Consider the following 72,089-nt stretch of genomic DNA (forward strand, 5'->3'; position numbering starts at 1 on the left):
CTGGGAGTTGAGATGACCACATTATAAAGGTGGTCAGAAATGGACATGTATCATGTGTAAGGTCTTGTTATACAAATATCTGTGCTTTAGTTGCCATAATAGATATGGCTGGTATTTGAGGCAGTGTTGTTCAGTAAAAGTTGACTTAGGGTCTTAAGATCCAGGTCCCTAGTACTGCTCCTAACTGCTTGTGTGATCTTTGCCAAATGTCAGCTCCCTAGATCCCAGTTTCCCCTTTTTGGTGTGGGGTTAGATTAGGTAAGCTCTAAGTTACCTTCTAGCTCCCAATCCTATAAGAGATGGATAAGTACCAAAAAACAATGTAAGAGCATGTGGTAGTTCTTCCAAAAGAAAATGTCTGATTTCAGGATTTCATATAATTTGAGGAATTCTATACTAACTAGCACCCTACTAAGGAATATATCCCACATGCCTAAGGAAGCAGGAAGTTTGGGCAATCAGGCTTTTCTCAAGTCGGAGACATTTTTTTTTTGTCTTTATTAATTTGTTTACTTTTAGTTTACAAGATTCAGTTCCACAATTCCTTGAGTTTCAAATTTTCCCTCCCCTTCCTCCCCCATCCCCATGGTGGCATACAATAGGATCTGAAAATACTTTCACATTAGACATTAGTCAGATTATAAAGAAGGATTGTATCAGATAGAATGAACAATGTGAAAGAGGAAACAAAACCAAACAAGAAAAAGAAAGAGATCAGGTAGTTTGCTTCAATCTGCATTCAAACTCTGTTCTTTCTAGTTCTTTCTCTGAATGTAGATATCTCTCTCCATCATGAGCCTTTTGGAATTGACTTATAGCCCTGCATTGCTGAGAAGAGTCTAGTTTATCAAAGTTGGTAGTCACACATACATTGTGTCTGTAATTGTGTACAAATTTCTCCTGGTTCTGCTCTTCTCACTCAGCATCAGTTTGTATAAGCCTCTCCAGGTAAATATGAAGTCCATCTGCTCCTTGTTTCTTATAGCACGATAGTATTCCATTACATTCATATACCACAACTTGTTTAGCCATTCTTCAATTGATGGGCATCCCCTTAATTTCCAATTTTTTGCCAACACAAAAGGAGCTGCTATAAATATTTTTGTACATATGGGTCTTCCTCCCACTTCTATGATCTCTTTGGGATACAACCCTAGAAGTGTTATTGCTGGGTCAATGGGTATGAAATTCTTTATAGCCATTTGGGCATAGTTCCAGATTGTTCTCCAGAACGGCTGAATCAGTTCACAACTCCACCAGCAAAGCATTAGTGTTCCAATTTTTCCACGTCCTCTCTAGCATTTGTCATTTTCCTCTTTTGTCATCTTAGCCAATCAAGTCAGAGCCATTTAAAGTCTCTCTGTCCAAGAGACAGAGGCAGAACACCTCAGCAGTGGAAAACCAGAGTAAAGGTTTGTTGATATTCGGGGTGTACTGAAAAGTACTGTTAAAAATCTTTGACTTGAATAGTGTGTCCTGTAGTGTCTAGAAGGGAGAACAGGCCACTGTGGCCTTTGTTTGGTGTTTTAGTTGTTCAATGGCCCAGGGAAATAGACACCTGCCAGCAAAGAAATAGAAATGTTATCAAGAAAAAGAAAGCCAAATTAAAAAGCTTTTGCTAGTGTGATAGGTTATGATATGACCTGTTATAGCAAAGTTTCTATGCTTGCCAGGGTCTCATTTTCATAAGGAAATAATCTCAGTAAGATCCTGTGTGTGAATATAAATTTTAAAGCTCGTGAGACCAATGAGAGATCTAATAGGATCCAGGAAGGGGGTTATGAAGAGGAAGAAGAATAAATGCATGGGAAAAGTAACCAGGAGTTAATTAATGAGAAACTGTCTGCTACAGCTTTTGTTTGCATCCTTCTTTTTCACTATGATTTATAATTTGATTTTTTAAAAAGGTGTGGGTGCTGTATAATTGAAGTTGAAACTGACAATCTCTAAATTTGCCCTTTGAATGAAACTGAACCCAAAAGAATATTAGTTTGAGGACTTCTTCAGTCAATCAATAAGCATTTATTAAGCATCTACATTGTGCTAAGTGCTGGGCATACAAAAAGAGACAGAAGACAGCCCCTACCTTCAAGGAGCTTTTAATCTAAGGTGGGGGGGGGACACATGTATATACAAAGCAGTCTGTGTACAGGATAAATAGGAAATAAGAGAGGGAAGGAACTGGAATTAATAGGGGTTGGGGAAGACTTCCTATAGAAGGTGGGATTTTAGTTTGAATTTAAAGGAAGTCAGGGAAGACAGCAGCTGGAGTGAAAGAATTCTAAGCATGAGGGATAGCCAGAGAGAATGCCCGGATCTGAAAGATGGAGTGTCTTGTTTGTGGAACTGCCAGGAGGCCAGTGTCATTGGCTCATAGGATACATATAGTGGAGTTGGGTCTAAGAAGACTACTTCTGTTCACTGATGTTTTTGTCTGGCAGTAGATCTTCATGGTGTTGGACTTACACAGCTTGATATGACTGGAAGACAGACAATCTGGTAGAGGTAGGTATTAGAATGAGGGGAGGTAATCTGTAGTTATGGAAAGTACTAGGTTTTAATTGACCAAGTTTCTTTTCTTTACCCTAAAGGACATGAGGACATATATTGCCCTTAGATTTGAAATGAACTAATCATTTTAACGGTATGTTATTTGGAATGCAACTCCATCAAATGCCTGGAAAGAGAAGTGACATTAATTGGAGTTAAAGGGGACTTTCTAATTCTAAATCAGATAGAACCTGGGAACAGAGACTTCCATCTATTAGTAGGAAGAAGGCAGTTCAAAAAACAAATGAAATGCTTGAGGACTCTAATTGGCTGTGTGTTCTATTCTTCAAAAGAACTTAGACTGAGTCCAAGACTCTTAGAGGTGATAGATCTCTCACATTATGGAGAAAAAGTAGCTTTTCCCTGGTCTGACAACTGAGTATTTGAAGGCCTGCCTTTCTCACTAAAAGAGCTAGTGTTTAACAAATGGGAAAAAGATACTATTTCCTCGGAGGACCTTAGATGTGTGCTAGTAGATGGTGCCATTGAAAATAGTACAGCAACAGACACATACCTCTTACCTCACAGGAAGATTCTTCATCAGGACTCTAAATCCATTTGTGGGAAGTCAGTTGGCTTTATTCAGGATGACCTGAATTCAGATATGATCTTGGACACTTGCTAGTCGTGTGATCCTGAGCAAATCACTTAACTTCTGTGTTCCTCAATTTCTTCAACTATAAAATGTGGATAATAATAGCACCTAACTCACAGGGTGGTTGTGCTAAGGATGGAACCAGATGATATTTGTAAAGTGTTTAATACAGTACTGGCACATAGTGGCTTAATGACTTAATAGGTGTTTGTTCCCTTTTCCCTCTTCCTCTTACAGCTCTTCCCCTGGCCAGGAAGCTATAGAGATCATCATCTCTGCTTTGTTTATCCAGGAACTCGATAGGAGTACACCACCCATTTCCTCCATGCCCATGTCCCCATTTATGCTCCCAACCAGCATGCAACACCTTTACACAAAAGACATTGATTCCTCTGTAACGGGCAGAGGATTTAAGCCATGGTACTTCAGTTTATTTCTTCTACCTTTATTTCCTGATTAAATCTTTCTCCCCTTATGTCTTTCTTTAAAATCCCTTGGTTCACTTTTATTCTTTTACCCCAAAGATCAATATCTTTTCTCCAATTAAAGAATTCTAAATTTTGGGATGGCTAGATGGCACAGTGAATAGAGCACTGGCCCTGGAATCAGGAGGACTTGAGTTCAAATCCAGCCTCAGACACTTGACACACTTATTAGCCATGTGACTTTGGGCAAGTCACTTAACCCCAATTGCCCTAAAAAAAAGAATTCTAAATTTTAGAAGAATAGATAAAATGAACATTTCCATATATACAATGGGGCAGAAAGGGAGGGCTATTCACAAAGCCCATGAATCACTTCTGTATAACTTGCTTTTTTTTGTCTGTAAAAATTTTGGCATGTTTCTTTCAAAGACATTAATATTATGTCTTGTTTATGATTCTTTCTGGCCTATCTTCTCTTCTCATGTATGCATTTCAGAAACATTTCAAAGACATTTTTCTTTTTTTGTTAGAGCCTTATCTCATATTCCCTTTTCTCACTCCACTCTATACTGCCCTCCATTTAGGACAAGGAAAAGTAAAAGTTTAAAAATAAATATGTATAGAGGAACAAAGCAAATTCCCAAACTGGCTGTGTCCAAAAATTGGCTCCCTCTGAACCCTTGAATCCATCACCTTTCTGTTAGGTTGTGGGTAGCATGCTTGTTTCATCATTGGTTTCATCGTTGGAATCATGGTTGGTGATTTCACTGATCAGAGTTTTTGAGTCTTTCAAATCTATCTTTATGTTGTTGTCGTCGTCTCCAACAATTTTTTTCTGTTTGATAAAAAAAATAATAGTCCTTTCCACAAGTGAGAAAGATATATTATGTCTTTTACTACTAGTGACCATGATTTACTTAAAGGCTTTTGTGGAGTCTGATGACTCATTCTTGGAAGAGTTCATAAAGGCAGTGTGTGATATGATGAATGCCTCATCATTGCCAACCAATGTTAGCAGAATGACTTCAGAAGGTAGGGGCTTTCCAGATATTTTCATTCACATGAAATATTGCATCATGTCCCTTTAAATTTGAAAAGAAAGAATTAGAAGGATTCTTAATACCTAGAAATAAGCAACCACTATTCATGTAGCACCTGAGAAAACATAAGGCAGGCAAAAAGATTTGTTATAACAGGAAGGCTTTGAGAATCAGAAAAGCTCAGAGTTGGAGAGGACCTCGGTAGCCATGAAATCCAAGGTTCAAGAGTCCTTAAACAGTAATCCTCTTCTACTAATAACTGACTTTGTAGAGTTTTAAAGTTTGCAAAGCAGTTTGTATGTTATCCCGATTGATCCCTATTTTATAGATGTATGAGTGAATGGAAAGACATTCATTAAACCTTTACTATGTGCAGAGCATGATAAGCAATGGAAATCCAAATAGAAAAGCAAGAAAGTCCTTGTTCTTGAGGAGCTCATATTTTAGGAGGAATAAGAAGTTTCAGCTAACAAGACAGATGGGAAGGACCCATAGTCATTAGGGTTCAGAAGCAAAACAGATAGTAATGTGTTTTCTTCAATGGGAAGGAGTGTCCAAAGTTATGTATCAAAGACCTGATTTCCTTCCCACCAAATGCCAGTTGTACAAAGATCCCACATAAATCTATTTATGTGAGCCTCGAAGTAAATAGAAATTGGAGAAGGTCTACAGGTGATAACATACCAGATAGAACACAAAGTGAATGAGTTTCACACAGGGACATTTTGATATCTCAGTTCAAACAAGAAATAAAATCCCAGATCTCACCTAAAAGGAAATTCTTCAAAGTCTTTCATGCAGTAAGTTGGGGATAAATATATGATCAAGTTGTTGGGTCCCTTTCAGGTTGGTTTCTTCCTGGAACCTTTTTCTTTTTTAAGGAACATCTCTGAATCTGGAATTGTGTATCTTCTCTCTTGAAGTCAGAAGTCCAAGACTTTTCTTCTCTCAAGCTCTTACCAGCTCCTCCCCTCATGCAGGTACAGAGCATTGAGTAATCCCCTCCATCAGAGGGGAGTCTAATGCAGATGGACATCAAGACCCTGGTTACATCTGAAAAAAAGAATTTATTTTAGTATATAAGCTCAATGAGCCAGTGCTGCCAATAAGGTAGTCAAGAAAGTTAATATGACTTTAGTCTTCAACAACAGATTGCATTCTGGGCCATCACCAGTCATCTTGACCTTTGTCTTGCCTCTGGAGAAGAAAGTGGTGCTGATGACTTTTCGCAGCTCTTCCCCACTCATAGCCAGTTCACGTGCAAGCAAATAAATCATGCTCATGACATCATTGGTCCTCTTCCAGATGAAGGACTAACAGCAACAGTATCCAGGAGTTAAGTTGACAATCTCTCTGTACTTTGCTCTGGTCATACCATATCCAGAGACTAGAGGTGCATTCTTGAAAGCACATTTTAGGAGGAACATTGAGAAGCAAGAATGCATCTGGAGCAAGGGAACTAGGAAGACTAAGGCACTCCAGTTTATGAGAACTGGTTGGATCTTAGGGATGCTTACCCTAGAAAAGAGAAGAGTCAGAGGGCACATGATAACTGCTATCTAGCATTTGGCTTGCTATCATGTTGAAAGAGCATTAGCATTGTTCCGATTGCCCCTAGAGGCTGGAGGAAGGAATAAACAGGTGAAAGTTGCAAAGATACAAATTAAGGCTTGATGCAAGGAAAGCTTCCAAAGTGCAAAGGACCATTTATAACAGGAGTGGATCTTCCTTTATTGTCATTGTTTGTCCTTCATTCTCCAAGAGGACCAATGGCATCAGCTAGGTGATGCTCTCTATGACTTGCTAGTGAATTAGATTTAAGTGAAATATTCATCCGGGTCCGGTGACAAGATTATAGATCAGGACAACTGGAGATGGCCCCGATGCAGTGGGAGATATTGTCCTTTTTAAGCTAAGGTCTGTCTGAAGCAACACCCATTCAGTGAATAAGGCTAGGTAAGAAGAAATGAGGCAAAGAACTACCTATTTTACCTAGCCCCCCCCCAAAAAAATCAGTGTAGGAGGGGAAGACCCTCAGGGTTTCTGGCCAAATCAGGAACAATTGCTATTTACACTCTGAGCCATGAGAGCCCAAACAATGACCCAAATAAGGCTTGGGCTAGGACCTATTGGTCAATCAAAGGGAGCGAGGGTCAGAGTGACTTGGGTTTAAGGTATGGTCCATAAAGAGGAAATCTGGGCTGAAAAATTCCAAAATGTCTTGTGAGGTTTCCTTTGGGCAGAGCATCCACAAGTAAGGTATAATAACCTAAGTGGACTGAGGGAAAGGAGGGAGAAAGAAGAGAGAGGAAGAGGAGGGAGGGAGAGGGGATGAAAAAAAGGAAGGAAGGGGAGGAAGGGAGGAAGGAAGAAGATTCTCCTTTAAACAAAGACTGGATGACCACTTGTAAAGTACATTCTAGATAGGAACTTTATCAGGTACAGTTTAGACTTAATAGCCACTAAAATAATGATAATATCTATCATTTATATATCTTAAAGATTGCAAAATGTTTTACATAGGTTATAATATCATTTGATTTTCACAGCAATCTTGGGAGGTGGGATCTATTAATTATTATTATTACTACCATTTTATAGATGAGGAAACTGAGGCAGAGAGAGGTTAAGTGTCTTCCTAGTAAGAGTCTGAGGCTGAATTTGAACTGTCTTCCTGACTCCAGGTCCACTGCTGTATACTCTGTGCCAACTGGCTGCCCATCAACCCTGAAATGGCATCATAATTATTCTCTATTAATTTTGCCCATTTGCTGGGACTCTTATTTACAAGACCGAATTTATTTGGGGTCAACATGTAAACATTATGAAGAGTTTCCAGTGTATTTGATGGGGTGGGAAGTACACGAAGGACCGAGTTGGAGAGTAGAGAATAGAATTGTAAGGGGAAAAGGGGAGGGGGGTACTGCCTGGGCTGGACAACAGACAAAGGTCCCTTTGCTATAGAAGGTTATTTTTACTCTTTGAAAACATCACCCTTATTTTTCTTGCTTTAGATCAAAGGTGATCTGCTTCACTCTTTCCTTTGAGTTATTTTCCCTCTAAACACAGGGAATTTATTAGAAACAGAAGGATTGTCTCTAGGGCTGGATCCGTTCTGAAGTTTGGCATTTTGGTTTCAGGAATTCTGGGCATCAGATATTTCTCTGAGTTCGGGAAGCCTATGAATGCTAAGGCTTGTAAGGAAGAATCTTGATCTTTGTGGAGACCGGGAAGCAGGTTCTTGATGTCATGACGGGAGTTCGAGTTCATGCCAATGTAGATAAATAGGCAGTAGAAACTGGCAGTTTTGGCAAAGGGACTGGTCTGGGTAAGAGCAACAGTTGGCACCTGCTGCCTACATACAGACCACAAGGGGATGATCGAATCAAGAAACTCTGCCAGGAGGGAAGCAGAACAAATCACAGATGACACCTGAGAAACAGAGAAAATATGTTTATACTTTCTCCCAGTTCTTCCTGTTGCTATGGTTTGGCAACAGCACTTAGCATTTGGCTGCACTCAGAGCCCTTTGGAGGGCAAGACGTACCATGAGGAAAAGAGTACTCAGTGAACCTTAAAGCACTACATAAATGAGAATTAAGATTCTATGAGACTGAGGGAGACTGGAAGCAGTACTGGACTGGGAGCCAGGAGACCAGTGTCGGATTGCAGGCTTTGAGACTTTTTGGTTGTGTGACCTGGGAAGTATATACCTTATATTTTCTTCTTTCTTTTGAACTCAGGTTCTCCTGACTCCAGTGCCGGTGCTCTACTCACTGCGCCACCTAGCCGCCCCTGTATTTTCTTCTGCTTTTTTTTTAAATCTTTTGATTTTGTTTTAAAAAATAATTATTGATATCTTTTGAGTTTTTTTTTTGAACATCATAAAAGTTTTCCCACAGTATCCCTCCCCTTCCTCGTTCACAGAGCAACACATTATAGCAAATAAGGTTTTAAAACAAAAAAGAAGAGATAAAATCAGCAAAACTGACCAGTACGTCACAAAAGTCTGTAAATGTATGGCATGTACCACTCTCATGGATCTCCTGCCTCTGTAAAGGGTTGTATGTGGGGTGGTCTTCTCCTATATCTTCTTTGGAGACAGACCTGTTCTTTTCAATTTTGCAATATTCACTTTTGGTTATGTGTGTGTGGTCACCCATTACATTTATATTGCTGTAGTCATTGTACACGTTGTTTTCTTGGCTCTATTTATTTCACTCTATCAATTCTCTTTTTCTCTGTATTCATCATTTCTTACAGTAACAGTAATATTCTTTTTTTTTTTTTTTTTTTTTTTTTTTTTCCCTCTTTTTTTTTCTCTCTTTTTTTTCTTTTTTTCTTTGTTTTTTTCATTTCTTTCAATTATTTTTTTTTTTTTTTTTTTTTTTGCTATTCCCCAATTGATGGACATCTCCTTTGTTTCCAATTCTTGGCTATTATGAAAATCGCTGCTATGAGCATTTTTTGGACTATCATGATATTCTCCTTATCAATGGCTGCCTTGGAGTATAAGCCCAGTAATAGGATCTGTGGGTTCAAAGATTGTATATTTTAGTCACTTTATTTGTATAATTTCAAAACACTTTCCAAAATGGTTGTAGTGATTTACTATCCACCAACAATCTACTAGTGTGTATATCTTCCCAGAACCCCACTGACAATGACTATTTCCGACTTTAATAATTTTTGCCAGATTGGAGGTTAGAAAGCAAAATGTAAGTATTGTTTTAATTTGCATTTCTGTTATTAGTGACTCAGAAATCCTTTCATATGGTTTTTAATAGTTTGCAATTTTTTTGACAACTTCATATCCTTTGAGCATTTTGCTATTGAGGAAATGCTTTTAGTTTGTGTGCATTTGTCTACATATACAATACACATATTTTAATCTATACTATATTCTAATAATATAATTTATTTCTCATAATAAATTATATAAATCTTACATAGAAATAAATATGTAATATGAATTGCTATAGTTTAATAATTAATTATTAAATGAATGAATATAGGATAAGAAGTGATCAAACAGGGGAATCTTTGTATTCTCTGAAAAAAAAATGTTGTTGTTCAATTGTGTTTGACTCTTCATGACCCCATTTGGGGTTTTCTTGGCAAAGGTACTAGAGTTGTTTGCCATTTCCTTCTCCAGTCCATTTTACAGATGAGGAAACTGAGGCCAACAGGATCAAGTAACTTGCCCAGGGTCACACAGCTAGTAAGTGTCAGGCCAGATTTGAACTCAGGAAGTCTTCCTGACTCCAGGCCTGCTAGTTTATCCACTGTAGTGCATAAATGTCTGAAAAGATTTTAGACTATATGTGAATAACATATAGATGCATAGTATGTGTGTGTATGGGTGTAATAAGAAGGTAAATTTTAAAGATCTTCCCTGCCCCTAGGCTAATGTGCACCTGAAGCCTGGGGTGGGGGAGGCTTGTTTTTCAGTAGATACTTCTTGATTGGCCAGTGAGTCAATAAGGTTGTTACATTCTCTGAGCCAGGAGAAGGCTATATAAGCCCTGATGGGGAGCTTTGTTTTGGGACTCACTTTGAGAAGTGTTCTGTGATTTGATCTGAATTCTGGGAAGCCGTTGTTGAGAGTCCCCCGGCTTTGAAAAACCCAGAATGTGGAAACCCAGATGTTGACTGGGTATGGATGTAATGGTTGGACAGTTTGGAAATCTGTCTACTTGATGTTTCTGTCTTGATAATTATGCCTCTATACTTTGAGGTTCAGGGTGCTGACCTTTTCTCCTGAACAAGGTAAACGATATATGTCTGACTGATTAAAGTAAGCTTGTTAACCCATTTTGAGTTGCTTTCCTTTAACAAAGCAGATCCAAGAACCTGTGGTGGTGGCAAACCCTGAGGACACTTGGGGTGCTTGCTGCTACAATGGGTTATTCAAGACACAAATAACATAAGTCCGTTCTTTACACATCTTACATATACATACATTTTTATTTATGTTCGTAGGCATGCACACACATGTATTTGACATGTATGTGCATATCTTACATACGTGTGCATGTATATTCGCTCATATATGCATATACATATTGTTTGTATAACTTGGATACTAAACTCGTTTCAAAGAATTCGATAACAAAGATTTTTCAGAAGCTTTTCACTTTTCACACAGTTATCTTTTTTATGTTTTATAATAACCTCTATCCCTTTTTTGGTTAGGAAGCAATATGAGCTGGTCCTCTTCTAATTTTTATGGAGTGTATTTAATATTCAGGCCACATATTCATTTAGTATGTATAGTGTATCATGCTTTAAGTTGTTTAAGTCTAAGTTCTTCAAGTCTAGCTTTCCTAAGAGTTTTTTTGTCGAATATGAAGTTTTTTTTTTCCTAAGTAACTTATGTTTTCTGATTTTTAAATATTAGATTATTGGGCTCCCTTGTTTCTGATTCTCTGTTGATTGCATCTCAGTTTCTTACCAATTACCAGATGGTTCTGATGACTGCTATTTTATAACTTAGTTCCATGTCTGGAAGCACTCTTTTCCCTTCACTCCTCTATCTTTTCCATATTTCCCTTGATATTCCCTTGACTTTTTATTACTCCAAATGAATTTTTTATTATATTATTGGATTCTATAAAGTTTCCCTTTGATAGTTTGATTGGTATAACATTAAAACTGTAAATTAACTTTGGTGGTATTGTCATTTTTATTAGATTGGCCTGGCCCAGTTAGGAGCACTGAATATTCCTTTATCTATTTAATTTGATCTTTATTTCCTTAAGGGGTAGTTTGTAATTGAAATGATAAGAGTATTTTATGTGTTTTGATAGACTGATATCTAAATATTTTATGCATTTTGTTATTATTAGGAATGGGATTTCCCTTTCTGTTATTGACTCTTGGATTTTGTTATTATATAAGAAGGCATGATATAAAATATATAATGCATTGAATAAACTGTATCATATAGAAAGGTAGTTGATGTTTTTTCATTTTTAATATTTTTTCTAATTGTATGTAAAAACATTTTTTAACATTTATTTTTACAATGTTGCATTTCAAATTTTCTTCCTCCCTCCTTCCCACCCCCCTCTCATGTTGTGAAAGAAAACACAGACTAACCAAAAAAGAAAAAAGAAAAATAAAGAAAGTTAAAACAAATACACTTCAATCTGCATTCAGACTCTGTCAGTTCTTTCTGCAATTGATTTTTGAAGGTTTATTTTGTAGCTTGTGATTTTGCTGAATCTATCAATTGTCTAAATTAGTATTTTTGCTGTCTCTAGGATTTTTTTAGTAAAGCATAATTTCATCAACAGTGATAGTTTTGTCTTCTCTTTACACCTTTAATTTCTTTCTCTTGTCTTATTGCTGTTATTAGCATTTCCAGAACAATTTCAAATAATGAGAGGGTGAGCTTTTGTGCATTGCATTGTTCCTGTATTTATTGTGAAAGTTTCTAGTAAATTCCTGTTCCATATGATGCTTGTTTCTGATTATAGATATGTTTTTGATATTTAAAAAATCTATGCCTACACTTTGTAAGCTTTCTTTTTAAGTATAAAAAGGTGTTCTATTTTATCAGAGGTTTTTTCCTGCATATCCTTAGATAATCAGTTGGTTTTGTACATTTTTCTTTTCAATACAATTAATTATGTTGACTGTTGTTCCGATATTGAACTATTCTGGCATTCCCGGCATAAATCAAAATCATTCCAGAATGAATGATTTCTTGGATGATGTGCTGCAGCCTTTTTGACAGGACTTTAAAAATTTTAACCAATATGCATTAATATTATTGGTCTATAGTACTCCTTCTGTGCTTTATCTTCCCCTGGTGTAGATAGTAGGACTCAGTCTCATTATAAGAATCTGATAGGAGAATTTCCTTTTCAATTTTTGAGAAAAATTAGCACAGTGTTGATATTAATTATTCTGTAAAGATCTGATAGAATGCTATAAATTTATCAGGAATGGGAGAGTTTTTTAAATTCTAGCTAGCTTAATTTCTTTTTTCTGAGATGAATTATTTAAGATCTCTTTTTGGTCTTCTATTATTTTGAGTATTTTATATTTTTTAAGGTACTACTCTGTTTCTCTTGTGTTCTCTTTTGGTGGTATATAACTGAATTGTAGGTTCTGATCTGTGTGTGTGTGTGATTTCACCTTGTTCATTTGCTGTTTTGTTAATTTAATTTTCTCCCTCTTTGTAATCATATTGCTAAAGGTTTATCAATTTTACTAGTCTTTTAAAAGAATCACTTTTTAGTTTTATTGATAATTTCATTAGTTTTTTTTTGTTTTCAGCTTATTTTTCTGATTTTTAAATATCTCTTCTTCTGTGCTTATTTTAGGTTTGTATATTTGCTGAATTTCTAATTTTTAATATGCATAATCAGTTCATTAATCCTCTCCTCTTCTATTTTTTTACTAATGTATGTTTGTTAAAATGTAATTTCCCCTTGAGAACGGCTTTAGATAAATCTCAGAACTTATGGTAGCTGGTTCGACCATTATTATTTTCTTTCACATAATTACTGTTTGTATGATTTGTTGTTTGAACCCCTTCATTATTCAGAATTTTCTTGTTAGATTTTCATCTAGGTCTGTATCTTTTGCTTGTGCTCCCTGTATTGATTACTATTTTTATTGTGTTATGGTCTGTAAATCATGTGTCGACTTTCTACATTACTATTCTTGCATTTATTTGCAATATCTCTGTACTCTAACACAGTCACTTCTGTAAAAGTTGCATGTAGTGCTAAAATTTTTGTATATTCTTTAGTCTTTTTGCTCTAGTTTCTTCAGCAATTTATTCAGTTCACTACTTTCCATTTTGTTAATTTTTCTGCTAGAATTTCAATCTTCTTATACTTTTGTATTAATATCTTTGTCTACTTGAAATTCTGTCTATCATCTGTGGTTCCTTTCAGTATAATGTAGTTTCTTTGTTTACCTCTATGTTATGGATGTTATTTTTTGCTTTATCTGATTGCATGATTGCAAATACTCCTTCCTTTCAACCTCAAACCCATCTCCTATTTTTCAATCCTTTCCCTAGTTTTGGAGTTTTGCTTTACCTATTCCTTTTTCTTTTTATCTAGTGTTTTTAACTCTTCTCTTTTTTTTTTCTCTCAGTTAAGTAGTCAAGTAAAATCCCCCTTCTCTTTTCTCCAGTAGTTTAAAAAAAAAGTCATTTTCAGTGTATTTCTTTTCTTCATTCTTTTAATTGTTTCACTTCCCTTTTCTTTCCATATGTTCCAGATTTTTATTCTTTGATTCATGGCTTTTAAACCATGTTTCTTCTTTAATCTCGTCTTTCTCATAGAATTAAAACTTTGAAGGTACCTATTTGGAGTTTCCTTTAATAAAACAGTTTCTGTGTCATTGCTTTATAGTTTTTTGCACTGATGTTACCTTTTTATTTCTAATTGTGCTTCACTCAGAAATTCCAGTTTCTGCAGGTGATAGGAAGAAATATTTCCCAATGATAGGCATTTCCCCATGTTCCTAATTATGTAGCTCTTTACTACCCTTTGCCTTTCTCGTGATCATCTTTTTCCCCATTTGCCATGAAATTTCCTCTCTGGATTCATGCCTTCATTCTTTTTTTGAATACAGTTGTCCCTAAGAATTCTGATTCCTCTTCCACTGAGACATGAATAGTGATTCCTCTAAACACCAAATCCCTGTAGATTATAACCAATATTAGGTCCCTTCTCATTCCAGAATATTTCTCTTCTTCTATAGGAACATTCTTCAGTGGGATCCCTTCTCATCAATGAAATGAGGTTTCTCCTTTTCTTTTTCCCTGTTTAAATTCCTACCTTTGCTTTCTCATCCATTTTCCAATAGGCTCTGTTCCCCCTTAGAGGTTTACAGGAGTTATTTTCCCTTTACTGTTAACTATTGACTTCAGTAGGGCTATATAATACATTTCCTTCTCTCTTCTTTCTCTCCTTTCCCTTTGCCCTCTCATTTTGTAGTGTAGTCCCACAAAAAACATTGATTCACCTATAGGCAGGATGTTCACCTTCATCTTCAATTCTATTTGATTCTGCTTTCACTAATGTCTCCTGGTATACTTTTATTTCAATTTTTTTCTTTTTTTGTGGGGAAGGGGAAAAGCAGGGCAATTGGGGTTAAGTGACTTGCCCAAGGTCACATGGCTTGTAAGTGGTAAGTGTCTGAGGCCAGATTGGAACCCAGGTCCTCCTGACTCCAGGGCTGGTGCTCTATTGCCTGTGCTACCTAGCCACCCCAGTATACTTTTAGAAGGAAACCCCTTAATGATCTCTATGTTGCATCTTTGTTGTTCTTTGCTGTTAACCCCAGGGGTGTCTTTCTCATTTTAGTTTTTTGTCCCCTTTTTTGTGGTAATTTATTTTTTACCTCTGCTTTCCTTGGTTGCTGTATTTGTTTACCTTTCTTGTATTTCTGTTGTCTAGTGTATTTGCAAGGCAACTAAATTTGTTCAAGTCTGGTTTGCTTTGTAGGAATGCACCAAATGTCTATTAAACATTCATCTTTTTTTGTTAATGTTTAAGATCAGGTTTGTCACTGTGGGTTGCATTTTGAGCTCATTTGTACATATTATTCCATTCCCTCCTGAGGTTTGTGGTAGTTGCTGAATAGTCTTGTTATTAAAATTTCCTTTCCTTTACATCTGAAGGTCTTTCTCTAGCTTGCTTTCAGAATTTGTTGTTGGTAATTGGCATTAGAAATTTAATCACTATAATTTGCTGGCACATTATTTTCTGTGTTCACAATTCCTGGGTAATTTTCTTATATTATTTCTTATATTATGGTGTTCATGGTTTTTTGACTTCTAGTTTTCTAATATAGGAGGTCTTGAGTTATTTCTGTATAACCTGTTTTTGAGATTGATATGCTTTAAAAAATATGTCATAATCAAACACATAAATAATAAATATTTAAGCCTTATCACTTTTTTCTTCTCTTCTTCCAGATTGTTTTTCACTTTGCATTCCCAATCTGTTCTTCTTTTTGTTTCTTTATCGAACCTTGCCACTGTGACCTCAAGTTTTTCTATTCTGACAATTATTTTTGCTGTTCAGGCCACAAATTCTGTTTTCACAATTTTTCTTCTCACACCATTCAGGAAAATCCTGCTGTGGTTCCATGCTCTCTTGAGAATCCACAGGATCCTCTGTCTCATCAGGTGTTGATTAATTTTCCTTTGTCTTATAATATTTATTCATAGTTGCTTGGAATCCTTTATGAATCTGGAGGTCATCTCTTCAGTTAACATTATCTTTCCTATTACTTTATATTCATATGCTCTAAGGTTTTAACTGAGTTTTCTTCCTTCTGAGACTTTTAGTAATTTTATTCTTTTTTCCCTATATTCCTTTATTGTTTACTTTCTGAGTATAAAATCTCTATCAGAGGGGTGGCTAGGAGGCACAGTGAATAGAACACCAGTCCTGGAGTCAGGGGGACCTGAGTTCAAATCTGGCCTCAGACACTTAACATTTACTAGTCATGTGACTGTGGGCAAGTCACTTAACCCCAATTGCCATGCCTTCCCCCTTCCAAAAAAGCAAAAAAAAATCTCTATTAGAGAAAATTATTGTAAAACTTTCTCCCTTGTTTCCCATCTTCCTACTAATTTTTACTACCTTAAAAATTTTCAATTTGATGTAATCATAATTGTTCATATTATTTCCTTTGATCCCCACTCTCACTTTAGTCATGACATCTTCCTGTACCCATAGATCTTAAAGCTAATTTCTTCCAAAATTTCTGCCACACTCCTTTCTAGTTTTCCCAGGATTAAAAAAAAATCAAACAATGAATCATTATCTCACTAACAAGGGTTTTGGGGCTTATTGAGCACCATGTTACATATAATAGTTTACTTCTTTTATGTTGTCTATGTAATCTATTCCATCGATAAACTTAAGTACTTTTTAGCCAGTACCAAATTGGTTAAAGAATATTTGCTTTGTGGTATAGTTTGAGATCTGGTACTGATAGATTATCTTCCTTCACAGTTCTTTGTCACCATACAAAGAGCTGTTATAAAGATTTTTTGTATATATGAGTCTTTTCCTCTTTCTTGGATTTCTTTGGAAGTATAAGTCAAGTCAATGTGCCTTTATTAAGCACCTACTATGTGTCTGGCACCATGCTAAGCATTAAGGATATAAATAAAGGCAAAAGACAATCCCTGCTTTCAGGGAACTTCTGGTCTGAGCAGTGGTGTCCAACTCACACAGAAATGATCCCCATGATCAACATATTGACATAGAAAACCAGAAATTGCCATTATCTACGTTGTGTTGTGTTTTAATTTACTTTGTTAAACATTTCCAAGTTATATTTAATCTAATTTGGTCAGCAGTCTGTGGTTTTGCTGGCTGCGTATAGCCCATGGAATCTGGTACTTCTGGATGGATAGCTTCTAGTCAAGCATATAGGCCTAGAAGTGGTAGTATCGCTGGGTCATTGGATTTGCACAGTTCAGTAACTTTTGGGGACGTAGTTTTTTTTACTACATTTAATAAGCTTGCTCTCTGCATCATCATAACATGTTTTGGGGGGCAGAGATAGCAGATATACCCTAGTGAGTCTGGCATCCTCTGTTTTGGGAAATAACATAATAGCTTTTATTTAAAATAGTTGTTTGAATAGTCCAGGAGAACCTAGATGTCATTCACATTTTCCAGCAAAGATCTGAAAAAGACCATGATACTGAATAATGATCAGGAAATCCAAAGAGAAACAATAGTGAGCACCCTTCTCCATCCTAGGGACCTGCCCGGGGAAGAAGCTTATGGGCACTGAGAAATGGGTCTTACCAGAAAAGTTAACCTGAGTGCAACTGAACAAACTAGAAGACTGTCAACACGCACCTTAAGCCTGAAGAATTTTGTACCCAGGGACTGGAAAACCTTTAGCTCTTTAGACTAGGAAGCTTTCAAGTGGAACCCAGAAACCCACAGAGTTCTGACCACTGACCCAGGACCAGGAGGTGGCCTCATGCAGGCTAAGACATCCCAGGCGCTGCAGAATTTTGTAGCACTCTGATCTGAGATTCTTCTGAGTATTCTAAAGAGTCCTGTGCTTTGCACCCAGATGATCTGGATGGGTTGAAACCTACCTATTCTTTTAAGTGCAGATATAGCAAGGAAGTTAGCAACAAGAACCTAGGAAATCAAGGTCTTCTCCCTCCAACTAAGGGTACAGGATGGAGCAGAGGATGGGCCTAGTACACAGTTGAACATCAGGATAACCCAGAGATCAACCCAGAAGATAAAAGTCACTTTTTAATAACTACAAGCAGAACTTCAGAGAAAAAAAGATGCCTAGTCACAGGACTATAAAAATACCTAGAAGAAACTAAGCAAGAGATAAAAATGAGATTAAAAGTACAATAAGTGCTCTGGAGGAAAAAAAATGGAAGAATAAATATCTTAGAACAGAAGATGGTAAACTTTACCCCCTGTAATAGATTCTCTGAAAATTAAAATGGAACAGAAATCAATGATTGTACAGGACAAAAGAAATATGAGAAAAAAATCTAAAGACTGTGGGGAAAAATTCAAATAATTTTTTTGGGGGAAAAAGTCAAAAACAATTGACCTGGGAAAAAGTTCTAGGATAGATAAGTTAAGTATAGTCTGACTTTGAGAATGCTCAATTTACCTAACAGGGAACCTGCTGTGTCCCCCTATCAAGTCGGTGGAGGTAGCCTCCTTTAATTGCCTGCCTGTCCTCCATCTCATCTGCACCTGGATGTTTATGATTGTAGAGGGTGATGTCGAGGGTTAGGGTCTGAGGGGACTGACATGGGCATGAATCCAGGCCAGGGATCCCCTTGAGCCTGTTTCCCCTCACTTGGGCCCAGTATCTCAGGATATTGACTCACCATCACCCTTCCTCCTCCCCCTTCCAGTTACTCATCCCTGTGGAAGAAAGGGGCTAGGAACATTCTGGCTGTCCCTGAAACTCTGGCTGCTTGAATGATATAGATAAAGTAGTGATGCATGAGATAAGAAAGCAAGGAAGTGTCCCAGGGCAGTAGTCTCGGGCTAAGTTGCAAGTTAGGTACCTCATGTAGCAAACTACGTGAAGTTTCCCATGAGAAAGTATGATTTAAGTGCTTTAGCTACAGTATATAAACCCTAAACCTCAGATACTTAATTGAGACTTGATTAGCATGTATGCAATAAACGCTTCCAATCTCCACGTGGTCCACAATTCTTCATTTGTTTTCACTCTCACTTTTCAGTTGGTGCTGCAAGGTTCAGGTCACAATGATCATTTCTCTGGTTGGTCATTATGCTGGTCAGAGTTCTTAAATCTTTCACTGTTGTTTGTCTTGATAATGTTATCATGTAAATTGTTCTTCTGCTTCTGCTCACTTTATTCCATATTCATTTAAGTCTTCTCAGGTTTCTCTGAAACCACCCTTTTCATGATTTCTTACAGCATCCCATTGCATCCATATACCAATTCAACTTAATTCAACAAATATTCATTAAGCACCTATGGTGTGGCATTGCCGTACACTGGAAATATAAATATGAAAAAGAAAGGTAGTCCCTGCCCTCAAGGAACTTATAGTCTAATGAGGAAGAGAACACACAAAAGGAAGCAGAAAAGTGTGGCGCAGGAGAGGCAGAGGCCACCAGGAGGTACCCAACAAGAGGGAATGTTCCTGGCAGTCCAAACCAAGTGGAGTCAGTGATGGAAAGTGGTGAGTCACCTGAAAGCATCATGTACCAAAATTTGTTGTCATTCCCTACATGATGAGTATCCCCAAAGTGTCCATATCTTTGCTACAACACAGTTGCCATAATTATTTTTGTACAGATAATTATTTTTCTTGGATATCTTTGTTCTAGTAATGATATCATGGGGTATGCAAAATTAGGTAACTTTTGAGACATTGTTCCCAACTGCTTTCCATAATGGCAGGACTACTTCTAACTCCAGCAACAGTACCTTAATGTACTTGGCATCCCACTGCCCCTCCAATAATTGTTCATCTCCCTTTCTGTCATATTTACAATCTGATAGGCACAAGGTGGAACTTCAGAGTTATTTCAAATAGTATTTCTTTTATTATTAGAGTTAAAGTATTTTTCCTCCCCCCTCTATCCCTTGTTTGGTCATGAATTCTTTCTCAATCCATATATGCAAAAGGTATTTCCTTCCCTGCTTCTGTAATTTGTTTATGATGTAACTTTTCAATGTTATCCATTTGAAACTTACTGTAGTATATAGAATGAGATGTTGAACTAAACCTAATTTCTGCCAGACTATTTTAGTTTTCTCAGCAGTTTTTGCTAAGAAAGTGAATACTTACCCCAGCAATGTGGATCTTTGAGCTTATTATCAAACACTATGCTTCTCTGTGTGTTGTAAGCCTATTCCACTGATGACTTTTCCATTTTTAAAATTAAAATTTTTAAATAATAAAAAAATCCTTTTCCTTCCCCTCAAATAACCACGACTCACAACTGAGAAAGAAATCCCTGTTACAGATGTGTAGCTAAGAAAAACAAATTCCTACAATGGCTAACTTAAACAAAAAAGTCTCTTTCTGCCTACTTGAGTTCACCTTTTTATCAGAAGATAGATGGCATATTTTATCATTAGTCCTCTAGAACTGTAGGTAGCTATTATGTGGATCAGAGTACCCAACTACTTCATGGTTTCAAATATTGTTGTCATTGTATAAATTATTCTCCTGGTTTTGCTCACTTCACTCTTCATCAGTTCACACAAATCTTCCCAGGATTCTCTGATACAATTTTCTTCATTATTTTTTACAGTACAATAGTATTCCATCATCACATTTACTTACTATAACTTATCCAACCATGCCGCAGAAGAGGGCTACCCCCTCAGTTTCCAATTCTTTGCCATAAGAAACATAGCCTTTATAAATATTTTTGTAAAATCTTTGTAGTTAGAATTTGCTCTGTTTAGGACTAATCCTTTCATCAATCTACCCTTATCTCTTATTACTCCCTCTCCTTCCTTCTGTTTCTCTGTTCAGTGAAATATTTTTCTGTACCTACCTATGCATGTATATTCCTCCCTACTTTGACCTGTTCAGATTAGAGTGAGGTTCAAGTTGCAGACACTCCTTGAGTTCCTTCCTACTTCTTTGTATAGACTTCTCCTTGTGCACCTCAATTATGTAGGATAATTTTTTCATAACCTTCTTTTTCCTTTTCCCGTACAGTATATTCCTCTTCTCTTCTTTTTCGAACATCAAAACAGAACTACTCACATGCTGTCTTCTAATTAGACTCCTTCCATGAACCCTAATGATTTTGTTTCAGAAGGGACATTTGTCTCATTCCACCTCATTAGAGAGTAAACAGTTTAGTCCCTTAGTATTGCTTGCTCATGTTCAAGCACTTCAAAAATGTTTGGAAGTCCCCTATTCATTAAAGGTAATTTCCCCCCCTTGTAGGATTAGATTCCATTTTTTCTGTGTAAATTACTCTTGATTTTAAACCTATTTTTCCTGCAATACTGTAGTACCAGCTGTCTGCTCTTTGATAGTGGTGATCACTTAATTGTGTTGTAATCCTGAGTGTGGGTCCTTGGCACTTGAATTCTTTTTGGCTACTTGCAAGATTTTATCTTTGATGTTGCTAGGAATTTTTATTTTGAGGTTTGGTTTTTTTTCATGAAACCACCAATGCATTGCTTTTTATTTACTCTTTGCCCTCTGGTTCTAAGAGACCTGGGCAACTAGTTTTCTTTTATGATTTCTTGAAATATATGTGGGCTCTTTTTTTTTTTTTTGTCATGGCTTTCAAGTAGTCCTTTAGTTCTTAAGTTAGCTCTGTTTCATTGTTTTCTAGGTTAGTTGTTTTTGCTTATGACATGCTTTCAATCTTCTTATTCTTTTAATTTTGAGATGGGTTATCTCATCAAGCCATTATCTTCTATTTGTTTAACTGTAATTTCCAAGGACTTTTTTTTTTTTGTTTGGACAAGGTTTTGTGCCTTTTGTGACAAGCTATCAATTACCTTTTCAATTCTTTACTTGTAGAAGTTTTGGTGTCATTCTCTACTGGTTTGTGCTTTGTGTCCCTATGATAACTGTTTATGGTGAAATTAAATTATTTTTGCTCATTCTTTGAGCCCATTTCATGTCTTTAAACTTTATTAGGGCCAGATACTTTAAACTTCTGGAGTAAATGTCTAGATTTGTCCTGCTGGTACTTTCGTACAATATGGAGTTGTATTATTCCAGAATAATAGCTCAGGCTAGGTATCTGCAATATTTCAGTGCTCGCAAATTGGTCTAAACCAGAGCAAAGTTTTATCGCTGCCAATCTCTCTCCACCCCCTTTCTGATGTCTGAACTCTGCAAGTTCTTGACCTAGATTTGTGTATAGGAAACATACCTTTGGGCTTGCTATATTTAGAACGTAGTAGACTACTACTGGATTGAGCCGACAGAACTGATCCCACCGTTCCAGTGGAACAACAGATTGGAGAAGTAGTACAAGGTTTATGTCACTTTCTATAACTTATATGCAGAGCACATCGTGCAAAATGCTAGCCTGGATACATCAGCAGCCAAAATCAAGGGTTGCTGGAAGAAATCTCAACAATCTCAGATACGTAGATACCATTACTTTTTTCCCCCCAGAATTTATTTAATTTTTAGTTTTCAACATGCATTTCCACAAGATTTTGAGGTCCAAATTTTCCCCCCATCTGTCCCCTACACCCCACCCCAAGAAGGCAAACATATTGAATACCCCTCCCTCCAGTCTCCCCTCTCTTATATTCCCCGTTCCCCTCCTTCCCCCCTTTCCCCTTACTTTCTTGTATGGCAAGATGGATTTCTATACCTCATTGACTGTATTATTTCCCAGTTGCATGTAAAAACTTTTAAAAACATTTGTTTTTAAAACTTGAGTTTCAGATTCTCTCCCTTCTTTCCTCCTCACCCACCCCCCACTGGGAAGATCACATCACTGCAATTCAATGTAGGTTCTATATTTGTAGTTATGCAAAATACTTCCATAGTAGTCATCTTGTGAAAGACTGTATTTCCCTACATCTATTCCACGCCCCCCCCCCCATTTATTCTATTTTCTCCTTTGACTCTGTCCCTTTTCAAAAGTGTTTGCTCCTCTCGCCCAATCTGACCTCCCTTCTATCACCACCCCCTCTAATCCCCTTGCCTCCTACTTTTCCTGTAGGGTTAGATACCCAATTGAGTATGTATGTTATTCCCTCCTTAAGCCAAGTTCAACGAGAGTAAGGTTGACTCATTCCATTTCCCTTCCCCTTCCCTGCTCTTCCCCTCCATTTTAAGTTTTCTTTTCCCCTTTTTATGTGAGATAATTTACCCTATTCTACACCCTATTCTCTTTCTCCCTTCTCCCAATATATTCCTCTCACCTCTTAATTTTATTTTTAAGATATCATCCCTTCATATTCAACTTACACTATGCCCTCTGTTTATACATACACACACATACATATATACACACACATATGCCCACCTATACATACATGTATATGTATATATACCTACACACATTCCCTTCAGCTATCCTAATACTGAGAAAAACCTCATGAGTTACAAATATTGTCTTTCCATGTAGGAATGTAAACAGTTCAGCTTTAATAAGTTCCTTATGATTTGTCTTTCCTGTTTACCTTTTCATGCTTCTCTTGATTCTTGTATTTGAAAGTCAAATTTTATGTTCAGTTCTTGTCTTTTCATCAAGAATGCTTAAAAGTTCTCTATTTCTTTGAATGCCTGTATTTTCCCCTGAAGTATTATATTCAGTTTTACTGGGTAGGTGATTCTTGGTTTTAATCCTTGCTCCTTTGATCTCTGAAATATCATGTTCTAAGTCCTTCGATCCCTTAATGTAGAAGTTGTGTCAAAGTAGATCAATACTCAATTTTTTTTCTTCCTAATTGCTTGTAATATTTTCTCCTTGACCTGGGAACTCTGGAATTTGGCTATAATATTCCTAGGAGTTCTCTTTTTGGGATCTTTTCCAAGAGGCAATCAGTGAATTAGTTCAATTTTTATTTTACCCTCTGGTTCTAGAATATCAGGACAGTTTTCCTTGATAATTTCTTGAAAGATGATGTCTGGGTTCTTTTTTTGATCATGGTTTTCAGGTAGTTCAATAATTTTAAAATTCTCTATCCTAGATCTATTTTCCAGGTCAGTGGTTTTTCCAATGAGATATTTTACATTGCCTTCTATTTTTTCATTCTTTTGGATCTGTTTTATAATATTTTGATTTTTCATAGTCATTAGCTTCCATTTGCTCTGATCTAATAATTTTGAAGGAATTATTTTCTTCAGTGAGCTTTTGAACTCCCTTTTACATCTGGCCAATTCTGCTTTTTAAAACATTCTTCTCCTCATTGGCTTTTTGGATCTCTTTTGCCATTTGAGTTAGTCTATTTTTTGAGGTGTTATTTTCTTCATTATTTTTTGGGGGCCTCCTTTAGCAAGTTGTCTTGTTTTCCATTATATTTTCTTGCATCACTCTCATTTCTCTTCCCAATTTTTCCTCTACTTCCCTTGATTTTCAAAATCCTTCTTGAGCTCCTCCATGGCCTGCAACTAGTTCATATATTTCTTCGAGGCTTTTGATGCAGGAGTTTTGACTTTGTTGCCTTTTGGTTCTATATTTTGATCATGTGTGTCACCAAACAATTATTCTATAGTCTGATTTCTCTTTGTTTGCTCATCTTGTCAGCCAATTATTTGACTTTTGAGCTCTTTGCCATGGTAGAAGTCTATGTGTGTGTCTCTGTGTGTGCGTGTGTCCACACACACATACATATATGTCTATAATGGAGGGTGTATGAATACATATGTGAATGTGTGTATATGTGTACAGGTATACATAGGTAGAGGGCACAGGACCAATTTAATAGGATGATACTTAAAAGGTGAAATTAAGAGATGAGAGAGGAATATGAGAGGAGAGTCAGAATGGGGTAACTTCTCTCATACAGAAGAGGCAAGGGAAAATGGTTACAATGGAGGGGAAGAACAGGAAGGCAAAAGGGAATGGGTCAATCTTATTCTTATAGAATTTGGCTTAGGGAGGGAATGACATATACACTAAATAGGGTATCTCACCCTACAGGAGAGTAGGGGGGAAGGTGATGAGAGGGGAAAGGATGGAAGGGAGGGGAGGCTGGGGGGGGGAGGGAAGTTGGAAGCACCCACTTTTGAAAAGGGTCAGGATCAAAGTAGAGAATAGAACAAGTGGGAGGTGGGATTGGATGGAAGGAAATATAGTCAGTCTTTCACAATATATCTACTATCGAAATGTTTTGCATAGCTACACATGTACAACCTATACTGAGTTGCTTATTTTCCCAGTAAGGGTGGGTGAGGAGGGAGGAAGGGAAAGAATATGGAATTCAAAGTTTGGGGATCAAGTGTTTATATATATATAATTATTATTTTACATGCAACTGGGAAATAAGATATCCAGACACTGGTGCATAGAGTTCCACCATACCCTACTAGAAAGTTGGAGGGGAGATGGGGGAAGATATAGAAGACAGCAGATTGGGTGAGGGGATATTCAGTGGGATGGCTGTTTTTTTAAAGAGGGAAGAATATAAATACACAGTCAGCTGGGTAAAATGACTGAATAAAAAATCTGCAAGTAAGGATCTCTCTGGGCTGCATATTGAATTAACTTTAAAATGTGGTATCAATTTTTATTGGTTTTTATTTAGTTAAGTATTTCCCAATTACATTTTAATCTGGTGGTATTTGGGAGTGTTTTGGGCTACATGGGGCTCATGGACTTTGTGTTTGACCCCTCTGATGTAGATCATACATACAAACTTCATCAAAATGCTGCTTATTGTGATTTTAAAGGTCAGGCTTTTTACCTGTCATTTCCTCTGATTACCACTCAACTTCTTTTAGTTGGCCATTGGGAGATGATATAAAAATTGAGTTCTTAACTTGGAACAATCACTGTAATCAGGTCTGTGGAGCTGTCCCTCAGCCCTGCCTCCGATTACTCTCACTTGCTTTTCAGCAGATACCCATTTAAAGCACAGAAAAATGAAAATTATTTTCAAGAACTTAGGGTTATCAGTCAATCACTAAGGTTCATGTCAGCATCATCCTTGATTCCCCACTCTCACCCTACATCAACCTCTTTGGACAACTTCCATTTTTTTTCTTCTCATCACAATGGTGTCCTTTTTTATGCTAGTTTTTTCTACAGAATTTCAGTACACAGCATTTTATCCTTCCTCTGAACCCTTTGCAATTTGTTTTCCAGATGTCCAGAGTGCACTTATGCTCAGTTTTCCTTAAGCTCCTCTGTCTTGAGATTCTACCTTCAGAAAATTTCTTCCATCATCTCTTCAATAACATGGCTGCCACCTTTAGAATTTAGGACCTCATTATCTTTCCCAGACTATGCTATAATAGCCTCCCTTCTTCTAAATACTTCCTTTTCCAGCCTATCCTTCTCAAAGCTACTTAAAGAATTTTCCTAAGATACAAGTCTTACTATATCACTCAAAAAACATAGTATTTCAAAGACAAAATAAATTCTTCAGCATGATCAACCTGTAATTTTCTCCATATTCACCTTTATTACAAATAATTATTGCCTTTAATGCATTTTACATTAAAGCCAAATTAAACTAGCTTCTCTAGAATCTGACATTCCTTCTCCTGTCACTTTGCATAGGTTGTCCCCTCCCATCTCAAAATGAATTCTTCTTCAAGGCTGAGCTTAAGTGTCAGCTTTTGTGATACACATCCTTAGTTGTTACTGTTTTCTTCCTTTACAAATTATGCTCTATATATCTATAACTATGTTATATTTTACCAATAACCCTGGCTTCCTTGCCCAAAGGAGAGCTAAAATCTGCCTTGGCGACCAACCTAGGAGGAAGTCTTATAGCATCCACAGTGGCTGATGAGGTGAGCAAATTAAGTAAAATCCATAACCACATTGTATTTAAACAGAATCTTTTCTTTAAAGACGTTTTTCATCTATCATATACGACAGAGATAACATGGTTTTAAAGGTTTATTTCTGAAATATTTTTAAATCAGTATACATTAAAGTACAGTATTCTGTTAAAAATTATCAAATTAATGGAACGATATAAGTTTCAATGCTATGACAGATAAGTTAATAGGGAGGCATCTGGCTCTTCTGACTTTTTTTATACTTTGTCCAAGCTCCAAGTGGATTCAGGTATTGATTCTTCTGGGCTACTTTTGTCCAAGTAAGGACAGCTTGGGAGAAAACAAAACAGCAATCTATTAGTCATTTTGAAGTCTTAGTTTCATCATTAAAACGAGTAGGAAAAATGTTCAAGGGAACATGAAATTTATATTCTCTTCTGTCACCAATCTCACTATAAATTATACACCAGTGTTGTTTAACTACTGTTCATTTAGAGAACATATAGCATGGTACCTATAGTCTTAAGAGAAATGTCATTATATTCAAATTCAGATTACGAAAAGGACAATCTTCAGACAAGGAAGTAAAGAAAGAAGCATTTATTAAGTACATAGTAGCTGTGAAGCCCCTACATTAAACACTTTTACAAATATCTCCTTTAATTCTCACAACTCTCAGAATAAGGTCCTATTATGATGATCCCCTTTTTATAGTTGAGAGAACCAAGGCAGATAGGTGTTAGTCAGGTAACTTTCCCAGAGCCACATCACTAGAAAAATGTCTGAGGCCTGATTAGAAACTCAAGTCTTCCTTACTCCAGACCTAGTTACTCGAACCATTCTAGCTAAAATTCTAGCTTCTAGCTAAAAATGTTAACATTAATTCAAAGGTGAAAATGTATAAATTTGTACGGTGTGAAAAAATACTTTTCTTTATTCACCTTGAATTTAGTTTTTGATATTATTAAAAGAAAATGAAGATTATTTAAAAGGAAAAAGTATGATAACTCCATGTGTGAGTGTGAAGAATAATCAGCCTTCTAACTCACTGGGTCATCATCACTGATCAGACTTGTTAGTGCCTTAGTCATATTTTAGAAAGGCCAAGGTGAGACAAAATTCTTAGCAAATAAGCACTAAAGACATAGTGAAACCCAGCAGGTAGCAATCATTCAGAAATTTAAGCTTCAGTGGCACCATTATCTTGCAATGTGGCCTTTAGGAAGAAACAACTTTCTCAGGGATGAATTTGGTCAGAAGTGAAATGAAGAGAGCAGAACTGGCAGGCTTGGTAAAGTCAGGAACATAAGCACCTCACAAACAGAAACAATGAAATAGAATTCTGCTAATAATCAGTGTACAAAATGACTTGAAATCACAGAATATGTTCCTATCAATATCACCATGCACTTTAGTTTCTTTCAGTCAACTCAGTTGAACAAGTCCTTAAAAAGGTAGGCTGATAAATAGACAATTACCTGCAGCATAAAACTTTACCTGTTTTATAAACTGTGAAGCATTGAAAAGCTCACTGCAGCCATATAACACATGCTTGCCTTGTTTGCCCTATGAAAAAGAGAATAAAGAGTCAAGGAGAGTTCAGACAATATGAATAACACACTTGCCAAGAGGTACTTTATACTACTGGTAATGAATTTCTTTTATGTAGAAGAGTAACTTCACAAGAGTTTTTGAAATAAAGAATTAAATAAAGATTTAATTCTTATATACCCATATATATTCCTAAAATTGGATATAATTTAAGAATTTTTATAAGATTACCTAGTTTAAACCTCTCATTTGATAGATGATAAATCTCAGGCTGAGTGAAGGTGAATGTTTCACCTAAGTTCAGGAAATTAATTTAATGGTAAAATCAGGTCTAAAACCAAGGTCTTCTGATTCCTAGTCTGGGGTCTCTATATTCTTTTACTGTTGCTTCCCAATTAAAGAACACCCAAATGATAAAGCAGATTAAGTATTCTTTCCCAGGGGGAAAATTGTTTCATTTTATTTGAGCATACAATTAGTTTGTCTTATTACTAACTCACACATTATGCTAAAATTTGGGAATTACCATAATTCACAGCTACAATAACTCACCTACACTTTTTAGATCAACATATAAAAGAAGATATTTATTTGAATAAAGTTAAGATCTAGTTGTGTCAAAGTACAATTAACATATTAAATTATCAATGATATCTTTTCTTAGTCTTTGCATTTAGAAAATACTTTTGGTGATCTCACTGATGGCCTTTGTGAGACCTCAGATGCTCCATTACAAAATTCTAAAACTTCCTTTGAGGTCCTTAACGGAAGTATTTTGATAATTTCTTAAGCAGAGTTAAAAAGAATATGAGCAATCAGCCTTCTTTAGACGAGAAAATGTTTATTGTAGTGTCCCTCATCAAAATGAGGTTATTGGTAAGAGGAATATGGTACTCTGGAAGATTTATAAAGCACTTTATAAATTTTTCTTGTTCTATCCTTATTATCCCTATTTTACAGATGAAGAAACTGAGGGGGAGAGATTAAATGATGTACCAAGGGTCACAGAGCTGGTAAAGGTCTGATAAAACATTTGAATTTGGGTCTTCCTCACTCCAAGTTTTAACATGTTCCCTTGCTATTCCTAGCTCTGCTATCAACATGCTCAGTGACATTACACAACATCACTTAACCTCTCTGCGGGCTAAATTTCTTCACCTGCAAAATGTGGAGCTTAGAGTAGTGTATCTTTAAGGAAGCTTCCAGCCCTAACATTCTATGTTCTAGTCCATCTAGAAGTAGGTAATAAAATGATGGCTTACAATATAACCCAAAATCCAGGGAAGATCATGGAAAATCTACAATACACAGACTGCTTATCAGAACTGCATTAACTGTCTAAAAAGTAAAGATGAGGCACATAAAATTATAGATTATTTTCTGAATTATGTGATGTATACTTAAATAATACTATCTTGAGTGAAGCTTTGCACAAATCAGATTTGCTTAAAGTCAATTCAAATAAATAAATGCACACATATAATCACACCCATAAAGCAGAGGAAAAATTCTCATTACTCATGTTTTCCAGAAACATCAACTTTTCCATGCTACTGAAGTTCTATTACAGCTTTAGTACACTAAAATTTGGCAGTATTACCTACCACCAACATTTTTTATTGTCCATTTCATTTATGAGAGCTACTTAAACAAGCTCAATGTCATTATAAAGATTTTGCTACTTGGAGGTTGGTAATTCTTATCATATAAGGGTGATGCACCAAGAGATTCAAAGTTTTTGAGGAGTCAAGAAGTAGGTAGAGGAGGGTGTCTCAGAGACCTAAGTTACAGCACTCTTTAAAGAGCTATTAAACAGAGAAAAAGCCATCTGTGAATTACTTTCCTTGTTACCACTGTCTTTTCTAATATCACCTATGTCCATTTTCCTGCTACCTCTCTCTTCCTGACCATTCTTGGGTAGGTGAAAGCCTGTTAGTATCTTAGGGGTGTCTTAGAAAAGTGGTATTTGGTGATAAAGTGATCTTTAGGGATTGTAGGACTTTTAAAAGCCTGAGAACTTATTCAGTACTATGAAATGACTAAGTAAAATAAAAATGACTAAAATGTACCTTTATGTAGTCAACAAGATTTTGATATTCAATGTAGTTGCCTCCTCCTACTACAAAAACAATTGCCTGAAATATAAAGATAAAACAAAAAATGAGTTAAATAAGAATGCATGTATTGAAAGCAGGGTTATGAAACAAAACTTAACCATGTGATATGGTTTTTAACACTGAGACTATATTAAGACTGAGGACAGTTAACATGGTGCCAAATTGGAATGCTAATACAAGGGTTACTTATTAATGTAAGAAGGTGTCTAGTGCCATTTATTGATTAAGTGGACTTTTAACTATAATTTCTCATAAGAAATGCAATGAAGTTTGAATTTTTAGACACTAAAGGTATTTAGACACTATAATTAGCTAACAGCAAATAATGATTTCTCTCCACTAAAACACTATTTTGAAGACTTATCATAGTGTAGAGGTGACTAGAAGCTAGAAAGGATTCAAATGTAGGCCTGGTGATGGACTATATGTGCGCTATCTTAGCACCAAATCAGCAATGTTGTCTAATGCATCGTCATCAAGGTGCTCTCAACTCATAAAGATCGCTCAGGAAGGAAGTATGACAGAGTGCTAGAGAATAAATATCTATAATTAACAAAAGTGGGTAAAATCTCTTTACAAATGTTTAGAATCCAGTTTTATAAGAAGGCTTCTCTTCAATCCCTTCCCTTTATAAAACTCCTACAAAAATAATCTTAAGAACTTTGTTTTCTAAGTGTTTTTAATAACACCATTAATAATATTTGTAACATTTGAGAATTATCATTTGCAAATAAAATATGTAACAAAATGTAATTACGTTATTGTGTCTTATCACAGATCTGACCACTGATCAAATCCTTTTGCTTCTTCTACTATTTTTTTTAAGAAGGAGGAAATTATTCTACAATGACTTACCTCCTGGAATGGATTTTTGTTTCTTGGAACTGAGCTGGAAAAAAGAAAGACAACAATGTAAATCCAGCAATACCTGTGGTTTTTAGAATTGACAAAACAAACACTTAATGTTTCTTGATTTAATTTATTTTTTTACTTTCCTTTTATTCTATAGCTGGAAATATGTAATTCAGACAGAAATCTTGGTTTATTCTTCAGGGATATCTTAACATATTATGAAAGTTTTTTTTTTTTTTTAAATACTACATTCTTGGGGCAGCCAGGCAGCACAGTGACTAAGAGCACCGGCCCTAGAGTCGGGATGACCTGGGGATCGAATCTGGGCTCAGATACTCAGCACCACACCCAGAAATAACTGGCCGTGTAACCTTGAGCAAGTTACTTAACCCCAATTGCTTAAAAAAAAAATAATAAAATACAACATTGTTTTAATGTATAAACATTTAGTACACAAACATTTCTTTTGTTATAACAAAGAACTGGAAAGAAAGTATATTCTATCTACTGGGGAGTAACTAACATATTGTGGTACATGAATGAATGAAAAAGCATGTATTAAATATTTTCTACATGCCAAGCATTATGCTAAATATTGGGAATACAAATACAAAAAAGATAGTCTCTATAGGTTCCAGTGGGAAAAGTCAACAGTTGTAGGTAGAGGAAGAGAGGTCATAAAAGTCTTTATGATTTATCTTATGTCACTGCTAGCACAAAAATCATTTTAAAGTAATATAGTGCAGTTTAATTACACCCACCATGTCTTTCCACTCTCTGTTGGGTAACCTATGGTCGTAAGTCTTCTGATTCAGAGCCTGTAAACCAGGTTATAAAATGAACTTTCATCTTCATCCTCTGGTTTTGATATGCCACCTGCTTTTAGCCCTTTATTAGTATCTCCTTTTATCCTCACAACAACACTGGGAGGCAGGTACTATTACTATCATTTTGTTTTGTTTTGTTTTTGGAAGGGGGAAAGTAGGGCAATTGGGGTTAAGTGACTTGCCCAAGGTCACACAGCTAGTAAGTGTTATGTGTCTGAGGCTGGATTTGAACTCAGGTCCTCCTGACTCCAGGGCCGGTGCTCTGTTCACTGTGCCACCTAGCCGCCCCTATTACTATCGTTTTACAGTTGAGGAAACTAAAGTTAAGTGTCTTGCTGCCGGGGTCCCAGAGCTACTAAGTGTCTGAGGTCTATTCTGAACTCATAGCTTCCTGTCTCTAAGTCCAGCACTCCATCTACTGTACCATGAGCTGTCTGTATGAACAAGTGTCCCATAAAATGACTGCATGTGAGTACATGATGATCAAATCCCATCTACTCCTTTATTCACCTCTCTGGGAACACATGAATTGTGTTCCCATTCAGCAACCAATTTGTCTTCTGGTTTCCTTCATTATGAGACTGAATATAGATGTGGTTTTTCTGGTGATATTCTAAGGATGTATTGAACACATGTGATCTAAGAATCAAAATTATAGGTGGGATGTAAACTTAAGTAGAAATACCACGAGGAGCATAAACAAGGAAAAGGAGACGGCTTAGATTTAAGGATACCAGAAGGGCAGCCTGAAGATTTCATTAGTCTCCTAGAAAAATTAAAAGATGCAAAGGCAAGCCACCTTTGTGGAAAGGAATGGAAGGTCTTTGACCTAAACTGGGAGAGGGAATATCTATACTGATGAAAACACAGTAATAAAAATAATGTTAAATGATTTTTAAAAGAATCTTGATAAATTCAGATTTTTACAGCTTACCTGTCACTGCCTCGTAGCATTTTAGGATCAAAATATCTGTAGTCATCAGTCTCCTATTAAAAAGACAGAACTTTATTAAAGCAATATATCAAATGGATAAAGTATACAAATACAAGTCTATAGTTTCCATCTGTAACTGCTAAACAAAATATTTCTAATTAAAAAAAAAAAAAGCCTACTTCAAAGAGTACTTGAAACTGAGCTACAATAGTAAGAAGCAATGTGTTGTGGTGGCCAGAACATTGAACCAGGAGTGATATAGGACAGATACTATTCCCAGAATGACCTTGAGAATGTCACTACCTTGTCTCACTTCAGCTTCCTTACCCAAAAAGGAAGGGGACTGATAATCATCTCATAGATTCATATGACCACAGATTTAGAAGTCATCTAGTTCAGTCCCCTTATATTTTACAGATGAGGTAACAGGCACAGTAAGTTATCCAAGTCGCAGAGCTAGTAAGTGGCAGCAAGATTTGAAGTCAAGCTTTGTGATGACAAGTTCAGTGTTTTCTCCAAGGCACCACCCTTCTCTAAGGTCCTAATCAATTCTAAAATTTTACTATGATTTTAATTAAAATTTATGATGCTGCTATTCTAGAAAGAAAATTCAATTCAAATTTTCTAGTCCAAATGATTGAATTCTTACATCTACATAAAATATTTATTCCATGAAAAGTGTTATCAAATGTTTTCACCAATATTTCAATATACCAACAAATTGTTTATTTTTTGAACCATGATTTTTTTTTTTTGCCTTTTGGAGGGCAATTGGGGTTAAGTAACTTGCCCAGGTTACACGGCTAGTTTTTCTGTATGGGTGTTAAGTGTCTGAGACTGGAACCGAACTCTGGTCCTCCTAACTCTGGGGCTGGCACTTTATTCACTGCACCACCTAGCCGCCCCTTGAACCATGAATTTTATAAGAGAAAATGTGATATAACCAGCTGTGTATTCCTGAGTGGGTCATGTCATGTCTCTGATGCTTAGTTTCTTCAATTATAAAATGAGATATGGTCCTGCATGTTCTCAATGTGGAATAAGGGAACCTTGGCTCACATCATCGGACTTTTAAAAGGTGACCACCAAGAGGTCACATAATCCCTTGTCTTGAGCATCCTCATCTGAAAAGAAGGAGGATGGCATAAGGACCCCAGATGTCAGGGTATATGACACTTTAACTGGGTTAAGGTCAAACAACAAGCAGTTAAGTGTCTACCTACTGTATGTTAGACACTAGGGATATAGAATCAAAACTGCAAATAGTCTCTGCTGTCAAGAAGATTACATTCTGGCGGCGGCTAGGAGGCACAGTGAACAGAGCACTGGCCCTGGAGTCAGGAGGATCTGAGTTCAAATTTGGCCTCAGACACTTAACACAAAACTAGCCGTGTGACCTTGGGCAAGTCACTTAACCTCAACTGCCCTACCTTCCCCCCTCCAAAAAGAAAAAATCTGAAAAAAAAGATTACATTCTGTCAGAGGAAATAACATCTACACATAAGAAATTGCAAAAGATTTGGAGGGAGGAATAAATAAACATGATACAGATGGGTAGAGGTGAGGAGTGAGTGCATTCTAGGCATGTGACAAAGACTGTGAAAAGGCAGTATATGCAGAATACAAGAACAGCAAGTGAATGAGTCTGGGTGACAGGTAGAGTCTATGAAGGAAATAATGTGTAAAAAGCTTAGAAAGGCAGGCTGAAGCTAGATTGTAAAGGGTGATTTCCCCCCCCCCCCCACTTTTTGGAGGGGGGAAGGCAGGGCAACTGGGTTTAAGTGACTTGCCCAAGGTCACACAGCTAGTAAGTGTTAAGTGTCTGAGGCTGGATTTGAACTCAGGTGTTCCTGACTCCAGGGCTGGAGCTCTATTCACTGTGCCATCTAGCCATCCCGAGGGAGATCTTTAAATCCAAAGAATATGTTTTATCCTAGAAGAATATGGAGCTTCAAGAGCGGAGGAGATGACTGCAGAATGTCATCTCTTGAATGTGACAGGAATCAGATATCACCATATCCATGTAAATTTCTCTAAAAGACTTTCTATTAGGTACCTAGTTTCTCAAAGTTCTCTCTGCTGTTTTCTTTTAAGGTCAATTATCCAATGCTTTCACTTCTTATTTTAGATAACGTGTGTTGGAAAAGAAGGTAACTCATGCAGTTAAGAGGCAGGAACAATACCTCAACAACCCAAAGATGCCCAAGAAAAATGATCTAGGAAGACCTCCAGCACGTTGGATAAATTATCTCTGGTGGATTTATGAAGACAAGACAAGAATTACACAGGATAAGAAGGCACAGATGGGTTGCAATCTGTACCCTTAGGAATGAGATCACTGATCCAGGAATGTATAATATTAGATATAGTTTGATTTTTTCACAAATGTGTAATTATGCCATTATATAGTACTCACAGGATTTGACTTCATTTCCATGAGACTGTCTAAAATACGAGTAACTGGTAGATTCTGTGGAAGATAAAAAGGATTTTGTTAAATCACTGGAATAGTAAGATTATTTTAAAAAAATATTACAAAACATGGTGATTATGTTACCCTAGTTCATTCCATAGGACCTTTTAGGGTAGAGACATGGTAACTTATCATAACATGTGACTATGCTTTTTGGGCCGGCTAGGTGGTACAGTGAGTAGAGCACCTGCCTTGGAGTCAGGAGGACCAAATACGGCCTCAGACACTTGACACACTTATGAGCCATGTGACTTTGGGCAAATCACTTAGCTCCAATTGCCCTCCAAAAAACAAAAAAACCTGCTTTTCATCTAAATATATTACAAGTTCTACTATTCAGTTTTAAATAAAAAAAAAAGTACAACAAAAACAAAACATCACTAGCAATATTTCAAATAAAAAGCTCTTTACTGCCTAACTATTCAAGATCAGACCAGTTAGGTGTTTCTAAATTACAAGGTGTTAAATATATCTTTTTGTTAAATATAAGGACCACACTGTATAACTTTTAATGCTATGATGCTTTTAAAATTGTTTTGAATATACCATAATACATGATTTTTATTAAATAACTATTGTGGACATTTAAAATTCATTCCCTACTGAGGTGGTATTTTTCCCTGCTTTGAACTGGCATTTCCTTTTGGTGAAGTGTACAGGATGTTCTGGAAATAAGTTTATCGTCTTTGAGATTTTCTACAACAAAATCTGAACACTGAGAAGAACTGAGTAGATAACAAACATAACATTCTGAGTCAGAGGCCTTTTAGTTTTCTTATGTCATAAAACATTTTGCTTTTACTGAAATGGAATTCCAAAGAAGAAATGATGCTTTGTCCAGATAGAGAATGTGTGTTTTCTTTTTCAAGATCAGTAAATAAAAAAACTCTTGAGATCATCCCAGGCAAATACAGTTAAAGCTATTTGGTTACTTGCTGATATTTTTATTGGCAAGGAACTTGGTAAATAAACACAGGCATCAAATCTTCAAGCTGACTGAATGTATTTCCAGAGCTGCAGTTTCTAAAGCATAGCATTCTACACCATATATTTTAATGATTTAACATCTGTCTCTACATGGTAAAATTCACAAGACCATTTTAGGGGAACTTTCTGAAGAATTTTATAGTTAAGACACTTCATTAATAGCTACCATATTTAGAGGAAGTATAACTTAAAGGACAAAATAATTTGATGTTACTATTTCACATGCTATTAACACCTATGCAATACTGAATTAGAATTTTCAAATTAATAGTGATGCAGCAGAAGTGCATGGTTGTGCATGTGCGTGCCCACAATTTCCTTTCATATATCTTTCCTGGTACATCAGAATCACTAGATAATAGTTAATCTTGTTACAATGAGGAAGGTCATCAATCTTAATAACCAAACTTAGCCTGCTATTTATGCCTTCCTTCTGATTATATGAACAATGAAAACCTGACTAAAGCATATAAACTTTGCTACTTATTAGTTATCTGAAATATACCTTACTGCCTGGCATATTATGTGCCTGCTGGCAAAGATTATGATTTAATAATCCCTAGATGTAACTGTGCCACTACTTACTATAAACTTAAAATACCAAAAATTTGCAGGTATATGGTTCTTTTAAGGAGTTGTGTGTGAGGTGATTATTATAAAATACATTTAAAACTATACTGTATAAACTACAATTTTCTCATGTTTTTATGAGGTATGTGGCAGCTATGCCCACTTAAAAATAAAATAATCTGGTTTAAGTAAATACCAAAAAGCAATAGAATTCTAGGATTCCAATTTGATATCTAATTGTACAGTATATACAACATGTCTCACAGAATTCTTTCCTTCTTTTTACCAAGAATTGTAGTGGGTCAGTGAGACAATGTAAGTAAGAATGATCCTTGCCCTAATGGAAGCTAACTGAGTGTAAGACATCAATAATTATTATATACATGGCAAATGTCTTTTTCACTAATTTTCACCCCACTAACACATTTTTAAAGAAAGAAAAGAAATTCTCTTCCTTGGTAGGGTTTCAAAGACATTTGTGAACAGGATGAGGCAGCATTACAATTCTGAACACGTGGTTAAGAGCACCTTTCTTAAAGGCTTGTAACATAAAATTCAATAGCTACATTTGATGATACTTGCCTGTTGTCTTCATATCCCCCTTTGGGAAACTTTATATTTAATTATATTAATTATTTTTCATGCAAAAAACAATTTCTTCAAGATAAAAGAAGAACCCAAATTGTGAAAAGCAGATCTTAATGTCACTGCAATGTTCAAATACCTATTCTGAATATATTTCAACAGTCTGTTGCAGTCAAGTCACAAAATGTACAAAATCAAAACATTATTTCAGTACTTAAATGGAAAAGGGTAAAGTACTAGTTTTACTACCGGTGTTCCTAGAACAAAAAGGTTCTAAATGAAAATGAGACCTAACATTAGTTTTAGGTGAAACTTCTTTTATAAGTATCTGGTTAAACAAAAGTGTCACTTCGCTACATTAGAAAACACGAATAAAAGGGGATGGAATGAGAAGTAATTACTGTACCATAATAGGGATAAAATAAGGACTGGAAGAATTCAGGAGACACTGATTACTGGGGAAGGTAAGTGTAGGGAGAAATCTTCAGTATAACTGTCCATTTTCAAGTAGTTTCAAGAGTCTATTGAAACTTCAAAACCCTGACTTACCAATTAATTTCCCATGCAAAATCTGACATCAATATTAATTTCAAATAAACAACAGAAATAAGGGTTTACCAGACATTTTCAGAAATAATAATTTTGGCATACTTTTCTTCCCCTAAAGGATGATAAAATTTGAAAGTATTTAAATATTTCAAGAAATACATGAAATTGCCCTTTACTGCCACTGACTAGCTATAACTAAAGGCTATTTACTAGTCTAGCAACAAAGGTCACTTGGGTATTTGGTATGAAAAAATATATATTTAATACAAGAATGAAGTAAAAATAATTTAATAGCCCCAAAGAATTTATATGCCCTTAAAAGAGCCCATGGACATTTAAAGCAAATTCTTTTTTTGGTTTAAAATCACCTATAATTCCCAATGTATCTCTTCCCTTTTCTAAAGATTTAGCAACCCTAAAAAACATATTGAAAAAGGTCAGCATTGTAAGTTGTACTGAATCAAACAATAAATCAATTAATTACTTGTTAAGCACCTGCTACATGCCTGACACTGTATTTGTCACTGTAAAATACTACAAATGAAATACTACCTACTGACAAGCAGCTTACATTTCTTTCTTTTTTTTTTTTATGGAGGGGGAAAGGTAGGGCAATTGGGGTTAAGTGACTTGCCCAAGGTCACATGGATAGTTTTGTGGTAAGTGTCTGAGGCCGGATTTGAACTCTGGTCCTCCTGACTCCAGGGCAGGTGCTCTATTCACTGCTCCATCTAGCTGCCCCAAGCAGCTTACATTTCACTGGATGAGATAACATTTAAAAGCATATACAGAATAACTACAAAGAGAACAAATAGTATTTAAATACAAGGTAACTTGAGAGAAACAGCACTAGTAGTTGAGTTGAGGTGATAGGGAAAGTCCTGGGTGGTTCTTAAACTTCATCTTCAAAGAAGTGAGAGATATAAAGTGGAAGTAAGCATGAGTATAATTCGGGCATTGGGGATGGTTGACTGCAAAAGCAAAAAAAAATGTGAATGTCATTTGCAAAAAAAGGAGGGAAAAAAGATCAGTTTGGTTAGGTCAAAGAGAGGGAAGGGAAGAAGAATACTATAATGAAGGTAAAAAGATAGGTCGAGGCAGGGTTGTGAAGGGTTTTGTGAGAAGTTTGTATCTGATGTAGAGGCAATAGGGAGTCACTGAAGTTGACTAAGGAGGAGAATGATTTAGTCAGATATCTCTATATATTTAAAGAAAATAACCCGAAGCAGTGTGGGTGACGGCCTAAAGTAGGGAGAGACCTGAAGCAAAGGAGATCAATTAGGAGGCCAAGGCATAAAGAGGTCATGAAGGGCCTGAACTAAAGTGGTGGCTATGAATGGAGAATATTGGGTCTATGGGAGAGATGCTGAAGAGTTAGAAATGACAAGATCTGGCAACTGATGAGATGAGGATTAAATAAAAGTGAAGAGTCAAGGATTAAATAAAAGTGAAGAGTCAAGGATAATACCTTGGATGCTCTTGGGTGACTGCAAGGATGGTGGTGCCTTCAACATCAATAGGGAAATTTAGAAGAGGGGAAGGTTTGGGGAGAAAGATACTGGGTTCTACATGAAGGGCAATTTTCTTGAGTTAACAAAAACTGCACTATCTCAGGAAATCTTTATAATCACAAAAGCAATTTGTTAGGGAGAAATAATAACAGTTATCAATTAGCTTTAATCAGATAAGAAAATATGCTACATGTATATATGCATGCACTTATTTGCCTCCTTTCAAACCAAAAGAAAGCAAAGATCTTTGGCTTCAGATATCTTTATACTCATTCCACCTTTATTATCATTTAAAAATTATACTAACTTTGTTTTATAATACAGTGGTGGGTAACTATCTAAAACTAGTATGTAAGAGAAGAAGTCCTAGTAAGAGAATTTGGATCTAAAAATAAAACATAGAAAAAAACAAAAACCCTAGCATTTGGGGGAAACTAACAGATGCAATTTGAGAATACAAGTTGGAAAGCTAGGTTCATTGCTATGTCCATATCTATATATGCTCTATAGAGTGTTGCCTTCTTAAATAAGGAAAATACAAAAAGAAATAGATTATATCATCTCAAGAAAAATAATATTAGAAGAAATTTGCCAAAATTTCTAAACACATTTTATGACCCTAGTCACTGGAAAAGTTGAGACAACATTAGCCTTGTGTGTGACAGGCTATTCTCTAAAACAATTAAATCTCAAGCAGTATGGTTTTTTGTTGTTGCTATTTAGTCATTTCCATTAGTGTCTGACTATGTGACCCCATTTGGGTTTTCTTGGCAAAGATACTAGAATGATTTGCCATTTCTTTCTCCAGTTCATTTTACACACGAGGAACTGAGGCAAACAGGATCAAGTGGCTTGCCCAGGGTCACACAGCTAGTAAATTCAGAAAATGAGTCTTTCTGACTCCAGGACTGATGGTATGGTACTGTTCTGTTCTCAATAGTTAGACTAACACTGTCTGTCCATTCCCTCATCAGTCACTGAAAAAATGACTTCTAAAAATAACATGAAACCTAGTCTATGGTTACTTACTTCTACTTCATTTTTTACTTTTTAAGTTTGAACTTGTGGTGATATCCTGCTATTAATGATGTTGCTGTGATTCCAAGTACAGAAATAAACAAGAATTCCTACTATATTGGCTATCAGAACTCCTGCATATGTAAAAATACAGACCTCATAGAAGGGGATGCTTAGTTTGGAACCAATGTTAGTACTTTTGTAGTCCTAGCAACCAAATAAAGACTAAGATGAGAAGGATATGACAACTATGACATAAAAGCAGAGGGGGTGCCAAAGGAGTCTTCAGTGTCATGAAAGAAAGCAGGAAGTAGAGCTTTCAGACATTTAAAGACTGAACTTCATGATAGCAAATAAAGTAAAGTAGGACAATATTACATCTTAATGACAATAAAAATTACATCAATAAGACAGACTACTGAGGAAAAACAGAGGACATGCAGATATCTATATTATTACGTGAAAGGTAGTAACCACAACAAATATTTTGCATGGTGAGTTACAGGATTCAAAAGAAAGATAATGAGTATAGGAACATCTCTATTTCTGGATCTGTAAGACTCATTTCCTAAAGAAAAAATGAGAATATTTAGTGTATATCAGAATGAACAACAAGGTTGAATACTTGATACCAACTGATAGAATCTGCACAAATCTCTATGGTCACAGCAGGTCTAACATTTAAGTGTTAACATCTTTTAACAGAAGGAATTATTTTGGCAAACAAATCTGAGTGAAACAGAAGGCTTTCAAATTATGCAACTCATTGTACTACATTATTCATCACCACATTCTTGCAAAATTATCTTCATATAAATATCTTTTAAAGCTGTGAATATCATTCAAGATTTTATGTGACAGCTGATATCCATGATGCACAAAACTCATGTTACCCATAAAAAGACAGCATTAAAACCCTTCTAAGTTTACCAGAAAAAGATAAAACAAACACGGCTAATCCTACATATTCTCATGCCCCTTATTTAGAGTTTAAAAAGTTCACACGCACAGAAAAAGAACTTTTAAAACCCAGAATGTTTTAGAAACCAAAAAATGATCACAGCATAACATATCTAGTAGTTTCTATTTCTAAAATATACATATGGTAGAAGTGTATACCTTATTCAACAACAACAACAACAACAACAACAACAACAACAACAAAACAAAATACGAGGGGCGGCCAGGTGGCTCAGCGAGTAGGAGCACCGGCTCCAGTGTTGAGAAGACCTGGAGATCGAATCCCGGGCTCAAACACTCAGCACCCACCCAGAAACACCTGGCCGTGTAACCTTGAGCAAGTTACTTCACCCCAATTGCTTAGGGGCGGCCAGGTGGCTCAGTGAGTAAGAGCACCGGCCCCAGTGTCGGGATGACCTGGGGATCAAATCCGGGCTCAGATACTCAGCACCACACCCAGAAATAACTGGCCGTGTAACCTTGAGCAAGTTACTTAACCCAGATTGCTTTAAAAACAAAACAAAACAAAATATGAAAGTAATAGAGTAGCATTATATATTAAGAACATGTACATGGCTGAGAAAAGTCAGGAGCCAGAGTGGGAAATATTTGATTAGGTTTATGAAGAGAGAAACAGAGGTAGTATGGTATATCTGTATACTACAGACCATTTGGACAGGAGAAGCAAACAGATGAAGAAGGTAGCTAAGTAGCACAATGAATAGCATGCAGGGCCTGGAGACTTGAAGACTTGAGTTCAAATTTAGTCTCAGATACTTCTTAGCAGTGTGACCCTAGGCAAGTCATTAAACCTGTCTGCCTCAGTTTTCTCAATTATAAAAGGGGATAATAACAGGACCTACCTTGAGGGTTATTATGAGGAACAAATGAGATATTTGTAAAGTGTTTAGTACAGAGCCTGGCACATAATACAATACAGTGATCTACTACAGTTTTGAAGTACTCCCGATATAAAATGCTCCAGATAGAGACCAGATCATCTCAGAATGCAGAATGAAACATTTTTATTTCCTAAGTTTCCTTGACTTTTTTTTTTTTTGGTGAACATAGCTAATGCAGAAATGTATTTTCATATCTATATATATGAAACGGGTATCATATTTTCTTGCCTTCTCAATGGGTGGGGAAAGGGTGGAGGGAGGAAGAGAACATGGAACTGAAAATTAAAATTAAACTAAAAAAAGAGAAAGATCACAAACCAAGCATGGAAGTTTGATAGTGTTATGATAGTAACTACAGGGGCAAAAGCAAGTATCTTGACATCTGCAAGGGCTTTCTAGCTTTCTCTCTGCAAAAATCAAATCCTTAATGATTTAGTAATAAATTTATTCTTTAAAAGGTGAAAGAAACACACTAATACACTGCTGGTGGAGTGATTAAATGGTATAATCATTTTGGAAAGCAATCTGGGATTATGCAAAAAAGTGACTAAAATGTCCATACCCTTTTTGAATAAGACACTCCATTCCGGGGTTTATTATCCCAAGGAATCCATCAATAGGAAGAAAGCTTCCATATACTCCAAAATATTTATAGCAGCACTTTTTGGGATAACTATGAATTGGAAATAAGGTAAATGTCTATCAACTGGGGAATAGCTAAAAAAAACTGTCGTACATGCTGTCTAATGGAATATTACTGTGTGATGTATACAGAGAAATATGAATACAGATAAGAACAAACTTACGCAGAGTGAGGTAAGCAGGGCCAAGAAAACAGTTACACATTAACTACAATAACGTTAGATGGAAAGAACTATTACACAACAACGACAAAACCCTAATTAAATGTAACAAAATTATAAAGAAAGACTCAAATGAAGAGATATGAGAAGATGCCCCCAAACTACACCTTCATGGAGGTGGGAGGTCTACAGATGCTACACAACGCACAAGTTAACTGGACTTTTTCAATGTTCTGATCAATTGTGCTGACTTTTTTTCGTCTCTAAAATATACTACTTGTCATATAGACTGGCTAAGGAAAGGGATACTTAGATAATTATGGTAATGAAAGAAACAGAAAATATTAAAAATTTATTTTTAAGAAAAGCAAAAGGAAATAAGAGTCCTTCCCAGAATGACCAGATTCTAACCAACAAAGAAGAAATGAAGGTAGGGAGCAAGCATGTGATCTCTGAATTCATGATAAAGAAGGATAGATAAACTAGGTAGTTTTATCATACTATGCAGATTTTACAAAAACTTACTTTAAAGAGCACTGTGTTTAGATTACTTCCGTTTTGGACATATTACATTTTAGGTAACTGTAAATACTGGATTAGAGTTCAAGGGAGATAATATATCTGAATATATATATATATATATGTTTGGGAATCATACAAATAAAGTTTTTATATTGGGGATAGGGAGACCCAAGTATATTTGCAGACAGGAGGAAGGTGGTTATAGAGAGGGGAAAATTTATGATAGTAAATAAAGCAAGTGCCTTGAGGTGAGAGGCAGGAATGGAATTAAGGGTACAAGTGAATGAGCTAGCCTTGGGTAGAAGAGATACCTCATCTTCTAAGACTGGGAAAAAAAAGGATGGTAAAGATAGAGGTTTACATGTGTGGTGGAGGAGAAATCAGGGAGCTCATAATTCATTTAACAAATAATTACTGAAAACTCACATGCAAAATATTATGGACAAAGATGTACTCAGGGGATTTAAAATCCAATCTAGTAGGTGAGGCAATATGTACATGTACACAAATATTTATTGTACAAAGTAACATTTGTGATCTCTGACTTATAAGAGCCTTTCCCACTCTCCCCAGCCCCTAATCCTCACTGTTCCTCTAGTCAGAATATGTTGGCCATAATGCCCCAGATATTTATTTCCTCTCATTTAAGGAAAAGGGAGAAAGAAAGAGAGAAGAAGATAAAGCTAGAGATACCCAACCCATTATTGTGGCCCAGGGGTATTCCCTTACTTAGCTTTATTTTATAACTACTCCGGGGCCCTGCCTCCCTCCCACCTCCAGCGGTTCTTGGATGCTAATATCTTCCTGATATCCAAGACTGTCAGAGAATGCATTTTTCCACAAAACTGATGATTTAAACCAGTAGTTATATATAACTAAAATAGTACTATTCTTGAGCAACATACTTTAGGTACATTTTGATTTTTGTAGACTTTTGTAAGCTGTTCTGGGAACCTAAACCTTTATAGCATTCTTTCTATGAGAAAAATCACGCTAAGTTACAAACATATGACTTACAAATGAACCTTTAAGTAATTATAGTACAAAGCAGCAAATACACAGATGCATTTTAATAATGAAAACTTAGAAATGGGAGATGGTTTACACTACAAACAGTATTAAGTATATATTACAATTTGTGGGGAAGGGATGGAAAGCTTATTTTACTTCAGTTTGATTTGAAAACAAATCAACTTATTAAAACTGAGTTCAAATTTGTTCAACTATTTGTGTTTAATATACAATATCCTACTTTCATTAAAAGTGAGTGTGGCATAGTAGATGGAAAAGTTGACCTTGAAGCTATGAAGTCCTGGGTTCACATCCTCCCTCTAACACATACTGGCTATGTGACTAGAGTTAAGTAACAATCTTTCAGTGCTCTATGCAACTCCCTAGAACTATAAATTGCGAAGAAGGTGAAACCTTCATTGGCAGAGGGAATTCCCCATACTAATGAAATCACAGGTGGAAGCCCTTCCCCTATTACCCCTCCTATAGTAATTTTACTTACTTGTTGTTTCAATACTAAGTTCTTCACTCCTTCCATCACAAACTGTGATCCTGTGTTCATGACCCGGGATAAGAGACTGAGGGCAAAAATGCAAAGACAGATTACTAAATTCACAGATTCTCAGCAGATCACCTTAATTTTCACAGAATGTCAATAGTAGCAACCTCTGTTTTCAAAGATTTCTGTAATTTTTTTGACCATTATAATATTCACAACTATTTCTTGGTCAATAATCATTAACAAAATAGCTAGAATGATGAACTATCATTAAAATATTTTGTCTTTTAGGTATTTTTCAATTTCAAGGGATTTTCTTTGTTCTTTTCCTATATTATTCATGCTGAGATATAACTCTAAAGAAAGCAATTTAAATACCTTGCTTTTGTTACTTAAGTAAAACACCATGAAGGAAGATGTTAAAAATAAACACATCTTTTTGTGTCTGTTAACTATTAAAGAGCTACAACTCATTTTAGATTTGTCATCTGAACTTAAATGTTCAGTCTACTCTCATAATGGCACATGATTGTTGCATCTCAGCCTGAATTCCTAACTGCTATATATATTAAACTTTCAAAAGCAGTCATATTATTGAAACATTCCTCATTCTTGGAAAATTTAATTCCATTATACCACAAAGTATTCTAGGAAGATGTGCTATCTGAATTATTTGTCAAAATAAAAAAAGATATGAAGTATCATAATGGATTAAATAGCAGTTTTTGAAGGATATAACGATTAGCAAGCATACAAAATGTTCTAGCATATCTTATAAAATTAACCTGTTCACACTCATATTTTTCAAAATTAGAATTTGAACTACTACAAATACATTGTTGTTTGTGATTCTCAAATGAAAGTTACCATATTTTGCTATAGTTAATAACTGTTTATAAAAATATAAAGATTTATCAATCTTTGGTAGGAAGAGTTTTACCACAGGGTGATGATAAGGGTCAGGATAGGGGGAGGTAGTACTTTCTCCCTTTGGCAACTCCCAAAAGGCTGACTATCTGGACTCTGGAGGTCAGGCTGTCCCCTACTAGTGTGACTACATCTTGACAGTATTGTCCTCTGGACTGCTGTGCTGGCTTTCCCAACAAATGAATGTGCCTCAGGTATATAGTTTAAATTAATTCTATTTCTGCTTGGTTAAACAAAGCAAGACGACTTAATCATTAAAAAAAAGTTACTCACCCCATTGGTTTAGTGGCAGTATTTCCATAGCTGGTTGGAGCTGATGCCATCTTGGCAAAAGCCCTGTGAAATGACAATATAAAGATAAAGGCTGATTTTATAACTGTGCTTAAAAATACTACTTTTGACTGTGGCAAATTCTGAGAGTAGAGATGATTCTGCCACTAATCTCATTCTACATACTAAAAACAATTTAAGGAAAAATTCAAACTGGCAACATTTCAAAATTTTCTGACTTAAAAGAACATAAATGGCCATGTTTGCTTGACAGAGAGCCTTCAAGGATTAGGGCTGCTGTGAGTTAAGAATTAAGAAAACTGAAAAGCATTATATAAATTTCAGTCATCATCATCATTATTATTATTACAATTATTCTAAAGGCAGGGTGATATTGGGTAGAATAATGAACTTGGGAGTCAAAAAGACGTGGGTTCAAGTACTCCCTCTGACACTTACTGTATCACTCTGGGCAAGTTACTTAACCTCGAAGTGAAACGGGCAACTTTCTAACCTTTATCTACAATGCAGAGACACTGACTTGTATTAGTGGAGAAAGCTCCCACTACAATAAAATCTGATTCTATTTTTCTTTTAGATCAAGTACCAAAATAGGATGCAAGGATGCAGTGGAAAGTTCACTTGGAACCCTTACTTGGTTGGTGGTCATATGAGTAGAGAAAATGAGACAGATACGAGGGATGGTGTGGAGGCAGATCTGAAAAGATGTGGTAGCTGACTGGATGTGTGTGTTTATAAGTTTAAACTAAGACATGTTATGAAGAAGTTATTCAAGGAAGATAATAATAGTACAGAAAAAGTTGGAAGGTGAAGGAAAGCTGAAGAGAAAATGGAATTGTCTAGATGTTTACTATTTTAAGTATGTTATGAGGCACTGGGAATGGAAAGGTTAGGGAAGAGAGTTCTGTCTCAACATCTAAAAAAGGTCCTGCCCCGACATATTTAATTTAAATGACACCTTTCTCATGTGATAAATTTAAAGGGGTGGAAAAAAAGACTTACTTCCATTGTTTGATATATTGCAAGGGAGTGAGGTTGCAGCCTGCATCAGTCAGAGCCTTTTTGTATTGTTCCAAGTCAGCCTGGAATCATAAAAAGTGTTGAAGTAAACAATTATAAACTCCTCCTTATGTCAATGAACAGAACACCTTTTTACTATAAATTAATTGAATTTGAAAGTTTGACCAGTGGCTGTAACTTTCAATTCCCAAAGATTTCATCAACTCTTAGCTCATCTCCAGAAATATTTTGGGCTTTGCACCCTAGAAGGCTCCTTCCTTTTATTGGCTCCAAACATATCAAGGTCTGGTGGTGATGTCTTATGGATTTATCATTAATAGTCATATTTTATTCATAATTTGTTTACAATATATTTGAGAAATGGAAAAAACAATGCCTTATGCAGGCAGCTAAAATAATATGAAAAGGTTATATTCTCTTTGAATCGAGTTAAAAGATTAAGGACCTTTTCAATTAAAATTATTAAAGCTTTTGTTCTTGACAAATTATTTTACATAGCCTATTTTATAAAATATAGATATAACTAAATAAGAAGTACTTATTTAGGCAAAATGGATTTCATTTACATTAAAATTTAAGAGGTATGTTTCTAGAGAAAAGTATTTTGGTCACAAGCAAAATACTGTATCTGGTTTATTACCATTATATCTCAAGTTTCTAAAATGAAGAAAGTGATAAAGTGATAAAGAAAAAAAATGAGGCATGCTACAACCCGTGTATTAGCTGTATTAGGGAAAATATCACACCTCTGGGGCCTAAGAAAATTTCCTCCTGCTGTATGCAGGATCAAATCTCCACCCTCCCTGCCCCCTCACTGCCAAGATGGCAGGTTATTTAAACTGCAAACAAAGTGAAGTATAAAATGGCTAAGGATAGGAATCATTCCCAACTGCCTCTTGCTCTTTTCCAAGGTAACACTGCTCGTAATTATCCATCATCCTCTTTTTTAAGCTTGTCCAAATGAGTTTATATTTTAAAGTAGCATATTATCCTTGGCAATTTGTCCTTGCCTTTGTATGGAAAGGAAATGAAGCGTTTTCTGATTGAGATGGCATCCTATTCTATTTTCATCTCATTGCTGGTGGTAGTTAATTTACACTAGTTAAACCTCTTTTGGAAATGGTGAAAATCTGAAAGAACAAGGCTTTTTTTCTTTTACACCCATTTTACATTTTTTTGTGTGTGCCAACAGCTTACTTAAATAAGTTTGGTGACTTGCCTCGTCACATCATCTCTTTTTTTCTTTTTCTAATTTATTATTGATTTTGATATTGGATCTAAGTAGTCAGAGGTTTGACAACTGATTTGGAAATGAGTACTTCCATAACCAGCTATTTCTACCTGTTAAAATACATAATTAAATTAATCTTTGTCATGTTAATTACTGCTTAAAACATCCCCAGCTTATCAATCACCTTCCTCAAGAAAATATTCATGAGAAACAGGTAGGAGACTTGTCTTTATCATCTTTACAAAAGCCTTTGGCCTTAATTGTTTCTTACTCCTGAACCAACATTTCCAACACATTTTTCACCTTCCTTCCAAACCTACTTTTTACAATGGTGTTTTAAACACTTAAGTTATATGTGACTTAGAAGGTCTTACTGAGCTCTTAACAGAATTTCTTAACCTGTTCATTCTCTACAACAAATGCTGCCCTTATACTTCAATTGTTTTTATCGTGAGCTCTTTGAAAATATGTATTGTGAGCTTGTGACAGGAGAGGACAAAGTGTCTCCTGAAATGAAAGACACCCATTCTACATTTTAAGGATAAATGGAGGTAAAATTAAGAAAGGTTCACAGATGTTCCTTCTCAAGGGAAAAATAAAAGAATTTAAACTCTATGTAAATTTTTTTCTTATAAATTTATTCTTGATATTTTTTAACAGTTTGGCTTTCAATACTTTTTTTTTAAACTCTCAAAACATTCCAGATGTCTTACATAATATATAATACATAAAATAAAACACATCTTTTAAAATGCCAGGATAATCTGCCTTTAAGGGAGATTATCAAGAAAATACCTACAATATTTATGGTAATAGAAAACTTACTTATACTACTAGCCTAGTCCTATAGAATTATATGAATTACCCTGAAGTGAAACTGATAATTTTCAAATTTAATTTAAATTTAATAATTTTAAATTTAATTTTAAAATAAGACAAATGAGATAATATGGCAGACAGTTTAATAATACTTTTGATTGATTTATTCTTTTAACGTAAGTATTAATTCACCTATAATCACTAAGGGAGCTTACATAGATGTGGCTAAATAGAAGTACAAATCTGAGACTTTAAATGGTGCTAAATTCCAAGTTTTCATGGTTATCAATTTTCATAAAGTTTTTTTCAGGAAGGGAAATAATCACTCCCAGAATTTTTTTAAAATTAATTTTGAACTTAAACACCAAAATACTCAAGAAAAGGGGGTGGGAAACACACACACATTTCCACGTATACATCACAATACAATATAAAACCAAGAATTTCCATTTCAAATTAAAAAAAAAACTATGTAATAAACACTATACATCATTTTCAAAGCTACCCTGCTTTCTGTGCTTCCTTCTAAGTTTTCTTTTGCTCTTTGGTATGTACTTTTTCTCCTCTCTCCCCTGTCCCAGAAAAGGTTACCATCAGAAACAAATATGTTTATCAGTTCTTTTTCTGCATGTGGATAGTGTCTTCCTTCATAGCTCCTCTGTAGTTGATTTAAGTATTTATAATACTGAAAATGACTTAGTCATTGAAAATTGTCTTAGAACAATATTGTTAATATTCTCCGGGTTCTGCTCATTTCACTCTTCATTATTTCATGCAAATCTTTACATGTTTTTCTAAAATCAACAAGCTCATCATTTCTTACAGCACAGCAGTATTCCATCAGAATTACATATCACAACTTGTTTAGCCATTTCCCAATTGACAGGTATCCCCCTTCAATTTTCATTTCTTTGCCACCACAAAGAGTTGCGACAAATACTTTAGAATATGTAAGTTCCTTTCCTTTTTCCCTAATCACCTTGGGAAACAGACCCCAAAGTGATATTGCTGGGTCAAAAGGTATCCAGAGATTTCTACCTCTTTCGGAGTAATTCGAGATTGCTCTCCAAAATGACTGGATCAATTCACAGTTCCACCAGTGAATCAGTGTCCCAATTTTTCCTGCCTCCAACACTTGTAGCTTTCTCCTTCTATCATTTCAGCCAAACTGACAGGTATAAGATGATACCTCAAAGTGGTTTTAACTTGCATTTCTCTAAACAGTGGGGATTTAGATCACTTTTTATGCAAATATGTAGATATGCATATATACGTATATATACACACACAGATATTTTGACTTCAGCATCAAAAAACTACCTGTTCCTATCCTTTGACTCGTTTATTAACTGGGGAATAACTCATATTTTTTATAAACTTGACACAGGTCTTTTTTTTGGTTATTTTTTTCTCTTTTATATTTTTTAGTTTACATCATTCATATCCACAAGATTTTGAGTTACAAATTCTCCCCATTTTTCCCCTACCCACCACCCCAAAACAGCAATCCCACTGAATATCCCCTCCCCCATCACCTCTCTGACATTCCAGTAGGGCACGGTGGATCTCCATGCCCCAATGCCTATATATCTTATTTCCCAGTTACATGTAAGATAATAATAATAATGATAATATATATATATATATATATATTTAAACATTTGCTTTTAAAACTTTGAATTCCAGATTCTTTCCCTTCCTCCCTCCTCACCCACCCTTACTGGGAAGATAAGCAATTCAATATAGGTTGTACATGTATAGCTATGCAAAACATTTCCATAGTGGATATATTATGAAAGACTGACTATATTTCCCTCCATCCTATCTCACCACCCACTTATTCTATTCTCTACTTTTGCAAGTGGGTGCTTCCAACTTCTCTCCCTCCCCAGCCTGCCCTCCCTTCCATCCTTCCCCCTCTCATTGCCTTTCCCCCTACTCTCCTGTAGGGTGAGATACCCTATTTAGTGTGTATGTCATTCCCTCCCTAAGCCAAATTCAATGAGAATAAGGCTGACTCATTTCCTTTTGCTTTCCTGTTCTTCCCCTCCATTGGAACAGTTTTCCCTTGCCTCTTCTGTATGAGAGGTTACCCCATTCTGTCTCTCCTCATCTCCTCTCATTATATTCCTCTCTCTTCTCTTAATTTCACCTTTTAAGTATCATCCCTTCCTATTAAATTGGTCTTGTGCCCTCTAGCCCTCTATCTATGCATACCTGTACACACACACACACACACACACACACACACATTTTTATTCCTTTCAACTATTCTCATACTGCTTGATTTTCTCCTTGATCTGGGAACTTTGGAACCTGGCTATAATATTCCTAGGAGTTTTCTTTTTGGGATCTTTTTCAGGAGGTGGTCAGTGGATTAATTCAATCTCTATTTTGTCCTTGGTTCTAAAACATAAGGGCAATTTTCCTTGAGAATTTCTTGAAGGATGATTTCTAGGCTCTTTTTTTGATCATGGCTTTCAGGTAGTCCAATAATTTTTAAATTATCTCTCCTGGATCTATTTTCCAGGTCAGTGGTTTTCCCAATGAGATATTTCACATTGCCTTCTATTTTTTCATTTATTTGGATTTGTTTAAAAGTGTCTTGATTTCTCATGAAGTCAGTAGCTTCCATTTGTTCCAATCTAATTCTGAAGAATTATTCTCTTCAGTGAGCTTTTGAGATTCTTTTTCCATCTGCCAAATTTGGCTTTTTAAGGCATTCTTTTCCTCATTGGCTTTTTGAGCCTCTTTTGTAATTTGAGTTAGTCTATTTTTTAAGGTATCATTTTCTTTAGTAAAGTTGTTGACTCATTTCATATTTTTTTGCATCATTCTCATTTCTCTTCCCAATATTTCCTCCACTTCTCTTATCTGGTTTTCAAAATCCTTCTTAAGGTTCTCTATGGCCTATAACCAGCTCGTATTTTTCTTGGAAGCTTTGGTGCAGGAGTTCCGACTTTGCTGTCTTCCTCCTGTTCCATGCTTTGTTCCTTTTTGTCCCCAAAATAGGATTGTAAAGTTGGATTGCTCTGTTTGCTTTGCTTCATTTGCCTGCTCATGTTGCCACTCAATTACTTGACTTTTGAGCTTTTTACCACAGTAGGAGTCTGCTATTCTCAGCTGCCAAAGGTATTAGTTGGGTGCCCTCTTTGAGGCCTCCACACGCTCTGGTAAGCTGGTCACACACCCCAGGACCTCCACCCTAAACTGCAATACAGATCCAAGCAGGTTAAAGCAAGAGCAATTACCCCCTCAGCCTGGTCGCTTAGTCCCCCTACAATTTGCAGGCCCAAAGCTGAAGGTGCCACATGATAGCAGCTGCACAGCCGCAGCGCCTCAGCAGCTTCTCCCTCCAGGATCGATAGATGCCTGACCACACTCCCAAACTAACGGATCCCAAGGTCCACACTGCACTGACCTCACACTTTGTCCTTAGCATCAATGTGTTGATAATTCTGAAAACTGCCACAGCTGCTGGTGATCTGAAGTCCCTCCAGTTGGTGGCTCGTCAGGCCCGCATTGAGGCTAAAACCTCAGGCTTGTGCAGGGTTGGGCTCAGCTCCCAGAGTGTTTCTGCTGGCCTGCCAGGCTCTCCTCAGTGGGAGATTAGCTTCTCTGTGTCATTTGGTGGGTTCTGTATTTCCAAAGTTTGTTCAGAGTCACCTTTTACATGAATTGGAGTAGGTGGAAGTGAGAGCAGTGCGGAAGTCCTGTTTCTACTCCGCCATCTTCCCCAGGCATCCCTCTCTTTTTTTTCTAATGATATTAACCAATGGTTTATTTCATTGTTTATTCCGCCCCCCCCCCAATAAAACCAACTCCTAGTTTTATTTATTAATTCAATGGTTTTCTTATACTCAATTATATTAATCTCCAATTTGATGTCTAATTAGGGAATTTTAATTGGCTTTTTGTAGTTTTTTTAATTGCATACCCAATTCATTGGTCTGTCCTTTTTCTACTTCACTGCTATAAGTGTTTAGAGACATAAATTTTCCTCTGATTATTGCTTTTGCTGCATCCCAAAGGTTTTGATATGTTGTCTCATTACTGTTATTCTTTAATGAAATCGATTGTTTCTATAATTTGTTCTTTAACTCATTTGTTCTTTAAGATTAAGCTGTTCTGGAGGTAATGGTTAGTTTTTAATCTGTTTCCATTGTTTCTATTGAATATAATTTTTATTGCACTGTGATCTGAAAAGGATGCATAGTATTTCTGCTTTTTTGTATTTAACTTTTTATGCATTAATATATGGTCAATTTTTGTAAAGGTACGATGTATTGCTGAGAAAAAAGTGTATTCCTTTCTATTCCATTCAATTCTCTCCACATAGCTACCATATCTAGCTTATCTAAGATTCTATTCACCTCTTTTGGTTAGATTGAATTCTGAGAGGGTAAGGTTAAAGTACTCCACTATTTTAGTACTTTTTATTTCCACCTGTAATTCATTTAACTTTTTCTTTAAAAATTTAGATGCTACAGCATTTGGTGCATATAGGCTTAGTACTGATATTGCTTAATTTTCTATGGTACCTTTTATCATAATGTAGTTTTTTAATGTCTTTTAATTAAATCTATTTTAGCTTTAACTTTGTCTAAGATTGTGATTGATATTCCTGCTTTATTTGCCCCAGCTAAAGCATAATAAACTCTACTCCAGCACTTCAGCTTTAACTCTGTATTTTTCATTAAGTATTGCTTGCAAACAACATATTGTCAAATTTTGATTTTTAATCCATTCGGTTTCCATTTTATGAGTTCATCCCATTCACAAAGTTTTAATTATTAATTGTGTATTTCCTTCTATCCTATTTTTCTCTATTACCCTTCTCATTCTCTTTTTACCCTATACCTCCTCACACATCTGAATAACTTTGAACAATTACTTTCCTAATCTGTTCCTTTTAAAACAATCTCTCCCTTATCCGTTCCTTTACCCTACTGGTCCTTAATCTACCTATACCTCTAAGAATCCCTTCCTTATAGTCCCCATCCCACTCACTTCTTTTTTGAGGCAATCAGAGTTAAGTGACTTGCCCTGGGTCACACAGCTAGTAAGTGTATGAGGTCACATTTGAACTTAGGTCCAAGGCCAAACCCTGTTATTTCCTGGTCTATACACTCTTCTAAAAGCTTCTCCTTTACCCTGTCCTTTTTTCCTATTTTTTTTTTTTTATAAATTTAGAAGACTTATACCATTCTAGATGTATACTATTCCTTCTTTAACCCAGTTCCAATGAGAATAAGATTCCAGCACTACCAGCCCTGCACCCCCACCTCCTTCCACTGTAACAATTCTCTAATTCTTGCCTCATTTGTATGAGATAATTTCTCCCTTTTACCTCTCCCTACCCAATTTTAATTTTTAGAATCTTTCCATTATACTCAACCCCAAGCCTTTCATCCATACATACTTTCAAATTACCCTAGTAATAACATTCCTAAAGAGTACAGATAGTATTTTCCCCATATAAGAAGTAAACAGTTTGACCTTACTGAGTTCCTTATAATTGGTCTTTAATGTTTACCTTTTCTCCTGGATCTTGTATGTCATATTTTGCATTAAGTTCTGTTTTTTTTTTTTTGTCATAAAAACCTGAAAATCTATCAATTCATTAAATGTTTTTTTTTTCATTCAGGATTATTTCCAGTTGCAAATCTAGCTCCTTTAGTCTTCAAAATATGTCCTAAGCCCTCTGGTTTTTTAATGTAGAAGCTGCTAGATCTTGTGTTATCCTGACTGTAGCTCCACAGTATTCAATTGTTTTTTCCCCCCTTGCTGCTTATAGTATCTTCTTCTTAACCTGGGAGCTTTGAAATTTTGCTCCAATGTTCCTGTGACTTTCATCTTCGGATCTCTTTCAGGTGGTAATTGGTGGATTTTTTCTATTTCTATTTTACCCTTTTTTTCTAGAACTTAAGGGCAATTTTCCTGAATAATTCTTGGAATATCATATTGAAAATAATTTTTTTAATCATAACTTTTTAGGCAGTCTGATTCTTATATTGTCTCTTCTTGATCATTCTCTAGATTTAGTTTTTCTAATGAGATGTTTCACAGTCTATTTTTTTATTCTTTTTATTTTGTCTTATAACGTCATTAGCTTCCACTTCCCCAAATCTAGTTTTCAAGGGTTATTTTCTTCCTTAATTTTTTGGATCTCTTTCTCCAAGTGGTTGACTTTCTTTTCATAACTTTTCTGATTTTCTTGGATTGTTATTAATTTTTTCCCTAATTTTTCCCCAACTTCTCTTATTTAATTTTTAAAGTCCTTTTTAAGCCTTTCCAAGAACTCTTTTTGGGCTTGTGATCATTTGATATTTTTCTTTGAATTGGGAATGATTTTTTTTAACCTTACTATCTTCCTAAGCATGAACCCATATCTTCTCTATGTCCATAGTAGCTATTTATGGTTAGATTCTTTCTCCTCTGTTTACTTATTATTATTATTTAAGCAACTTATCATTATACTCATATTCTAGTCCTGATGTGTGGGGATACTGCTTCAGACTTAAGGTTTTTATTACTGCTATTGTCTGAGCTATTGGGGGGGGGGGCCTGCCCTTGGGCACTCCCCTCCTCCCCAGAACCACAGCTAGGGCCCCCAATCATGTTGCCACTGCAAACATTCTTGTATCCAGCAGTCTTTCCAGTGGCTGCATACTGCAGCTCACCCATCTCCCCTATATGTACAACCAAGAACTTAGTTTTCCTGCAAGTGCCCACAGCCAGCAGGGCTCCTTCTCACCAATAGCCAAAGACCAGGACTGCATGTGGTCAGTATAACTGGTCCTGGCATCCCCTGACAGTGGAGCAGCCTTAACTCTTCCCCTACTCAGCTTCTCCCAGGCTTCTTTTTTGTTGATTCAGCAGAATCTGTTTGGAGATGTCTGTACTTCTCTTGGGTCAAATCTCTGCCCCTGGAGGTTCAATCTTAGGAAGAAAATTGCTTTTACTCCAAGTTTTAATTATTTCTGCTGCTCAAAGTTTACTTTGTGGTGATATTTTGTCTTCTTTGTGGGAGAAATTTGGAGAGCCCAATATTTCCCATCTTATTCTAGTGTCTTCCCAGAATCCTCTGAGAAATTATTTCTAAAATTAAAATTTCTAATGGTCACTTCAAATAAAAGATTTCTTTGCAGAAAGGGAAAAGTACAACTGCCTATGACTTAAAGAAATGGGTTTCAAATCAGAATTTCCAGAACCATAAAGGCTACTTATAGGTGAAGAATTTTTTAATTTTTGTTCTGCATTCTCAATGCTTGGAACTTAACTATTGCTTAATAAATGCTTGATGACTATTGATAGAAAATTGTGTTTTATGTATATATATATATATATATATATATATATCTGTTTTTGATGAGATATTAGAGTTACCCACATTTCTTAGAAAACTCAATTTGTCAAAAAGAGTAACAAGAAAAAACTTGGTTTTGATAACTTGGAAAATATTATCTTCTGATAAGATTTTTTTTAATCTTATGTTCACATTTCATCACCTTAAAAATGGAAAGACATTTCATGAATGGGCTTTCCAAATGTCATGACAAAAAATTTTTCCACAAAAATTAACAGTATTTATAAACCAAGTCTTACCAAACTGTTTTTCTTTTAATGAAAGGAATGAAATAGTTGGTTAGTGACTTATTCTTTTTATGAAACTCCAGTTGGCAGCAATTATTCTTCAAACAATATTTTTTCAAAATAAAATAGAAAAACATACCTCAGAGGGAGCTTGCTGTGCGCTTATGTAATAGATAAGGAACAGTCTCATTTTATCTTCTGGAGTTCCTGCTGTGTAGGGAAAATATGGATTGTGTTTAAGAAACAAAAACAAAAACAAAATCACCTCATATATACCTGCCATGATGTTGTAACAGATGGCTGCATACCTGAATGTAAAACTTACAAATAGAAACAAAAATTCCAAGTATTTGTAAATATAACAGAAGAATAATGGCTCCAGATATAACTGATATAGAAAAAACTTACTGACTTAAAATAATCAGTTAGGGAACTTCTAAGTTCTATCTAAATTAAGATGGGATTAACTTAGAAAATTCTACCAAATGAATGACAACTTCATTCCTTACCACTTCAATATTATTACTGTAGCAGCAAGCACCCTAGCATACCCAGAATGGCTGCTAGCACAGGTTCTTTGATCTGCTTTTCTAAGGGAAAGCAACTCAAAAGGGGTTAACAATCTTACTTTAATCAAACATATAGCATTTACCTAGTTCAGGGGAAAAAGCCAGCACCCTGAACTTCAGAGAAAATACAAACAGAAGTTACAAGCAGACAAAAATACAGACAAGAGAAAATAATACAATTCAACAGACCAACAGTCAGGGCTTCTAGCTATCTGACCATTACATACACAGTGTTAGTTACCAGAAGAAGGAGCACCAACATCTGGGTTTTCAAAGCCAGGGGGTTCAAAGGCTGCCCAGAGTCTCATCTGGCCAAATCACACAACTCTTCCCATAAGTGAGCCCCAAAGCAAAACCTCACCTCAGGGAGTATATATAGCCTTCTCTAGAGTCAGAGAACATCACAACCTTCATGATCCAGTGCATAACTACAAAGTAACAAAAGGTGGGCCTTCCTAAAAACAAGCCTCCCCTAAGCAAGTTTCTCTTGTTGGGATCCCAGCGAGGCCCATTAAAGGACAGGAAAGATCTTCAAATTCCCCAACCATACAATTACCCCAAAGTAACATCCTTCCAATTAGTAAGAATACTGAATGGCCATTTTATTGTAGGATAAGGAAAAAGAAACTTCCTTTCATAAGATGATGGATGATGAATCATCAACTAAGAAAAAAAGGTCTTTCTTGCTTCTTCAATATGACAAAACATGAAAAAATAAGAACAAATGACAGGGTCAATTCTAAACAATCTTAAACAAAACAAGCAACAGTACTGGTTTCAGACAACCTCTTAAAAATGACAAAATAGCATTGAGAATGATCAGTACCTCACACTGATGCAGTACTTTAAGATATGCACATTCTTATCACTCACCACTGGCAACGTACAGAACATAAGTGTTATTATTCCAGTTTTATAGATGAGAAAAGTGAAGGTCGGAAAGGCTAACAAGGTTCCCACAGTCCCATGGCTGGTAGCAGGGCCATGCCTCAAACCTTCATCTTTGGATGAGTTCTGTGCTTTTCTCCACTGCCTCTTCACTCTCTCTTGGGATACAGGCACATGTTCTACACGCCCCTAGACAACTATCATTACTGCAGTAATAAAATACTAGGGAGAAAATGGGGAGCTGCCACAATGTGACCTTGGGTGACTTCGCATATACTTGTGTCTTTCTTTATTCCTTCTTTGACATCAAATATACAAATTAGAAAAAAGCATTTTCTTAATATTTGTTTGTCACATTCTCGTTCTGCAATATGGCATGAAGCTTTCTATTTTATTTCTTAAGACTTATGAAATTTGGATGGCGCAATAAATTTGGTAGTAAAATTTCAAAATGGTTAAGAGAACAAGATACCCAATTTGTAAAAGGAATTAAAAAACCCCAAAACTTCTGACTATTTTGATGTAATTTATTTTTTTAACAGAATTCAAAAGAAATAGATATTTAGATATGCCTATGTGTATATATAGATATATATAGATGATATCCCTAATTTTTGAGGCAAAATACCATTTTTTTTCCACCAAAAGTTTCTTTTGTGCCCCTGTGAGAGAGACAAGACATTTGGCCTAGAAGCAAAATTATGTTCTTGAGTTAATTCTTTATGCTATCCATCATAAAGTTGAGAGCATTTCTTGGTTTAACTAGTCAAAGCTGATGCATTCATACAGTTTAATAGCTTTCCAGTGTTCTATGTTTCAGCTGTGTAGTTAACTTCTGGATCATAAAAAATGAAGGCACTACGAAGACATTTACTATTCAATTTATATTAAATGTTAAATCTCAAATGGTTAAATCCAAATCCAGCAGAGTTTAAAGTATTCAATAAAGAGAAAGATCCTGGAGTCTAAATAGTTATCTCCTAAACTTTACAAACTGACTTTTACTTTATTATTATCATTACTTTTAACCAAAACTAGATACCATTTATTACTCTGTGCAGGGCTGGGGTGGCACAAACATGCAGTTAGTCACTTCAAGCCTTTAGGTTGGCTGGACCTCAGTACTTGTAGTGGCATGCCCAAGTACTGAGACTGTTTTTCCATCATCTTAATGATCCACCCATTCATTTTTCTGTGCACCTTAGCAGTGCATGGAAGTTTTCATGTTCAACACAACTGCATTTTCATTCAGTTACTTCACATGTGGAACATCAAGTGCTTGTCCAAAATGGTATCTATGTAGCCTATGGAAATGACAAAGATCCTTCTGTTTTTGCAGGCCTCCACAGAGGCCTGAAATAATGATACTACTGATATAACTGATGCCTGTAATGACAAACAGGACTCCAAAGTTGCAAAGGCTTGAGCGTAACCTTTGCACATGTCACCATAGCACGGAACCATAGCCATTTTGTCCATGATCATCACATTTGTGAAGCATTTGAGGCTATCAATGAGGGACTTGTGGCAGTGGTGTAAGTTTTCAAAGCTTACTCTTGCTGAAAGAATCAATCACACTGATAGCTAGTTTGGAGAGGTCCTTCACCATCATTCTATTCAGAAAACTGCTGCAGCCAAGAAGACTGTTTCTTGGGAACCAGAGGTCACCAATGTCTCAGTGAGAACATCTATCTCCATGATCATGTGAGAATTTTTTGGAAGAGTTGGAGGTTGGGACATCTTCTGAAGTTTCATCAAACCAGGCATCTTATCTTGGTAATGTCCAGGTCTTGTGCCCCAAAGGAGCTAGGCTGATGTCAGTAGCAAATCTGTAGGACATGCTGGTACCTCTTCTACAGTGACCAATTTTGTTAATTCAGTCATTTCATTTATTTCTGATTCTTCATAACTCCATTTTGGGTTTTCTTGGCAAAGATACTGGAGTGGCTTGCCATTTTCTTCTCCAGTTAATTTTTTAGATGAGCAAAGTGAGGCAAACAGGGTTAATTGATTTACCCAGGGCCACAAAGCCTCTGTGTCCAGATCTGAATCCAGATCTTCCTGACTTTAGGCCCAGTTCTCTATACACTATGCCACCTAGCTACCATAATGACCAAACAACTCTGTAAAAATTACTCGGTGGTGATGGAGAAGTTAAGGCTTGGAGCAAGACCAAAGGGACAGTACCAGGACAGGACACAAAACTGATTTTTAAACACACAGTCTATTCATTTGAAACTTCTAGGGAAGCACTGTGCACAAACACAGCTTTCATGTTTCTCATTAATGAATGAAGAGGAAGAAAATTAGACCACTAATGACTTTTAAAAATATATTGAACTAAAATTGTTACTTGAGATAAAGAAAAGAAAGGTATCAAAGTTAAAGGCACAATTGCCTCTCCCCTATCCCTGAACTTGAGGAGAAGGTTAACATAACAAAATGACAAAAACTCCAAAGAGGGAATGATTAAGGATGAGCCAACAATGCTGATCCTTCTTTCTTTTTTCTCAATAAAAGAAACAAGTTTAATAAAGTTTAGGGGTAGGAGAATTCTATCTTACATGGAACCAAAGCTCTTAAAGGCTCTGCAAATTCTCTATATCACAGTAGCAGTGTCTATCACCACCCACTTAGCGTCTCCTAATTTCTTATGTAATTATAAATTTTGTGCATATAAATACAAAATGACATATGCAAAGTGTTTTGCAAACCTTAAAGTGGTATATAAATGCTAACTATTATTATGTACAAATGTATGTGAATTTATGGGGCAGCTAGATGGCTCAGTGAAAAATAACCCTAGTCAGGAGGACCCAAGTTCAAATCTTTCCTCAAATACTTACTAGCTATGTGACCCTGAGCAAGTCACTTAACACTATTTGCCTCACTTTCCTCATCTAGAAAATGAGCTGGACAAGGAAATGGCAAACTAATCCAGTATCTCTGCCAAGTAAACCCCTAAGGGGGTCACAAAGTGTTGGACACAACCAAACAACAGCACCCTGGGCAAGTCATTTAATCTCTGTTTGCCTTAATCCAGTGGAGAAGGAAATTGTTTTGAGGAAAAGCTGTTTGTAAGAGTAAGTAAATAGAAATTTCAAGAAAATCCCAGGGATATTATGGTCCTTAAGGTCATGAAGAGTCGGACATGACTGAATGACAGAACAACAATAGGGGTGGCCAGGTGGCGCAGTGAGTAGGAGCACCGGCCCAAGAGTCGGGATGACCTGGGATCGAATCAGGGCTCAGATACTTAGTACCACACCAAGAAATAATTGGCCGTGTAACCTTGAGCAAGTTACTTAACCCCAATTGCTTAAAAAAAAAAAAACAAAACAAAACCCAACAATAAAATGTGAATTGTAAATGTACCCAAGTATATGCAAGGAATGATAAAGTTTATTAGACACCAGTATCCTAGTTAATAAATATTTGAGGATTAGAATTCATTATCTAGTGATAATTTGCTATATTCTTATTCCGTCCTTTCTGCGATCTTTTAGAATTACCAAATAAAATGTCTGATTTGACACATTTGATACATGTTACCCTTTTACATATCTTACAAAATGTAAAAAAACTATTCCCTATCACTAAATTATGTGAATTTTATGTGTGGTTTCTGCCAGGAGGTGGAAAGATGATAATTCTAACTTCCTTCCAACTCTATGATGAACAATTTTCTATCAAGGATAAAAATGTACTTCAAATTAAAAAAAGTATCTAATCTTTTATGTGTGTGTGTGCTTTTTGGAGGGCAACTGGGGTTAAGTGACTTGCCCAAGGTCACATGGCTAGTGTGTGTGTGTGTGTGTGTGTGTGTGTGTGTGTGTGTGAAGTGTCTGAGGCCAAATTTGAACTCAGGTGCTCCTGACTCCAGGGATGGCACTCTATTCACTGCACCACCTAGCCACCCCTAAAAGTATCTAATCTTACCATTTACATTTTTATAAACATGATCTAAAATTTCATTTGCATATTGGAAAAAAAAGAACGAAAAGCTGACATTAAAATATTAACTAAGACGTGTAGTAAAACACTAACATCATCAGAGAAAAGAAGTCTTATTTGTCTTCATATGGGAAAAAATCATCTTAGAAAAAAAAAGAAAGAAAAATCTTAAATGAAATAAAAGCAGATATAAAGAGGGGAAACCTGAAATTAAAAATCTATTTCAACTTCACTCTACAAAGTCTTCAAAAAGATATTGATAAAACAGCTATAAAACATTCCACTGCTGTGACAATTACCTCTCTTTAAATTAATTTTTATTTTGAATCTAGTGATTTGATATGAGTAGAATGGGGCAGCAAGATAGTGGGGAATTTTAAATGATGGAATCAATATAAACTATGTGATAGGAAGTATATGCTATGGGAATGGGAAATGAAATAAGGAAAAGTAGGAATAAGGAAAGGATTGACTGACTAGTATGAATGAAGTCTGTGAAAGAAAAAAGAAAATACGAAGTTCCATATGTGGAAAAACTATATTATTCTTTTAGAATACAGATGAGGTATTCTCTTCTCACTTCTTGCTACTTGAAGGAAAAATGATTTAATGTAGAACTTTAGATTAAAAGGAGAAAGGGACAAGAGTTTTTGTTTTTTAACCAAAATCTATGGAGTGCCATATAGTAAGTAAAGAAAAAAATTTAATGCCAGTTAATCAATAAAAACTTACTGAGTGCCTGTTATGTGTCAGGAACTGTGCTAAATCCTGGTGATACAAGAAAAAGCAGAAGGAAGTCCCTGCTGTCAAGGAGTTCACAATCTAATGGGGGAAATAACAAGCAAACAATTATGTACAAGCAAGCTATGTATGTGACAAATGGAAACTCATCAACAGAAGAAAGGCAATAAAATTAAGAGGAAAAGGCTTAAAATTAAGGGAAAAGTTTCCTGTAGACAGCAAAAACTTTTAGGTGAGATCTGAAGGAAGCCAGGGAAGGTAATAAGGAGATAAGAGAAAACATTCCAGGCATGAAGATTAGTCAGAGAAAATGCTCAAAGTTGGGAGAAGGGAGTGTCTTGTTTAAGGAACAGCAAGGAGGCCAGTGTCAATGGACTGGGGAAGGGGTGAGGAAAGTGAAGAGACAGGGAGAGGGGAAGTAGAGAGGAATAAGGGGGAGGGGGAAGAAAAGGGGAGGGGGGAAAAAGAGAGAGGGAGAATATGAATGGCATGTGTTTAAGAAGAATGGCAATGGGAGAGAGAGGGGATAGGTTATGAAGGACTTTGAACACCAAACAGGGAAACGGTTTTCTATTTGGTCCTAGAGGTTATAGGGAATCACTGGAATTTATTGAGTAGAGGGAGTGTCTTGGTTAGGTTTACACTGTCTTGATGGTTAAGTGGAAGAAGGACTGGAGTGGGTAAAGACTTGAGGTAGGCAGACCAGCCAGTAGCTATTGTAATAATACAGGCATGAGTAGATGAGGGCCTGCATCTACGTGGTATGAGAAGAGAGAAGTGGGTACAAGTGAGAAATGTTACAAAGACAAAACTGAGAGGCCTCTGCATCTGAATAGATATGGGGGGTGGGGGGGGTAAGAAACTGGAGAGACACTTAGGTGTATGGTCTTGGAATGGTGGTGCCCTCAAACAGTATTATTAAAGTTAGGAAGGGAAGAAGGTTTTTGTTGAGGGAAAGATAATGAGTTCAGCTTTGGACATGTTGAGTTTAAGATGTCTACTGGATATCCAGTTCGAGATGTCTACTGGGCAGTTAGAAATGCGAGTCTGGAGATTAGCAAGAGAGGCTAGGACTGGATAAGAAGACCTGAGAATCATTAGCATAGGGATGTTAATAGAATCCAGGGGAAGTGAAAGCAGCAAATAAAATACTATTGAATAAGAAGAGGAACCAAGACAAAGCCCAGTAGAATACTGAAGGTTAGTGAGTGTGACTTGCATTAAGATTTAGCACAGGAGTCAGAGAAGTCATCAGAGAGGTAAGGAGAAGAACCAGGTAAGAGTAGTGCTCTGAAATACTTCCAAGAGATGAGATTTAAAGGTGGTATTAAAGTGTTGCAGAAAAGTCTAGATGGGTGAGGATGGAGAAAAGGCCGTTAGATTAGGCAATTAAGATATCATTAATAATTTTAGAGATAGCATTTTCTGTTGAATGATAAATCTGGAAGTCAGACCATAAAAAAAAAATTTGAGGAGATGAGAAGTGGAGGCAAATATTGTAGATGGCCTTCTCTGATAGTCCGACAACAAAAGGCAGGATATGTAGGGATAATAGGGATAGAGGGATCAAATAAGGGCTTTCTGAGGATGGGGGAGACATGGACATGTTTGTGGGCAGGTGAGAAACAGCAAGTAGAAAATGAGAATGAAGATAAGTGAGAGTGGGCAATCTGCTATGGAAGATAAAATGGAGTGGTATTACTTGTGTGTATATAGTGGGGCTGGCGTAGTAAGGAGATTGGCCATGAGACAGAGGAGAAGAGGGATATTGTGGCAGAAGGCATCTAGGCCATGGGAGATAAGTAGTGGAGAAAAAGGAACTCACAGCAAATGTGTTTTGTGAAGAAATTTACTATGAAGTTAGCTTTATTTTCCCCAATTATGTGATCCATAAATTCACTGTGGAAAAGGAAGGAAAAGACTTATCAGTGTTCTCCACAGTCTGCAACTGAAGACATTTGCCACAGACATTAGATACAAATCTAAACAAAAAAGGATAAAGCTTGGGATAAAATTCTTACTCTAAAAAATTTAAGAACACACTCCAAAGTACTGATGAAGTAGTGTGATTTCACCACACATTTAAGCTTCTTTTTGCCTAGGCATCTTAGGAAACAAAGTAGTTTTTGAAGTCACCATAAAGAAGTATTTACACTACAATGAAGAAGCCTACAAAAATTGCTATCGCTCCTTCCTGCTGCTCCTCCCCAAAAAACTTTCTAACATAAAAAATCCCTTCTATAAAAACAATTTAAGACCAACCTGAAGAAGCATTTAATTTTCTACTCATCAAAAAAGTAAATAAACTATACTTTTTTGTGGAAAATATTCAAAACCAGGATAATTTCTGGTTGAGTCAGCACACATAGCAAATAATTTCTAACACATGTAACTAAACCACTAAGCCAAATTATTGACTTTAAATGGCTCCCCAGACAAGTTCATTGCTAAGATCAAACCTTAAAGCTTTTCCAGCTTCAGAGGACCTGCCAGAGCTGCTGCTCTGCTGCCATTATGTCAAGAAGCTCATGGTCACATTCAAGGCACAGCAAGACATCACAGTAGGATATCTTTATTGGAGGAAGCTTAAAAAAATGTTTAAATGAAAAGTGTATTACATCTACAGAACAACTTTCAGTGGATCTTAAAGGTTAAGCTTCAGAACACACACATATAAGGAATTATCCAAAGCTCAAATGCATTTTTTAGTTAAAAGAGAACTTTATTCTATAAGTTAACAAAATGATAGTAGAAGTACAGGTTATTTCTCAGGGGACACTTTCTGAAATATCTTTGGGGTAACAATTTCTTTAAGATTTAAGGATAAAAATCTACATTCTTGACTTTAGTTCAATGAACAAAATTCCAAAGTCAAGCTGAGATGAAATAAATAATAAGAATTTTCTCAAAATGAGCTTTCCCCTTTTTTAGTTTAAAATTCTGTCAGAAAAGATGCTGGGCTCTATATCCTACTGTTATACTGGCAGTACTCCTTAGGCTACTAGTTAAACATCCTAGGACTACAGTTCCTAATTTCATCACAATTATAGAAACAAACATGTCTAATAACAAGATCAAAAGCCACTTAGAAACCAAAGAAATATTTGTTCTGACAAGCTCAGCAGGCAACTGGAAAATAAATCAGTCCGAATAAGACAATGCTCGACATTCATATTATGTATATTTTTTTGTGGTCTTTGTAGTGGTGAGAATAATAATTAAAAAGTCAAAATTTGGGCAGTATGTACTTTGTTTTTTCTAATTTTACCCTATGAAAATATAACTGATTACTGCTATTCTGTATTTATATTGGACCAATTATTACTTATTAATTAAAGCATAACTTGAACTTCTTTTCTACACTGCCAGCAACATTTTTGGATGACAGTACCAGCAGACCAATTAGGAAGAGATTCTTACCAAGGCTCCTAATTTGCTTCCTGAAAGTTTATTGGGCTTTTGCCTCTTCTCGAGCAGCAAAGAAATAAGTAAAGGCCTCAAACTAAGAAGCCACTACACCAAATTAACAGTCAAAATTCTGTTCATTTATCCATGGATGTACATAGGAGTTGTTGATTCTGTGTTAATACTTCACATAGAACATTTTACTTTTTTTTTAAACGATCACAACTCAAAACCTGTCCTTGAGTTATTTTCAAAAAATCAGATATTTCTAAAGAATTTGACTGAAAAGAAATCTGGAGCACTAAATATTAAGAAGAGGTCCTTTGTAAAAAGAGAATCCAGTGATTTACAGTACCCGAAAACTGCTAGGATTGTACACAGCATTCATGTGTGCTGGCTTGCTTGCTCATCCTCTCTTGCTCTCTCTGTATATGCATATATATATATACATATATACACATACACAAATATACTACATACATACACACAATATTAATATAGAAATATTTTTAAAAATTTTTCTAGCATGAAACAGCATTTTTGTACACAAGGACCAAATTCTCTTTAATTCACAATATAAGAAAATTCTGTTGATCTTATTTATAATGCTATTAGATAAATGTAATTTCCAGTATGCTTTTTATTTTGGAGTTAATTTTGGTGGGTAAAATTTTCCTCTACCAATTTAAAATTTAAAGGTCCTTTTGAAATGCTTTCTAAAACTTAAAAGGACCATCAATGAATGCTTCCATTCATTTCCTTTATTGGGAAACAGAAAGTTCAACATCCTATTCAACAAACTATTCACACTTGGATCATTTTTCAGGTACCATCTAATGCTCAAGAAATCCCATTCTATTCTGTCTTCTCCAAAAAACTGCCTCCTCTTTCCCATTCTATCACTTATTTTCAATTTCTCCTTCTTTACTGGTTCCTTTCCTGCTGTCTACAAACATGCTGATACACTATCAATGAAAATCCATCACCTGATCCTTTTATCCCCTCTATTCTTTTTTTAAAATGCTTTATTAACTTCTGATTTACATCATTCATCTCCGCCAGATTTTGAGTTACAAATTTTCTCCCCATTTTTCCCCTACCCACCACCCCAGAATAGCAGTCCCATAGGATATCCCCTCCTCCAATCTGCTCTCTCCCATATCTTCTCCCATATCCCCTTCGACTTTTTCAGTAGGGCATGGTAGATCTCTATGCCTCAGTGCCTTTGTATCTTACTTCCCAATTACATGTAAAATAGTATTAATAATAGTGTATATATATATGTGTGTGTGTGTGTGTGTGTGTGTGTGTGTGTGTGTGTGTGTGTTTTAAACATTTGATTTTAAAACTTTGAATTCCAGATTCATTCCCTTCCTCCCTTGTCACCCACTCTTACTGGGAAGATAAGCGATTCAGTATAGGTTGTACATGTGTAGCTAATGCAAAACATTAACATAGTAGATATATTGTAAAAGACTGAATATATTTCCTCCCTCCTATCCCACCTCCCACTTGTTCTATTCTCTCCTTTGATCCTGTCCCTTTCCAAAAGTGGGTGCTTCCAACTTCCCTCCCCCCTAGCCTGCCCTCCTTTCCATCATCCCCTTACCCCCCTACTCTCCTGTAGGGTGAGATACCCTATTTAGTGTGTATGTCATTCCCTCCCTAAGCCAAATTCAATGAGAATAAGGTTGACCCATTCCCTTTTGACTTCCTGTTCTTCCCCTCCATTGTAACCATTTTCCCTTGCCTCTTCTATATGAGATAATTTACCCCATTTTGTCTCTCCCCATCTCCTTTCATTATATTCCTCTCTCACCTCTTAATTTCACCTTTTAAGTCTCATCTCTTCCTATTAAATTGGTCCTGTGCCCTCTATCTATATATGCCTGTACACGTATATACACAGACTCACATATGTATTCATATGCCCATATACCCTCCGATATAGCCATATATATATGTATATATATTTCTATCCCCTTCAACTATTTTCATACTGAGAAAAGTTTCATAAGTTACAATTATCATTTTTCCATGTAGGAATGTTAATAGTACAACTCTGATAAGTTCCTTATGATTTCTTTTCCCTGTTTAGCTTCTCTTGCTTCTTGTATCTGAATGTCAAATTTTCTATTCAACTCTGGTTTTTTCAGCAAGAATGCTTGAAAGTCCTCTATTCCACGGAATGAACATATTTTCCCCTGAAACATGATACTCAGTTTTGCTGGGTAGGTGATTCTTGGTTTTAATCCCAGCTCCTTTGCCCTCCAGAATATCATATTCCAAGCCCTTCGATCCCTCAGTGTAGAAGCTGCCAGGTCCTGAGTTATCCTGATTGTGTTTCCACAATATTCAAATTGTTTCTTCCTGACTGCTTGTAATATTTTCTCCTTGATCTGGGAATTCCAGAACCTGGCTATGATATTCCTAGTAATTTTCTTTTTGGGATCTTTTTCAGGAGGTGATCAGTGGATTCTTTCAACCTCTATTTTGCCCTCTGGTTCTAAAACATTAGGGCAGTTTTCCTTGAGAATTTCTTGAAGGATGATTTCTAGGTTCTTTCTTTGATCATGGCTTTCAGGTAGTCCAATAATTTTTAAATTATCTCTCCTGGATCTATTTTCCAGGTCACTGGTTTTTCCAATGAGATATTTCACATTGCCTTCTATTCTTTCATTTGTTTGGATGTGTTTAACAGCATCTTGATTTCTCATAAAGCCACTAGCTTCCATTTGCTCTAATCTAATTCTGAAGAAATGATTCTCCTCAGTGAGCTTTTGAGACTCATTTTCCATCTGGCAAATTCAGCTTCTTAAGGCATTCTTCTCCTCATTGCCTTTTTGAGCCTCTTTTGACATTTGAGTCAGTCTAGTTTTTAAGGTGTTATTTTCCTCAGTCAGGCTGTTGACTCTCATTTCATAATTTTCTTGCATCATTCTCATTTCTCTTCCCAATTATTCCTCCACCTCTCTTATCTGCTTCTTAAGGTCCTCTATGGCCTGGAACCAGCTCGTATTTTTCTTGGAAGCTTTTGGTGCAGGAGTTCTGACTTCACTGTCTTCCTCCTGTTCCATGCTTTAATCATTTTTGTCCCCAAAATAGGAGTCTAATGTTGGATTACTTTGCTTGGTTTGCTTCCTTTGCCTGCTCATTCTGCCACTCAATTACTTGACTTTTGGGCTTTTTGTCACAGTAGGACTCTGCTACCAGACAAGGGAGCTTCGTACCAAACGCTGGGGTTTCCTCAGCTGCCGGAGGTATTAGTTGGGTGTCCTCTCTGAAGCCTCCAGACACTCTGGTAAACTTGTCACACACCCCAGGACCTCCACCCTAGACCACAATCCAGATCCAAGCATGTTAAACCAAGAGCGATTACCCCTCAGACTGGTGCTTGGTCCTCCTACACTCTGCAGGCCAGGAGCTGAAACTGCCACATGGTGGCGGCTGCACATTCCTGGTGCCTCAGCGGCTTCTCCCTCCAGGGTATAAAGGCCGACTGCACCCCCAAACTACTGAGTCCCAAAGTCCACACTGAACTGACTCTCACTTTGTCCTTAGTATCTGTGTGTTGATAATTCTGGAAACCACTACAGCTGCTGGTGATCTGAAGTCCCTCCAGACAGTAGTTGGTCAGGCCCACCCTGGGGCTAAAACCTAGGTGTGGGGCTGGGCTGGGCTCCCAGAGCGCTGCACTGGCCAATTCCTGCCGGCCTGCCAGGCTGTCCTCAGCGGGAGTTTAGCTTCTCTGTGTCATTTTGTGGGTTCTGTAGCTCCAAAGTTTGACAGAGTCCCCCTTTAAATGAATTGGAGGTGGTGGGAGCTGGAGCCGTGCAGAGGTCCTGTTTCTACTCCGCCATCTTGACAACCTCTAACTATTCTCTTATTATTTCTTCTGCCCTTTGTGGCTAAATTCCTTGAAAACACCTACAAAAGATACCTCCACTTTCCTCCCTCTCACTCTCTTCTTAACCCTTACAATCCAGGTTTTGAATTATTCCATTGAATTCTTTCTCCTAACTTAGCAACAATCTTTTAGTTGCCAGATCTGATGGCCTATTCTCAGTCCTCATTCTCCTTAACTTCTCTGAGCTTATGATACTGTTCATCACCACCTTCAATACTCTCTCCTAAGTCTCATTTTTTTGCTATATCCTCTTCTACATCATGTCATCTAACTGTAGATCTCCTATATGATTCTGTCCTGGGTCCTTTTCTCTTCTCCCTCTATACTCATCAACTCCCAAGTCATTAATTACCATCTCTATGCTTAAAATTTTCAAACTAACCTATCCTTCAGTAACTTCTCTGCTGACGTCTCATCTTGCAGCTCTCCAACTGCCTTTCAGACATCGTGAACTAGATGTCCAGTAGACATCCTAGAGTCAAAATGTCCAAAACAGAACTCTATCTTCTCCCTTATACCCTTTTCCTTCTCCCACCTCCCCATTCACATAGAGGGAAAAACTGTCCTTCCAGTCCCTCAGGCTTGAAAGCCTACTTCACTTTTCACTATTTCTTAACCTCCCATTCTAGTCTATTGCTAAGGCCTGTCAATTTCACCTTTGCAATATATCTTGAATACGTCCTCTTTCCTCTGACATTGCCATTACTCTGCAGCAGGCCCTCCTCACCTCACACCTGGATTACTGCAATAGCCTGCTGGAGGTTCCATTGACCTCAAGTCCCTCCCCACTCTAATCCATCCTCCATTCAGCCACCAGAGCAATCTTTCGAAAGTACATGTCTGATCATGTCACATCCTCCCTATTCAATAAACTACTTACCACTTCCAGAACAAAATCTGTTTTACATTCAGAGCCATCCATTATATAGCTTCCTTCTACCTTTCCATCTTCTTACACCTTACCTTGTAGCTATTCCATAAACAAGACACTCTAGTAATACCACTACTACAGCTAAACCCCAAAGAGATCCAAGAAATAGGAAAGGGACCTATATGTACAAAAAATAAATAGTAGTTCTTTGTGTGGTAGCAAAGAATTAAAAATTGAGAGGAAACCCATAAATTGGGAAATAATTAAACAAGTTATGGTATATGAATGTGATGGAATCCTATTGTGCTGTAAGAAACAATGAAGGGGATGGATTCAGGAAATCCTGGGATGACTTGTATGAACTGATTCAAAGGGAAACAGAATCAGGAGAACAATTTATACAGTAATAACAATATTGTAAAGATGATGAACTGTGAAAGACTCAGTAACTCTTATCAACACAATGAGCAATCACAATTCCAAAGGACTTATATTGAAACATGCAATATGAACAGGTGCTGGACTCAGAGTATGATTTGAAGCATATTCTCTCTCCCCCCATGGCTAATGAAGTAATTTGTTTTGCACTACTGCACATATTTGTTTTGTTTTTCTTGCCTTCCTTAAGGAACAAGGGATTTTGGAATTGAAAACAAAATAAAATGTTA

General features: G+C 36.2%; 1 protein-coding gene across 1 annotated transcript; it reads right to left on the minus strand.

Moving 5' to 3' along the window:
* Positions 1-26,637: 26,637 nt before the first annotated feature.
* Positions 26,638-57,381, minus strand: SCFD1 (sec1 family domain containing 1). Its single transcript, XM_069106006.1, has 10 exons — positions 57,226-57,381; positions 47,423-47,502; positions 46,403-46,465; positions 45,206-45,281; positions 35,230-35,283; positions 32,814-32,866; positions 31,056-31,089; positions 30,153-30,218; positions 28,030-28,098; positions 26,638-26,862 (listed from the first exon to the last, which is right to left on the minus strand). The coding sequence occupies exons 1-10, from the start codon at positions 57,367-57,369 to the stop codon at positions 26,839-26,841; spliced, it is 663 nt and encodes a 220-aa protein (XP_068962107.1). The 5' UTR covers positions 57,370-57,381; the 3' UTR covers positions 26,638-26,838.
* Positions 57,382-72,089: the final 14,708 nt, after the last annotated feature.

Source organism: Petaurus breviceps, unplaced genomic scaffold (genome assembly GCF_028583685.1).
Source record: "Petaurus breviceps papuanus isolate PSGF00001 unplaced genomic scaffold, PetGlider_PUasm1.0 77, whole genome shotgun sequence".
Classification (NCBI taxonomy): domain Eukaryota; kingdom Metazoa; phylum Chordata; class Mammalia; order Diprotodontia; family Petauridae; genus Petaurus; species Petaurus breviceps.

Coding starts and splice junctions, on each gene's coding strand:
- SCFD1 (XM_069106006.1), bottom strand. CDS start 57,369: ATGGCAGGTATATATGAGGTGATTTTGTTTTTGTTTTTGTTTCTTAAA. Junction 32,867..35,229: donor TGGAAATGAAGTCAAATCCT/GTGAGTACTATA, acceptor TCTTTTTAATAG/GAGACTGATGACTACAGATA. Junction 31,090..32,813: donor ATGCTACGAGGCAGTGACAG/GTAAGCTGTAAA, acceptor TCTTTTTTCCAG/CTCAGTTCCAAGAAACAAAA.